Genomic DNA, 72,089 nt, shown 5'->3' on the forward strand with positions numbered 1-72,089 from the left:
AATGTTTCAAATTGTGCAGACACAGAGTTGTCTCCAGTAGTAATATTCCATCGTAATCTGGTCATGGTTTCATTCTTCAAATCAATGACACAACTTGATGAGTCTTCAGATTCTGTTTGGTCCTTTTTGGAGAGATCCTACTTCAAATCAGGTATCTCTTGAGTCTCTCTTCAACTGCCTGATTTGGACCTGGAGTCAAGATTTACCACCTCTATGACACATTATCAGATGTCTACTCCCGTGCAAGGAAAGCCCTCCTTCAGACCTTCTTGCTCAACTTGGCAAGGTGGGAGACTGAGGCAGTGGTACTGGTATGCTGAGGACCTTTGCAGGTATGGTCAGCATGTGTGGCTGTGTGCCTTTTGCATGGCTTTACTAAGCTGGGCTTAATGCCTGAACAGGGCTACAAGCTGCCTTACATGATGTCAGACCACAAGTCCAGTGGTCCTCAGGCCAGTGCTTTCTACTCTGACTGTGGCACCCAGGCCCTTGGGCAGTCATCTTTTCTGACTCTGCTCCTTGAGCTCATTCAGCAGGAGAGAATGGAATCTTCTGCAACCTTCTGTATCCAAATACGTGCTCTGTCATGGTGTTGTAACCCCATCCATGCATGTTGCACATCCCCCCTTTAATTCTTCTTTGGCAACTGGCTGTCAGATATGGGAATACTCTTGCTTTCTACTTCATAATGAACCTTCATAAGATCACCTTCACCCACCTCCCCACTTCCTGAAATAAGAAGAGGCTACTAGACATCTCATAGATAAGTTGGACGCCGATGTCAAAAGCTGTGAGGAGACTGTGTTGCTTGAGCACATGCACAGTTGCTGCTTCCCTAGAAAGTGACAGTGGTGTGGGAAAGCCATCCTGGATCCACAGGGCCATTAGTACTCCTTCCCCAGTGAAATCTCTCTGCAGGCACATTGAAAACTCATCCAGTGGGACTGTGGGCATTCTTACCTTAATTGACTCCTTTGGCTCAACTCCTAAGTCCTGCCTTAACTTGCTGTGCTGGAAAAGGATTTCTTTCATTGCATTATTTAATAACCAAGTGCCAGGCATTTGAGAGTTGAAATGCTCTGAAGTCTTCCAAGCTAGGTTATTTTATGCCTTGGATTTCTCTGCGGAGACAGCAGTTTCTATGACGTCCAGGCAACCAGAGAGCATGCAGCTATACTTGTTGTGTGCATAAAAAGGTACCAAGCTGACAACAGAAATCCTTGGCTTATGCTTAGGGTAGGCACAGCATATCTAATACTTAACTCTCCATGGGGAATTTCCTAACTCCTGTGTTTACTCACTGGAACAATGAAATTCAAATTTCACCAAACTTCTATGGGCCAAAAAAGAGAGTTTTCTCCCCCAACAATGTGTGCTCCCTGCATTGTAGTCATCCCAGAAAGAAAAAGAAATGAGAAGAAAGATTTTATTACAGCTTGAGCTGTCTGTGTGCATTCACACATTTGCACTGCAAAATCAAGTTTGTCTACTCTGAAGGTGGAACACTTCTATCTTTTAATAGGCTGCCTTGCTTACTACAGTCATGGAGGAACTAAAGGGTTGCAGCTATGCAGACAGAACTTGTCTTGTGGGAAATAGCTGCAGAGAAAAGATTCCCCACAAGATTTCAACCCTGTAATATGCACTAACAGTTGAGTAGCTGGGTGTCCTACATTACAGGGAATAGTCCTACTCAGGAGAATGGGTATTGGATCTCTAGTTGAAGGTGTCCTCTGTTTGGTAGGCTGTTGTTGAAGTCTGCTTTAAAGTCAAAGAACTGTAAGAAGGGAGAGTGACAGGGTCTTGACATTGACAATCAAGAATTGGCACAGAGCAGTAATAAATGGAAGAGCTATTATTTTTTATGTTATTTGTAACTGAAAGAAAAATGGAATCTTTGGCTATCATTAAAGCATAATGTATACAATGATTAGATTAGTATAATTGTTCACTGGGATAAGGAAAGCAGGAAGCAGGGGAGAAGGGGAAATGGATGGAGTGGAGGAGAAGAGAGGGAAAAAAGAAGGGGAAAGTATTTTTAAGTGTACTTGGGTTATGGTTATGATGTGGGATGAATTATAGCTTACTGATGTCTATGTTAAAGCATTTTTATGTGAAATTATTAGTTATTTGGCTACTTACTAATTTAACAAGCATTATTTATAATTATGCATTGTCATATAAAATTGAAGTTATAACTTTACATGATGTAATAATCATTGCTGATTCTTTGTGAAACTTCCCAGATCTAGTTTTATTACCAATTTTTGCACAAGGTCCCTTGGTAACATTTCCTTTTTCTCAGTCTATGTTTTTCCTTCTGTTTCTTTTTATTTATGAAAAAAAGAATAAAAAAGAATTGGCACTGGGCAGAAGATAGGCAAGCACAGGGACTTATTCAATATTTTCCGCTATTTAATTGTTACTATTTCCAAATTTTCACCTATATATATAAATTGGCCCATGCAAATATCACACAATTTGACATCCTCTTTTATGTTGATATACTTCAGCTTTTGGGGCTGTGCAAGCAGCCACCCTATTTGTATTTTACCCTAAGATCAAGCTACATGTGTTGTTCCCTTAAGTTGCTTCCATGATCAACTACAGAAACCAGGTAAGAAGTTTCTACGGTATGGATGGGTACTCCTAGAGAGGACTGTGCCAAGGGTGTGGTGAGTGTAGCGAAGGCTCCAGGCCTAGTGTTGAGTTTAAATGGAGCTGTGGAGCTAGTGCCATGGCGGAAGAAGAAGAAGAAGAAGATGGAGACGGAGGAAATGGAGACAAAGACGAAGATGAAGAAATGGATGGGTGGTGATCTGAGTAGGAGATGAGTGAGAGACTAAGGGGTGGGTGGAAGGAACGAGTGAATTAGAGCACAGACTTGGGGATGTGAGTGTAACCAGCAGACTTGGAGGCTTTTGTGTATTCAATGCAGAGCAGGAGTGTTAGAAACAGTCTTCGCCTCCTTGTTTCTTCCACTGTGCATTTTCTCTAGACAGCCATTTTGGTTCATCTGCCATGGCTGTTTTGAAGAAGAAAGGAAGGGGCTCCAGGATGCCTAATATCCTGGCTGTTCTAGTCTCTTTTCCTCCCCACCTCCTAAAATGCCCCTTTAAGCTTTTCCACAGTAACTTTCTGAGAGGGGTCAGAGAGAGAGAAAGAGAGAGATCTGATTTCTATCTGCCTCCAACCTCAGAGCTAGGAATACAAACTTTCCTATGGCTCCACATGCAATGTTTACAGTCTCTAGAATTATTATTTCCAGAGTTCTCCCTCTGAGCCAAGGAAATAGGAACATTGGCAAATAGTTTTTAAATAATTCTTAAAAAATGAAATGGCATCCAGTTATGCTGCATTTCTATTGTATTGCTTTCATTTTGTTGTTAGTTAGTTGCTTTGGTTCTTTGAAAACTGTGCTTTATACATTTTTCAAATAAGGCCAAAGTCAAACAAAATCTTTAATGAAATATGTTACATCTGTGTACAGCTATTCAAAACCCAGCCTTAAGTGATACATACTGAAACATGCAATGCAGCCCTCTTGGAATGGTACCACGCCAGAATGCAAGTGGGAAAAAAGCACATTTACCTGCTTCCCAAAGTAAAGAAAAGTTCTGCTTCTGGAAAACTCGCGTGTAAACAGGAAAGATTAGCAGGCTCGTTTTCCTGCTGATAGGCTGATTTTCTATGGGATTAGATTCAGACTGTATCAGTTGCATGTAGTATAAACGGGGGCTTAAGTGAAATCATGACTAACTTGTCTCATTGATTTCATTGGGGTTCCAAGCTCAACTAATTTAGTCTGGATCCAGCCCTACATGTGGTGAGTTTCACATGGGGGAGGATTAAAATGTGACAAGCACATCTGAATTCTGATGTAATAAAGTCTGAGGGGGAGAGTCCCATATTCTATCCTCAGTCATTTCAGGGCTATAGTAAAGTAACGTCCCTGGGCACTTGCATATTTAATTTATTTGTTGTCCTATAGCTGAAGCTCTCAGATATATCAATACAAAGTTATGCCATAAAGCCAAAATGCATTAAAGGGTTTTTATTAGTTTTAAAAGCTGCAACAATAATTTAAAATAATTTTGAGAGTAGAGATAAATTACTGGACAGCTAGAACATCAAAAAAAGATCTTTTTGAATGCAGCATTAAATGTATCATTAAAAATAAAATAAGTTGTCAAGATCTTACTTCTATTTTTGGCTTGGGGAAAACTGCAGGGGGGAGCTAATTTTTCTAAGTCCATCTAGTTTAGCAATGCTGGTATTTAATACCATCCTCATCTGTCTAATTATCTTGTATCCTGCTGCCCAACCTTCAGGGAAAGGGGAAAAAATGACTTTTTTGCTCTATGCCATGCAGGTTTAGTACAGCGGGTGGACAGCAGTCCCACCGAAATGTCGTATCAGTGGTCTCATCATAAAAGACACCAGTGGGCAGGCACTACAATGAAACAGGAAGTGAATGTATTCTGACAAGCTCTTGTTAACGCTGAAGACTTGTGTTTGAATATGTTAACGGGAATCAATACCTGGCAATGGATAGACTTGAAAGACAAAAGGATAAAATCAATTAAAGATGTCGTCTCTTTGTAAATTAGAAACATCAGCCAAATCCAGAGGCTTAAAAATGGAAGGCAACAAGAATATTAACAAGCAGAAAAAGCTTGACATGACTTCATCCTTTTCCCCCCTTTTTTTAGGTATAATTTTGTGTGGAGGAAGAATGAAGGGCAAGCTGAATGAGCAGCAGTCAATGTAGGAATCAGGTAATATCTCATCTCTATTCTCTGCTCTGTCCCAAGGATCAGGGACGACCTTCTCATTTCATTGATCCAGTTTCCCAAATCCTGATCTCCTTAAGACAAAGGCTTCTAGTTTGGCAAATGGCAAAAGAAAATACGTCTTCACATCTTGTTGCAGAGCTCACTGCTAGAAGGAGCAGGGACGGCTACCAGCTGCAGTGGGCTGGATCTGCATTCTGCCTCCCTTGGACAGAAGGGCTCAGACTGGCCACAGGAGGTTTCTAATCTGGAGGAGGAATTTTGCTGGTGGAAAAGCAAGTGAGAAAGGTGATTGTTGTTGATTCCTCTTTCCTTCAGCCCCTGATGCTCCTACTCTCAGGGGATGGGAACAGTAGAAAAGCAAGAGTGGTTGCACCAGGGGAGAAAGGCTTGGTTCCCAATTAGGCCTTTCAGAGTTTCCCAGAAGTCCACACTCCTCTTCTCTTACCTTGGCCTTAGCCCCTCTTTGCCAGCCACCAATTGTTCGGTGGCTTCCTGGCTTTTGTGCGGTCTCTCTGCCACCTCCTAAAAGATTGGAATGAGTCTCCTAACGTTTAGTTCCCAGCAGGAGGTGCTTTAAGCTAAAATAAGTTGGTTGCTCTGCCTTTGCATTTTGTGCCTGCCCCTTTTGCATTGAGTCCTATCCAGCACTGGAACACAGTGGCCCGAATCTTCTCCAAAAGGGAATTTAGCCTTCATTGTAAAGAGGTTCAACACACCTGCAATGGAGGGTTCAGAGGGAAGGGGAAAATCAGTGAATATTCCCCTACTGCATTCAGCATGGAATTCTGCCCTGTCCAATGAGTTTAAACTCAGAAAGGGCACCATTCATAATGACTGTCTGCCAGCTCCAGGTTCACAGACTGTATGCCACTTAGAATCAGCACTAGGGAGAAAGAACAGAATGTTCTGCTTTGGGCTTCCCAGCTGAATCTGGTTAGGCCGTTGTGAGATGCAGGAAACTTTGGGCTGCTTCAGCAGGGCTCTTCTTGTGTTCTTACTTCACCCCTCGCTGTGGTGGCCAGGCCAGGGTTTCAAAAATTGCAGACTTAAGATTCCATGGCCTTTAGTGGAGCTGTAATCAGACATCCTAGGCATTCACTGCATTTCGTGGGCTTGCAATGTTCTTGAATAAAGATCATAACCTTGTAAAGAAAGGTGTTGGGGCAACTATTTGGGTAAACACTCATGCTCGACACCCACGATCCCCCTCAACTTGGTTCCCTGTGACATTGAAAAATATATGGACTATGGTTGCAGATGCTGGACAGGAACTAAACTTCATGCAAACCTGAGATCTACACATCTTCACCACTGGCTAGTCAGGGACTCTCAGACTGAGAGGAGGAGAACAATATGCAAGAAGCATGGGTTCTTTGCAAAAAGGAAAAAAAGAGAGTGAGATATCAATGTTATAATTATCTATTGTGTGTGCTTTACAGCATTTTCAGTGACTGAGCCATTCATACACAACATGATAAGGTGATTTCCATCACTCTACAGCTGTAGCCAATGTTGATGATTATGAGGATCACAGGAAAAGCCTTCCATCTCATATGGAATGCATAGCTTGGAGTTGAGGAGACTGGTGGGATCCCTTGCTTTTTCACAGAGTGGGCCACAGTGAGGAACTATGCTTGAAAACCCAGTAAAATGTGAACATGGCAGCAGCGTGCTATGGGCCTTTGGATTCTAGTAGTTTCCCAGCTCGAGCAACCAGTGGTGTTATTTGCTTTATGTGCATCTTCTTTAGTTTGTTGAGTACTGCTGAAAGTGGAACCATCGGATCAGATGGAGTCGTCAAATGCTTGGTCAAGTATTTTACTGAGCTATACCTTTTGTAAAAAAATATTGATTTGGATCATTCCTTCTTTCTTTCTGGAAAAACACAGTTTCCAAATTTGGATGGGTGAGCGGAAGAGATGCTTCTAATGATCTAATTCACTGACATTCTACATTTGTTGGATTCAAGAGCTGTGATAGCACCATCTGCTATTTACTTACTTACTTACTTACTTAATTTATTTATTTATTTGTTTATTTATTATGTTTATTTATTCATTTATATAGAGTTTCCAGGTTATTTTGCAAGAGCATTCTAAAATATAGTATATTTTAAAATAAAGGATAATACTTCCTCTACCTACCTACATTTATTAAATGCATTTTAAATTTAAAGTTTTATATTACATTATATTATAGATTTTCCTGGGGCCTAATGTGTAACAGTCTTGCAAGCAAGGTGGGCCACCCTGTGGAATGAAGTCCATAAATGTGGTGCCATTACTAAGCCCTCCCTTTGCCAGCTGTCCTAAGTTGGATGATGAGGATACCTGGAGAAAAGCATCTGTAGATAACACACAGGCTTGTAGCCAGCATTAGTGTAACGAATTGTTTTCATTTCAATGGCTCTTCCCTGAGTAAGAGAAATAAACAGGCTAGGTTGAAATCTCTCTATAGAGTCTATACATATATATTTGCTCTGTTAAATGGGGGCTAAGTTCCTACTGAAGAAATGTTTAAGGCCCTTGAAGGGCAACTCTGCCTAAAACTGGTCTGGTAAGTCCCTGAGTGTGGTGTCATGACTATGAAATGATTCATCTGTTGTGTTCCACCCAAAACAGACAAATCTGCCTTTTCAATGGCATTTCATCACAGTTGCTGTGCTCCTTTTCTAATGCATTCTTAGCTTGACAGCATGACATGCATAAACTAGCTGGATTCTGATTCATTTTGACACAATGGGGGATTTTGTCTAGAGAAGAAGAATTTTAAAAAAGCCTGGAAATATCTGAACTCAAGAGGCTGTTGGTGCTCCCAAAATTGATGTGTCCTTTTCTTAACAGTGATTCAAAAATGCTTTGCTTCTGAGATTTACATCTTTCCCATATATGTAAAATAAATTGTACAAGTATCTCTGGCATGTGCTTTCTGTCTTATGCGGAGTCAGCTACTGTCACACCCTGCAAAGGGGACATGTCTAGTCTCCCCTTTCTTTCTTACAGCAGCATGGTAAGGTTAGCTGATAATGGTATCCAAACAGCCTGAAGTTAATGCTTAGTTCTTCAGGATAGAATCACAGGTGGCTTCCAGGAGTTGCAACTATAGATGGACAAATCTGTCCATCAAGTTTGATCTCACTGTGGTTTTCCACCACTAAGATAATTCAGAACTGATTCTGTATAAGCTTTCCACCACTACTTCCATATAGAATTTTTCTTTTTGTGTACCTTTGTGTGCATTTTTTCAGTTTGGGGGCACATACACCCGTGGTTGTGTCCATTTTAGAAATGTCCATATTTTCGCATTTTCTAAATGTTTTTGTTTGTTTCGCAAAATGTGTTGCAGACTTTAAATTTTATGGATTTCTTACCTCAAATTGCGTTCCAGTCCAGGTTTGGTAAGAGCGACTTGGATAAATCCATAAAAGAAAAACTTTGATGGAGCTAATCTTCCCTGGTTATTACTTGGGGGAAGGACTGTAGCTCAGTGGTAGATAGGGATGCAGGAGGAGAATGCTCAGATGTTATCAGTAGTAATTATACCAACTCTGCATGACAGGTCATCATGCTGATATTAGCAGTGCAGGGAGATCTGAAGCTGGCTTACCTAGCTACCCAGTGAGGTCATAGAAGAGGTGGGCTGAGCTGTAGGGGGGAGCATTGTCTGTGCATTCCTATCAAGAGGATCATAATGCATCAAAAATGCAAGTGGGTGCATGAAATGGGAGAACCTCCCAAGAAGTCATAGGAGTGCCATGTAAGACTCAGGAAGAAATCTCCACCTGGCTTGGTCTTCTTAATTGCATTAGTCACGGTGCAAAATGAAATTCCACTAGGTAATAATAACTTTTGATTCTGGGAGACAGTAATCCTAAGCAAAATTTAACTCAAGCCCTGGCAAAACTAATATGGCTTGACACTAATAATAAATTGTGCAAATTCAGGCAAACTTCATCATTCTTATTTTGTATTAAATGTCATCTTATTAGATGATGCATGAATGAATGGAGCAATAGGATAGTGTGAATTATTGTCCACTAATAAATGGTGTTTCAGCATGTCTCCTGTCTTTCAGTTAGTCCTTGACAAATATGCACCAATTTATTTCTTACCTGCTCTATTAACAAAGGAGTAAGGAAATTCTTTATTCATAGTCCTCTAGGAGTCCTATTGGGCCTTTTCACTTAGACGGTACTGAGAAGTCCTAATTAGGAACTCTTCTAGCAGTAGAAGTTGAAGCTGTGGCAGTGCTTAGAGAAGGGATTGGCCAGTCCTTTGAACCTACAGGTTCTTAGGCAAGGACAGCTCCCCCAGTTAGTGCCTTGGTGGGGGCGTTTTATTGTGCAGGGGCTTTCCTAGCTGTGCCCTGAAGCTGGCTCCCCAGTTGAAGGACCAGTTGGTAAAGCTCCAGCAGTTGCTTCAGCAGGGAACTCCATGATGTCAAAGGAGGGTGTCCTGACCCCGATGCTTCCTAGTCTGCAGTGAGCTCAGTTAGAAGGCTCTGGTCCTCCACCCAGACAGCATCCCCACTGCCGGCTTAGAATATCTGGAAAAGTCTTCCCCAGCCTGGTGCCCTCCTGATAGGTGAGACTACAAGATCCATTATTCCTAGCTGACATGCTGGTGTACTAGGCTGAGGAAAGATCTAGGAGATTAAGGTTTCTGAGCAATGCTGAAACTCACTAATAGTCCATGGACCAAAGTTTTAGAAATTATTGCTGTGCTGCTTTATAAAATATAAAAATGGTGTGTTGTCAAATTGTCAGCAATCCAGCCTAACTTGTTTATGAATAAAGGGAATATTTCCCTATTATCTTCAGGATATATAGAATAATGACTGTAAAAAGCCCTGCAAGTGTTGGGCTTGTAGATACCATTGCTGTCAGTGGGGCTTACAGGATTATCAATGGTTTTGCAATTTTAGCCTACAAGGGCCTCATAAAAATGATATATGAGTGATGGTGGATGAAGCAGTGGGAAGTGTCCTTAGCTCATTGGTTTCCATTCATCCTCCAGTTCATGGATCACTCACCAGCCTGCATTTCCTGTTCCACAGCAAAGAATGCAGCACAACTTCAGAATATAATACAGGAGAAGTATAAGTTCTTCCCAACTTCCTGCACAAGTATGCACAGCTAAATTTGGAAGGGGGCTATGTCAAATGCTTAAAAACTCAGGATAAATGGCACCTGAACTTCACCCAGGCATGGCTACTTATTTTGCAGGACACATGCCAGCTCCATCTCACTGATATACAGATGGCAGGAGAGCAGTGCCTCAGATGACCAAAGGTGACTTGATGCCATCTGCCTCTAGTTTGGAGCCACAGCATGGTCCAGGACTCATGGGGTGGTTATGAAGCAATGCTAACGCTCTGCACTTCTTCACACACACATGCAAATAAAAATAAAGCGAAAGTGCGTAGAACTACCCTAAAGTCCAAAGATTCACAGAAGAATGCAGATCTTTTAAAAACACAGACAAAAAATAGCCATGACTGGAGCTTCGATGGGAGAAACTTAAGAATGATTTACCTAAAGTTTTGACGGCTTCTTTGAATTAGGCTTTAACTGGCCTTAGCTTAACACTCTATTGAGGCTTCTCCCTGCAAATTCTTGGTGGCATTAAGGTAATCATATTTATTCATTTTCCAGGGTTTTTATTTCTCTGCCTTTCTATATGTTCCCTGACACAACAACAAGGTGGTGCAGCAGAATCATAAACATGCATAACCATTTTGTTGCATTTTAGGGTGCTAACCCTTTAATAACTCATTTCCTCATTTTTAAGAAAGCCACAAAAGCATGGAAGAAGGCCTAGGGCTGATGCCATAAAACACCCACAAACTACGGCTGGCACAGAATCACAAGAGCACAGTAAATACTTCATATAGAGAAGCCCTAAATGTCCATCATCTTGGAAAATGATACAGCTACATCTTGCTTAAGATAAGTTTAGCCTTTACACTTCTGATCCACATATCCTTACTTTGCTCATATTAGGTGAAATGGATGCGCCCTCTCTCCTTTGCAAATGATGCTTTCCTATACTTTAAAAAGTGCTGGAGAAGCATGAATTCAGAGAAAATTCCCTCTCAATTTCTTGTACATCCTTCTCATGGTAATGCTCTCCACCTTCCACTCGCAGGTCCAACACCACATTGCAGGCTTCCCTGAAGGTCTGCTGCCAAAGGACACAGGTGTGTTGGGAAAAAGGTGGCAACCAGGTTCCATTCAGGATATTGCTCACCATAGTTTGAGAAGGATGTGGATCATCTCTCACCATCACTGAAGGGCCTGTAGTTCCCAAAGCATGGCTTTTCCATTGGTAACATAGATAATGGCTAGGTGATTGGATATGTAAGTTTGCAGGTGCTTCCTCTGGCTATGGGTTGCTTGAATTTTAGCTATGGTGAAAAATCTGAGGGTTTACAGACTTCACCTAAAGTAGGGATGGGAGACCTCTAGTTCACAGGCCTACTTTGGCCTGTGTAGGCTCACCATCTGGCCTGCCGAGGCTTGACTTCTAAAGTAGATGAGTAAGTTGCATGCACACCTCAAACCAGCCAAGTGCAGATTCAAGCTGAATTATATCCCATCCTATTCAGACGACGACGATGATGATTAAAATTTATATCCCACCTTTCCTTTGAGGAGCCCATGATGGCATGCATAACCATCCTTCTTTCCATTTCATGCACACAACAACCTGGTAAGTAGGTTTGGCTACAAGTCCATGGCCCAAAATTACCCAGTGAGCTTCATGGCTGAGTAGGGCCTAGTAATAAGTGAGCCCAGTAATAAGGGAACTTGCTCTTCCAAGCAGAGCAATATTCTAGCTCCAAAGGAAAAAAAAATTGTGAAATGTGCCCACATCTTAAATCCAAATATTTCAGTGTAGTAAATCGGTGCATCAGGCTATGTCTCTCAAACCATACATTGTAAAGCGATTCCATGCCAAACTTTAATTGCGTATCATAGAAAGGAGCAGTCAATCATATTTAAACCTGAGAAGCCCTCAGAGATGGATCTAAGTACAGAACTCATGTCAGTAATGCTACCTGATTGCTGGGATTAAAAAAAAAAATTACAGTGGGTAAATTTTGCAACATAAGAATCATTAACTTGGGGAGAAGAGCAGTGTAATATGACTGGCATTTTTTACTGTGCCTCATTGCTTTTCTTGATCTCTCTCTCTGTAGGGTCAGTCACACAAGCTACTTCTCTGGACATATTTGGGTTGGAGCAGAAAGATACTGCTGGGAGCACAACATGATGTGACTTAAGCTGTCCTTGGAGGCTGGGCCACGATGGTATGTTAACCTAGCTCTGCAGTAGTGATGTATGAGGATTTCATTGGTGCTTGCAAAACACATGAACACGCCCTGTTCAAAGGCCTGAATATAATTCTTAGCACTAGCAGTAATCACCAAAATGTTCACAAATTGCTGGGCACACATGCATTGATGATTTGTGCAACTTTCCCAATTCAAAGTTGTGCAAATTTCTTGACTTGTACAACCACCCCCTTATGTTACTCTATGGAGTAAAGTTGTGCACATTAAGAAATGTGCAAAATTCATATTCAGCTGCTGCTTAAATTGCACTATTTTCCCATTCCCATGGAGTAAGTAGCAATTAAAAAAATGAAGAAGAATCAGGTGCATGACAAGTTGTGTGGTCACACCTAAAGAATTTTAGCAATCTCAGATATTGCTTACATATCCACCCCTAGGAGACATGGAAAATAACTGTGAAGAATGAATTGGTGGGGGAAGGGTTGTGACACAAGGGCTCCGGCTTCCACTCCCTAAGTTTTGACACTGCAGGGTGCTTTTCCTGCTCCAATTCAAGCAAACATTTGCCGGATGTCCTACTTCCCAGAGGGCACTTCTCTATTGGATGGGCTCATTTAAAATCCAAGACCCATACAAAAGGGAGAGCTGGGCCTGAAGGTTGCCCATTCAGAATTGGCAGCAGACTAAGCCGATGCACAGGTCACCCAGTCATTCATCCCCAGAAGTAAGGTATCTATTTAAATAATCGTTGTTTTTTCTAAATCTGCATGCATACATATCATTTTGAGAATGCAGAAGTTATGCAAGTTGTTGTCCTCTGCTTTCGGTGAAGCATTTCATTCTTTTTTGGTGACATGAAAGTGGACACATTTACTGGGAAACATCTTCATTAGTTTGCACAGCGGCAGGAACAAAATCTGGGTTGGAGGCTTGACTATCCCCCCACCCAACCCCATCCTGGTCTTCAGCACAGATCAATAACCCCTCAAGTCTCCCTTCCAAGTTTACCATGTAATACGTGCCAGATGGTGACCTGATTCCTGCAGCCCTTTGAAGGAGTGTATTCTTGGTGAGCCTGAGCCATCTCCAGTTTTCATCAGAGACTAGCACAAAAAAGTCCTTCAGAAAACCTGCAGCTATTTTCTTTGAATTGCTTTGGAGTTTAGTACACAATAAACATTTTATTTTTAATAATATGTTAGCTCCCTCTGGAAAACTATTTTAGAACAGCAAACTTTAAAAATTCTATGGGATGTATTATGATATACCTCAGCGCCTAATGAAACAACCTGCTTATTCCAGAGTTGCACGATGTGCAATGTTGCATAATCACAGTGAACATTTGCCAGCTTCTTAGAATGGTCTTTCCAGTAAAAGAAAGGAAGAAGAAATGAAAGCTAGGCTGCAAGCCAGTGAAACCTATTACGCCGGGCTTGAGAGCCATCACAGACCTGAATGGCTGCTTTAATGTTAATTTATAACAAATAAAGTACCTCCTGACATTTTATAAAATTTAGGATTATTTAGCCTCTGAGAAGAGGTGACTCAGCTGGAGTGCTGCACATCTCGGAAAGCACTGTAAAATAAAAAATAAAAAAATCCAGACAGTCCTTGCATTTTACGTTCTTTCCATAATTAGAGAACAAGAGGTCACTCAAAGTTAATGCCAGGCAAATTTAAAACAAATGAAATGAAATACTTCTTCATTGAGCATTTATTCACACCACAGAGGAGGTCACAGTGTCAAATACCATACCTGCATTTTAAAGGTGCTGGGTAATTTTATGATAGCCCGTAACATTTATAACTTTAGCTGCTGAGGCTGAGTTACTTCATTTTCATGCCTCTGGGCATTAACTCATCACTGAAAAGGACAAGAGGATCTTTTAAAAAATCTGCTTCCAGATATTTAAAATTCTGGCATTCAGCTGGACAGATGCAGTCCTTGCTCTTTCCTGCTCAAGCAGTGTCGTTAGGGTGGTCACTTACGCATCGCCAGAAAGTAGGGAAAAAAGAACAAAAGCTGATATCCATTTATAAGGCATTCTTCATGTGCTACAAATTTCAAAGTAACTATTATAGTTTAAATGGATATTTAGGACATAGTGTAGAAGACAGTGACCCCTTCGCTTTGCTCAGCTCACTACTGAAGGGCTGATGGGTGGGCATCTTCAAGGCCCAGCTCTGACTTCTGGTGGTTCTTTGTCTTTAAACTGGGTGCTGACTGGACAATCCTTCAAATAGAGGATGCCTTCCAAATGGTGTCCAGGCTTTGACAGCCTTTCAAATAAAGAACATGGCCACCCATTCCTAGTAGTATGTGGGTGCTGCCACAAGCCCTTTTCTTTGTCCTTGCAGCAGACAGACATTCTGTTTGCTCACCAGCTGTATCTTACTGTTAACATCCTAGCTCTCAAGATCCTTGCTGCCATTCCTGTTTGAGATGTAACCCCAGTGCACCTTCGGGTACAATATTGCCTTTATGGAGTTAGAAATGAACAAACCATTTCTAGATAAGCACTCCTGAAGCAGTTCCAAAGAATGGAAGGGAGCAGAGGCATGATAGCAGGGCTGGCAACATTGCACATGGCATCCTTGGGCAGGTGTCAGGGTTACACTGCCCTGACAGGTCTCACCACAGATGCTGGCCCTGGACTGCAATATTGGAAGCTTAGCCACCCTATATGGGCCACCATGCAGTTTACTCCCTTCATTTTATTTTCTGACAGTGTCCTTGAGTAAGAGTATGACCCAGTATGCATGATCAAACAAGGCATGTTTTGTTAACCAGTGGTTGTCTGTGAAAGCTTCAGAGCAAGTGTTCAGTTTCCCACTCACGCACCCACTTATACTTTTAATTAATACCCAAGGAATACCCCATCCTTGGGTTGCTTTGTAATGTGTGAACTCAGGAACTCTAGGTTTGTTAAATAACCAAAAGTTGACCTATGTTTGTTGGTTTAACTCTGGATTGCTTAACACATAAATGGGGTATTCCTGGCTTAGTAATTGAAAAAGAGAGTGACAGGCATGTGAAAGACGGAATGCTTGGTTGCTCCTTTGTCCTCCACTAATTCTGGTTTAAATAACTCAGGAACTGGCTGTGATGAGAACTGGGCCTGTATGTCAGGAGCATTGTGGGTAATTACAATGGCAGGTAATTCACAGTTGCATGGTGCAAAATGCAATGGGCGATGTTAATGCAGGTGGGACCCACAAAAGATCATTTTGTAGGGCTGTGTTTATAGGCAGCATTGTCATATCAACAGAGCTCCTATATCATGTTAACCGTAAGGCACTTGTTTTTATGGCCAAACAGTCCTTCAGAAACAGCAAATAATTATGCTAATGACATTGCAAAAAGGAAAGGAAATGGAAAGGAAAGATAGACAAGAGAGAGATCTAGAAGAAGGGTCAGGCAGTCTATAATGAATGGTTTGGCCTCCTTTAAGTGTTTTTCTGAGTGCCTACCTAAGAAGGAATGGAATAGATTCTTTGTTATTATTATGCAAATAGTCCTTTGAACATCCACTGATGCTCAGAACATTTGCCTTTCTCATTGAAACAGAAAAATAAACAGAAAGAAAAGTGATAGTAACAATCTCTGCATAAAGTCTAATATTTTCCTTAATGGGCACATTTGTTTAGTTTTGCAGTAGCCTTGAGATTATTAGCCCACAAATTATTTTCTCTCTTCTGATGCTTCTTCCTTCACCCAAAATGAGCAAACACACACAAACAACAAATAAGAAATCAATGCAAGGAGCAGTTTTGATTTTGCCATGTTACTTATAAATGAAACTCACATACATTTCCTCATCTGACGGTGCCTTCTCACCTTTGAGGCTTTTCTTGGTCATCTCTCTTCTTTTAAAAAAAAAACAAAGCAGAAGTAAACAAAAGTATTGCATACAAATCCAGCCCAACAACTGCCCCTCCAGCAGTATTAACCTGTACAGGAATGTAACCCTGTTTGGGAAAACATGGGCTATACTGCATAATACATTATGTGGTTTGTATTAACACTACCTGCTGTAAAAACACAAATGTACTTCTCAAGGCGTATGCAAGGAAGGGTCATTTAAAATATTTCTGGCTCAAGACTGATATGAGAAATCTGCATGATGGGAGGTTGAGCAGACACGTTACCTTGCTGAAAACAAGGAATTACTGTGAAAAGGCATGTTATGAAAAGCACACTGCCATTTCGGAGATGTGGTATGACTGTTTCTTCTATACACAAAGGTGGTTTTCAAACTATGTATTGTAGCAAAAAAGCACTTGTACTACAAATCAGAAGTGACAGCATACACATTTTCTCCCTGCACTGAGGTTATCTCAGAGTAGAAAGACGTCACATATGAAAAAGAGAGATTTGGAATCTGATGAGTTCTGGACTTTAACTCCAGAGTCTAAAAGATGCTCCAACAAAGGGTGGAGAGCCACTTTTCCTGTCAAGGTCTGTAAAAACTGTCTTGCAACAGTCACAGTTCTTATTTCAGCAGTGGCTGGGGGTCTCAACAGGAAGAAAATATATTTGCATCCTGGAGTGCCTGCTCCATAATTTGTAGGCTGTTTCCTCCATCACCTTTGTAGCTGGGGGACAGAGCAAGATGGAATAACAATAGGAGTAACCTGGAGCTGGACAGCTGAGAGGTGTGGCCTTGGAAACAGGGTGCAGCTTGGGGGAAGTCTGAGCTCAGATCTTGGAGGCCTGCATTTGGCCTGTGTGTCTCAGATTTCCCAACTTGCTCTAACAGATATGCCCCGAATCTCTCTTTCTCATTCAGGTAGATGAAACCCTCTTCCCCTCTCTCAAGCAGCCCCAGTGTCAAACACAATTCATACAAACATGAAATATTCACTAGTCACTAAACTTGGATCAGCCTTTTACATATGAAAGGCAGAATGGGTGAAATTGCAGTTTGGTTCTCTTTAGAAAGTCATCAGGGGTTTGTGTAGGGCAAAAGGACAGGAAACAGTCCAAAGGCTTACTGAGGACAAGCTCATCATATCTTATATTTTATAAACAACCAGCCTGGGCTTTTGCTAGTATAACAGCTCTTGGAATCCATATTGAAACAGTTATTTTGCATGCAGAGCTTCTGTTATCCATAGGCTGCTCATTGATCCCCATAGATCCCCTGCTACCTCCCATTTGAGAGAACAGCAAGAAGAGGAAATCTGTGTCTAGGGAAACCTAAGGCAGGCAGTGTGGCAAGACCAGCAAACCTGCCACATATTTTTTTTCTTATCTCCACTCTCATGAGCTCCTGTCTGCATGACAAATGGTCAGGAATTCTGGGAGTTATATTACAAAATATGAAATAATTAATCGCATATATAACAGGACTCACTCTTTATTTACATCCTAGCCTTCTTCTGAGTCCTTCCCTGCCTCACCACAACAACATTGGGCTGAGAAATTGTAACTGGTCCAAGGTCACCCAATGATCTTCATAGCTGCATGGAGCTTGAACCCAGGTCTGCCCAGTCCTTGTCCCAGGGGTGATCAGAGCCCTGGCACTCCCAATGCCCTAGCTGCTTAACAGCAGTCAGAGAACAAAGGGTGTAAGTAGTTTTACTGGTCTTTTTTGATCTGGAGATGTTTCTTTTTCAAACCCCGCTTCCCTTAACACTTATGAGGGAAAATTAGCCATGTCAGCTCCAGAATGCCCTGGAAGGCCGTTAGCCTATATCCTTTGGGGGCAATGTAGGACAACAGCCCCCACCTGCCCTCCAGAATGCTTTGTTTGGGGGTCTACTACCAGTAAAAACACTGCCATCAGCAGGTCTACACCTTAACATGGGCATAGACAGGAAAGCTTTGAGGAAAGCCAGATGCCCATGAATTGATGCGTTTTTTTCTTCTCTGATAAAGCATTACCTCCACTGTGTATGAACCCTCTCCAATCAGCAGATCTGGGAGCTGGGATTTTGCTGAATATGACCAGTGAATTATGTAAGGTATTTAGTTAGGAATGCATAGCTAAAAAGAAAAAAACTGGGGCACAATAAATACCTGCAAATAAGAACTATCTTCTGAATACTGATTGTGCAAAGCTGTGGCTATTGGGTGCTAGAGAAATGTATTCAATAAATCAAGTCCCCATTGGAGTACCCCCATTCAGAAAAGCAGAGACCTGTACAACGCTTTTCATTATATCCCCCAATCCTCTTAATACACATCAAAATTTAAACATTTTCTAGCAGAGGTGTATCCAAATGGAGATCTCTGCAATTTGGTCACTTCATTTGTTTAACTGACACAATCAGTTTTTGCATGCAGCGCTCTGTATGCTTGCAAGAGAAGCTCATTTAATGTCTTGGCTGAACCTTCATTGCTTCTTTTAAAGGCTGAACTATAATCTCCTTTCCTCTCCTCCCCCCCACCCCATCCCCAAATCTGGCAATAAAGCTGATACACTCTTACAAGCCCTGCTGCCTGAAACAGAATAAGTCCTTGCATACTTTATGCAACAATTCATCTTGCATTCTGTATGTGGATAAAGCAAAGGCTCTCTTGCAGTGTCTGATTTGCATAATTATTTTTTAACTGGAGATGTCCACAAAGAAAAATCATCTATCTTCCTGATGACTTCTCCTTCTCCCTCTCTCTCTCTCTCTGCTTTGTGTGTTTTCTGAATTGGTTTACTTTTCTGTTCATCAAGTGGAATTGGTGCATACCATATGAGGACATTAGATCAAACTGTCAAAAGAAAATGCAAGAGGGGAATAGAGAGGCAGCCAAGCTGTAGCCCAGTTTATGGGCTGTATCCAATGCTAATCCTACCTAGAGTAGTCTCACTGAAGTGAATAGAACTTGTAGTAGACTAACATTGGCTACAGCCTCTGGTGCCCAGCTGTTCATGAGTAGACCTGCTTATTTTTAGTTAACTCCAAATGCCCAAGGAAAATTGATGAATTGGCTTCATTTGCGGTCTACCTTTTAACAGTCCAGTGTGGAAAGCCAGGTGCAAAATGAAAGGAAGAATTCCCAACTTTGAAATATTGGTTGTTATTGCATTGCTGCTGAAAAACCTGTGATGCTGTTTCACCTATACATCTTCTGTGTAAAGGGCAAAGAAGCGGAGATGACAGCCTCAATGTTCTCTGATGAGAAGTGTTTCATCGACAGGAAGTGTTAGGGCTCCATAACACTTTGGGGTGGGGATGGGAAAAGAACCACGTGACCTTACCTAAAGTCAAAGTGCACTGTTTCTTCTGAGAAAGTGGTTCTGAGAAGACAGAGGAATCCTTTTGGAGGTAACCTTTTCTGCAACAAATATGTTTGCTTCCCTGTCATTAAAATTCACCTTCTCTGTTTGTGATCCTGACAGCTTGTAAGATTACATTTTCCATATATTGATTGGAATGTGCTACCTCTGTCAGGTTTTGATCACTAGAAACACAATTTTCCTTGTGTTGAGATAACGCACAGTGTATGTAGAAGCAAAGTCAAGTGATGTATTTTTCAGAGAATCCTTCCGTTTGATTGACAAGTGGATAATTCCCTACCCCAAATGAATTGTAATGCAGAATTTACTTCTCAAGAGATTCTAAGATATTCCACATTTGGATTCCCCTCCCCTGAATAAAAAAAGTTAGGGTGGTCAAATGCAAGAGGTATCGGCTTCTGTACTTTTAGGGCAGGATCCACTGAGGGTACTGAATTCCTGCTACTTGCATTGTGCCAGTGGGTCAGAGAACTCTTGCAACCAGGAGTTAGTGCTTCTAAAGGTAATCCCAGAAACAAGCAGTAAATCCTGGCAAGCAGAGCCTGCTACGGAAGGGTAAATAAAGATGAACCTGCTGAATTTCTCTTTTCTAATTTAAGGATGCTTGAAGAAGCTGGTCTTTGTGAATTCTGATGTGAATTGATTTGACCCCATGCAGTGATCTAATATGGGTGTCGGAACAGAATTATTTTCCTGTGGATTTCTCTAGATTTTGGAATGTATTCCTTGGCTTAAAAGAATAACTATCCAAGTGTTTTTTAATGTATTGTAATATGAAACGCATTTTGAAATGTGTACATTCTAAGCAAAGGCTCAGGAATGCATATTTTGTAGGTCTTTAAAAACACTCTTTAAAAGGATCAATGTACATGAATATATGAAGTATGTATATATTTTAATTTGAATTAATATAGAGTTGGAACAGAATGGATGTATGAATAAACACACGAGAAAGTGACATACAGCCAAGATAGACTAATGTCTCCATCTCCATTCCTACTCCATGTTACTATTGCATTTAAAAGGAGCTGAATCCTCCTTTGTATCTGTGGGTGGGTTGGGAGCTAGGGGCAGAATGAAAGCAACTGGAGAGGGGAGAATTTTAGCGAATTTTCTTGATGGGAAGAAGGGCAGGGGCTTCATTCACCTTTTAAATTGAGGAGGTACTGATAGATGTCTTTTCTTCTGGCTTTCTTTTGTTAAAAGGGCCCTATGTGCTACAGCAGTACATGACTTTGCAACTGAACAACAAAAACTACTGTGGCAGTTCCACAGTGCTTCTAGCAGGAGTCTTAGCCAATAATGTTCCTGGGAATGGCCAGGGGGTGCCCAGAAGACCATGTGCATGACAGTATCCTGTGCATTCAAGACCTAAGCAACCCCCCCCCCCCCACTCATGCTGCCATAGGCAAGGACAAGGTTTTTCGAGCTTTAGGGTACAATTCTGGCTGGGGTATGCTGGGAATTTTAGGCATTTTTCCCTGCCTGCACCTGCATAGCATTCCCCCTTGAGAGTCTTAGCTGGGAGTAGCTCCTGGGTGCTCAGGAGGCTGTGCAACATTATACTTCCCAGCTAGAGGCTGCATGGATCAAAGGAACATGGACACTCTCTAGCCCTTCCCAATGAGAAATGTCATAGAATATTTTCCATTGTTTGTGAAAGAAGCAGGAAAAATGTTTATCTTGCAGAGAGGGGACGGACATGCTGAAAAGGAGTACATCCCAATGGCCATGAAATGGCCATAGGAAAGCATTGGAAGATGTTCGAGATCATCTTCAAACCAAAATACCAACAAAGAATGAACATTTACCAAAACTAGGTGGCAAGGTATGGGGCAACACTAGTAGTTAATGACCTTGTTTTTTCAATAGATCCTACTTTCTTGAATAGCTTAGAAAATCCCACAGTCCTGTTTTCTATATTGTGACCTCCTCGCACTCAGAGACCACTTCCCCACCCCTGCCATGCTTTTGCACAGCATTTCCTAGTGCAGGCGAGGCCATGCAAATTGTTAGTTCATTAATGTGAGGCACGCAGTGCTCTGCATTAACGTAAGAGGAACCCTGGAAACAGGCTTGTTCGATGCAGCATTTGATTCCCAGAGTGGCCAGCCACATGCCCCTGGGCAGCCCGGGGGCAATGAACCCCCCCACTGCTTGTGCCGCCCCCCACCTACTGATATTGAGAGAGGCACACTGTGTCTGAGACTGCAACTAATATGTGGCCATCGCATAAGCAGTAGCCACTGATTGGCAAGGAGCTGGTGAAGAGGAGGAGGAAAAAGCACTTCTTACACATTTGTTTGCCATGGACATTTTTACTGCAGGAGCTCTTGAGCAGCTGTGAAGATGTAGTTAAACAAAGCTCTTTTAACACTAAAGTGTAAACACAGCCCAGTGATGCTAATGTCTCCCTTGTGTATATTTCAGACAAGGAGCCTAGAAGCAGAAAATAAGCATTAGCACATTCTTACTCATTATGATTCACAATTAGAGTGAAGTGCATAGCAGGTTTTGCCACAAAGGATTTCACATAGCTACTGAATGTGCCTAGAAATACTTGTGACTGAGTATGTTTAAGGATACAAAAGTAAGCAAAGATCTATAGTGTGTGTGTGAGAGGGAGAGGGAGAGGGAGAGGGGGAGGGAGAGGGAGAAAGGGAGCTTTTCTTTGATCATAGCCACTTCACATCACACATTTGCCCATGCATATTATTTACAAGGAATACATACAAATTCATATTTCCTTATTCATACTTGTTCATTTACTATACCATTCCTATACATAAAATAAATGGCTTTGCACCTGTTACATAAGGGCAGCTACAGGGGTTTATGTGCACACTCTTGCACCTTATAAAACTTAGTTCACTCCTGTGCAGGTAAGAAATCTGGAGAAATCCTTGTGCCCATACCCTCCAGTCCTGAATGAATATCACAGATTATATTCCCCATGCCATCCTATTTATTGCTATAATTCTTTCTTTCTTTTAATTTTAATTTTTAAATTTTAATTTATCGCCCCATTTCAGTAGGCTCTGGGTGGTTTACATGAAATTAAAACCAGCAATGATTAAAATTAGACTAAAAACAACATATTAAATAAAACTGATCTGAAAACTAATTTGGGAAGGTCTCTCAGAAGAGCTATGCCTTGAACTCTTTCTTGAGGGCCGCAATCTGGAATATCAAATGCAATTCTCCCAAAGGACCATTACATAGTTTAGGTAATCCATTGAAAAAGCCCTCTAGGTGGCTGACATTAATGTTACAGAAGCAAACTATCCCCAGAGGTCCTTAGCTGGCAAGCCTAAATGTACGGGCAAATATACTTTTGAAGATATTACCAACACCATGAACCATGTCCAAAAATGTATTGGCAGCCAGTGGAAAAACTTTAAAATAGGTGACAGGTGGTCTCCCCATGGTGTTCCAGAGACCAGTCTGGCTGCCATGTTTTGTACTAGTTGCAGTTTTCTGGAATAGGCGCAAGAGTAGCTCTGTGCAGAGTACATTGCAGAAATGGAGCCTAGAAGTTAGTAATGTGTGTACTACTGTTTTTAGATCCCTCTCTTCAGATCCGGGAAGGACACAATTGGTAAATTAAATGAAGCTGATAGCAGGCACTCTTGACCACAGCTTCTATCTGAGCTGCTGTCTGAAGGGTTGGGTCAGGCAGTACCCCCAAACTATGAACACAGACTTGCAGGAGGAGTGTGACCCTTCCAGAACCAGCTGACACACCTCCAATCCTGGATTCGTACCTGCATTTTGTCTGGATTCAACTTCAATTTGTTGTTCCCCATCCAGCCCATTACCAGCTTCAGGCAGGCATTCAGAGAGGAGATGCTGCATCCAGAAGCAGCAGCAGATGATGGTAAGGAGAAGTTAATCTGTGTGTCATCAGCATGCTGAGAGCATCCAGCACCACTCCTCTGGATGATCACTCACAGGGGCTTCATGTAGATGTGAAACAGCACTGGAGACAGAATGGAGCTAGGTAGACTCCATGCGTCAGTTCATTCTTGGAGGGGCAACAGTTTCCAAGCATCACCATCTGGAACCAAGAGATGGGAGCAGAAGCAGTGCCTCCAATTCCCAGCTCCCTTAGACAAGCCAGAGAGATACTATGCTTGTAGTGTCCAAGACACATTGCCTTGTCAATTCTGAGTTGTAGATCATCCACCAAAGCAGTCTCCACTCCATGTCCTGCTCTGAAGCTAGTTTGAAGTGGGTCCAGAAAATCAGTATCACTCAGGATTTCTTGGAGGTAGAGGGACAACTGCCTTCTCTATCCCCTTACAAAGAAATGGTATATTTGAGATGGGTCTAAAATTGTTAAGATCCAGGGGGTTCCTATTAGGTTTCTTAAGGAGGATATACAGAATAGCCTCCTATAGGCAGGCATGTACATGTTAGAACATGAATGATGAAATTTCTTTCATGAAATTTGCATGGCCATTATTGTACTGCATGCCAAGGACAGAAATTCTCTCCATATTCAAATTATGAGGGAAGAGGGGACCCATAATGAAACCTACTCTCCAGTTTTAGCCAAATCATTCTCTTCTCACAGACTGACAGTAGCAGTTGCTAAAAGGCAGTCACAAAATGCCAAGGGACTGCCCACCACCTCCGCTTGTATTTCAAGCAGCAGGACACCGGAGCTGCCATACACAGGTCCAAGGGCTTGTCCATCTGTTCAAACTTACCCACTTATCTACAGGTCAGATTTTAGTTATTTAGGCTTTAGATGTAAACTTGGCACAGGGTATATCAGTTAAAACTTTTCTCCACCTGGCACTTTCCAGATGTGTTAGATAACTACTCCTATCAGCTTCAGGACAGCAGGGCCAGGCTGGCAGGGGAGGATGGTAATGGGAGTCTCAAACATCTGGAAGCTGGGGAAAGCGAATCTACAGTGAGGGAAGTGTGAGCATGTGTATGTGAGTCGCTTCATGTCTGCTTCTGAAACAACAGTAGGCAGGATGATCCACTTTTTTGCTGTTTGAACCACAGTTGTCAGGCTTCAAGATGCGGGTGGTTCAAAGGTAGCAGCCAAGCTATTAGCAGGTGCTTAGAGCAGCTGGAGTAGTACAGCCACCTGACACAGCATGAGCTGGTAATTAACTCGCATATCGTTCATTGCCTTACACGGTGTCCCAGATCCACTCATGGGGAATAGCTGCTGACATCTGACAGTGCTCCCCATCTGGGAACCTGCAAAGTGGGAAACACTCGCAGAGATACCTCCTGCTACGTTCACACCACACAGAACTCAGCTTACAGCAAAGTTAGCAGAAGTGTTATTGTGTGTTATTGCCATTACTGCATGGACGACAACGGGCGCATAGCAGCAGGGGTCCTTTCACCTAGTTCGTGCTGAAACACACAAAGTGCAGTCCCGTGCACATCCACTGGGAATCTGCATGGAGTAATTTGCTGTGAGCATCCACATGAAGCTCAGAGGGACTTGTCCCTGCATACATGTGCATAAAACTGTGGTATCCACAGAACAGGAATGTTAATGCCACAGGCAATTAATTTAGCAGCTTAAAAACATTTCCAAAGAACCCACAGTCTGAACACCTCCAGGGCACCATGGGTGGCATCTAATTGGACATCAGCACTGACATAAATCATGTCGTGCTAGCATTGCACCCGCTAACACTGTTGCTGTTGCAGTCGAGGTCACTTGTGGTGGCACAGCAGTGTTTATGTTGGTGCTCGGGACCAGTTGGATCTTGCTTCATGCAACCCTGTGGAAAATAAAATAAGTAAGATGGTGGAACAGTGTGGTGATTTTAGCTGGAGACAGACAGGCAATCATTTTATTATTGCATTACATTTCTATACCATCCATAACTAAAGCTCTCTGGGTAGTTCACAAGATTTAAATCACCCATCCAGATTTCAGCCATGCCTGACTCTGCTTAGCTTCCAAGATTGGGCAGGATCAGGCACTTCAGTCTCTATGGAAGCTGCACAGTGACTTGCAATATATTTTTCTTTCTATAACATGCATTCACATTTGTTTATTTCTGGACATAGGTAAAAGTGGGACACAGGTACAGACCCTGAATTGTGGTCATGCTTTCGGATTCTTTAGCTTCCTCAGAACAAAGTTCATTGGATGGTTTCCATTTCATCTTTGCAGTTTTCCCTATATTGGATAAAACTTTCAAGTCTTGGATCAACAGGCCATCAAGTAAAACTGTCACTGATCCTTCCTAGCTATTCAGGATGCAAAGAAATGTGTGCCTAGGAAGTTGCCTATGGAGTTGGTTCATCTAAACCAGTGTTGTATCCTTTCACTGGCAGCAGCTCCCTGGGGAAGTCTTTCTGTATGTGATGCTCTCCAAATGTTTTGCAGTATAACTCCAATCACCCTTGCCTATGGGCCCCACTGCCTGGGGATGATGGGAGTTGTAGTGTAAAGCATTGGGTAAGGCTGCCATAGGATCTCAGGAAAAGGTCTTTCTGCTGCTGGTCTTTTCTCTCTTTTAAAAGTGAAGATACCTGGAACTGAACCCAGGATCTTCTGCACATAAAGCTTGCACTCCACCGTAAAGCTATGGCCCCAATCCACCTGGAGTTCACATTTTCTGATTGCATTGGTGTTTCCTTATCGCTTTGTTTCAAATCTGTTATTAAAAAGAGTGACTTTTTGTGAATATCAGTTTCCAGCAATATCATCATATTAAGTAAATGGAAGTAAAGACTTCCATTTCTTGTCTGTTTAGTCAAAAGAAACAGGATAAATTTCCCGCTCGGTCTGAGTTTGATTATTATTAATTGTCATTCTCCTCCTCTTCCTTCTTCTTTTGATATCATCCAACAGTTGAAGCTCTGTCATTGAAGGTGAATCCTATTGTTAACATTCCAAACTTTATTTTGTATCTTGCATTAGGGCAGAGAATTCTAATCTGAAGTAAAACTCTCTTGAGAGGAAAGTCTGGTCTTGTTTCTGATTAGTGTAAGCCAAAGCTTTCCCTAAAAGCAAAAATGACAAAGCTGAGGCTGTCATACTTTGGGCATTTCATGAGAAGGCAAGGCTCCCTGGAGAAGACAATCATGGTCGTGAAAGTCAAAGGCAGAAGAAGAAAAGGAAGACCAAATAAGAGATGGATTGACTCCATAAAGGAAGCCACAGCCTGGAATTTACAAGAGCTGGGCAAGGCTGTCATGGAGAGCACATGTTGAAGGGCTTTCATTGACAGGGTCACCATAACTCAGAGATGACTTGAAGGCACTTAACAACAATGATGCATTTTTTAATCAACACCATCATAGGTTAGGAAAAATTCTGCACATGGATATCTTGCTACTTACTCATGCGCACAATGCAAATGGATCTGCTTCTCCCACCCTGCAGTAGTGTGTGTGGGGCAGGGCAGATGCTGGATGGTGGTGAGACGTGCTTCCTAATCAGAGGCTACCATCAGAAAGAAGCCCCGGGGCTTGGAAAACTGATTTTCAGCCATGCTCTTGCTGACACCTTGTGACATAGCAAGGTGTGGTGGTTGCCGTTCTGGTCACCAGATGAGGCTTCTATTGTATGATCGCGCTGCCTCACTCACGGAGTTTTATGAGAAGTCCAGATAATGTCATCTGGCAATTGCCTTCTGACATAGACTTTGGCTATGGGGCATCATACAAATGTGATAAACAAGCAAACATAAAATTGTCATGCTTCCCTCCTTTTCCCACTCCTGCTTTGGAAAGTTTTCTTCCTAGCGAAAAGTTCAAAAAGCCACGCCATGTCTTTTGACTGGTTGAGCAGCCTATGGGGGCCACTCAGTGTCAAATCCCACTCGGGAGTGGAGCTCATCAGGGGATAATGGTTCAGTCGTTGCCCCTCACTCTAAGTTGCTTCACATCACAGGGCAGGGACTTGTGGACTGAGCAATTTGGAGGAACGCTGATGTGTGAGCACGCATGCGTGGGCACACCTGCACCCTAACCAAGAGCACTTGTGAGAATAAATTAGAAAGCAGAGTCATATACACTGTGTTGGATTCCTTGGCGGAAAGGCATGATAACAATGCAACACACACACAGACACACACAGAGTTTATTATTTATTTGATTTATACCCTGCCTTTTTATGCCTCCCCTCCAAAAGTGGCATTCAAGACAGTTGGTGTGAGAATGAAACTAGTTCTTTACTTTGTGCTTGCCACATTATTTTTCCACAGAGTCCCCTGTGTTGTTATTAGTTGTGTGACAAGCACACATTCAACTGCTGCACTTTCTCCTATCATGAATCACCGGATAGAAAAGCTTGGCCTGCAGAATTTCTGTTTTTCATGCAGCTGTTGAAAGCTTAGAGGAGGAAAGCAGACAATGCTAAGAACAAAGCAGCCTTGGAAATAAAGAAATGGGTGAGGCCAAACATAGGTACATGTGTGTGCACACACACAAATAGAACTGAAAACTAGATACATAATCATCAAACTATGCTAGAACAGAAGTTTCTGCATCTGATTCTATCTACTTATTGATCGAAGTGGAGCACTGCTTTAAAAGTATTTCCTCACTATTGTTTTCTTCTATATACTGTATACCCTAATTCTAACCCTGGAAATTATATTGGAGGAGAAAAGCTCACAGGAATGATTACTAAGATTCATTAATTTTAAAACTTTACAAAATGGTAAAAGCCACCATGGTGTTATAGGTTAGAAAAGCCTCCTCCAACCTGGTGCTCTCTGGATGTGTCCAACTCCCTGTGTGAGCAGGGACTTGTAGTCTAACACATCTGGGGGACAGTAGCCTGGGGAAGCCCAAACCGGTGCCAGAGCAGGCCTGGGCTCACCGAGCCACAGAACTCGGTAGACGTTCTTTGACTGATCAGTTCCTGATTGTATTATGTATTGGCACCTAATGACAAGCCATGGCAGAAATGGCTTGTTGTTACATGTGAGTACTGCAAACATGGTGAAGCATGGCACATTAGTGTGAATCACCATGGGAAGCCAGCAGTTCTAAGGTTTTCATATTTCAGCATTGCTTCTTGCTATGTGAGAAGCTGATTACAGTGTTTGGCAGTAAGAGTAGCTGCAGAAGCTATGGGTACTCCAGATACCATTTTCCTCTGGCAACAGCTGAGTTGTTGGAGGACTGGGTGCTGATTGGCTGCCCCTGCACTCTTCCCTCCTGGTGTGTGCTTCCGGCTGCTCGGCTGCTGCACCGTCCCATCTGCCACCTGGCCAGTCTCCCATCTTGCATGTTACCTGGCTGATCACCCACCCACCAACCTCCTGGCTGTGTCACCAGCTTCATGAGCCGTCTGGCAGACCACTGAGAAGTAGGAGCATGGGGAGAGTAGAGGAGCTGTGCACAAGGGGTAGGTTCTTAGAAGGTGGCAGTGTGTTGCTCGTGCTCAGGGAAGTGACTAGGAGGTGAGTGTATGTGTCTACCCAGCCTTTGAGATCTACGCAGGGGGCCCTCCTGTGTGAGCCATCCCTCAAGAAGGTGAGAGGGATGGCTGGTAGGAGGAGGGCCTTTTCTGCAGCTGCTCCCCATATCTGGAATGCTCTCCCCAAGGAGATTCACCTGGCACCTTCCCTCCTTTCTTTTTAGCACCAGGCTACAATATTTTTAATAACCAATGCCACAGACCTTTGTTTTGTATTTTGTTTCTGCTTGTATGTTATTGTTATTTTAATGTGTTCTGTTTTTTATTGTGTTTTTACTGTATTTTATGGTTGTGAGCTGCCCAGAGGTGCTGTGGCACAATTGGACGGCATATAAATGTTCTGAAGGAATGAATGAATGAATGGGCCAAGCAGTGGACATGGTGGTGGTGGGCAAGTGCTGGGGAGAGCCTACAGTCCCAGGGACCACGAAGGCAGCTATGCAGGTCCCCCTGCCTGGTCACTGCTCCACACTGGTGCACTTTTGAAACCACAGGACTACCGTGCTGAGCAGACAGGGGCTCTGCAGAGTCGCAGAATATAAGAAGCAGTAGCCAACTGAGTACATGCCCAAGCAAGCATGTGGGCCAATGGGGGAGAGGCAGGCAGCACAGGCAGGAGCAGTGCATACTGGGATTGGTTCCCTGCATGTGGGATGATGGGATGCATGTTGCCATTTGGAGGGAAGTTGACTGCTCATCATTAGTTCACAAGTTTCTTACACAAGGTAAGAAAGAAACTTTGTGGTATTCCTTAGCATCATGTGTGAACATAGCCCAGAATTTCCTGTCTGTCCAGACTGTCTCCCAGACTGACCAACTTCTCATCATTGTTGTTAGGACATGATGCCTTGTCCATGAAAGAGACAAGAGGAGAGAGAGGGAGACAGTGCCTTGAACTCCAGGAAAGGTGGGATTTAAACACAGTCAATTGATAAATACTTCAAACCAATATTTATTCAAAGTGCGGAAAAGAGAAGGGGAGTTTCAGTTTAAAGAACACTATGGAAAGTGATTGCATGCTACTTAATTCTGTTCAGAGCTTTTCCTGAAGTGCTTTTCTTTCACCCTTTTATCTTTAAAACAGACACATTCACCTACTTTATACATGACTGGGGTAGAATCAAATCTAAACAGGTGATTCTGTTGTCTGTTGTATATAGTTTAATCCTGAATACCTAGAATGATACAGTGAACCCTTAATTTACCCGATGACAGACAGACACAGACAGACAGACAGACAGACAGACAGACAGAATAGGAATAGGAATAGTTTCCAGGTTTGCCAATTTTCTGTCTGAGCCCTGCAGCTATCCCTTATTGTGGCCATGCCTTTTATAACAACCGGATTAGCAGTACATTTTCACTGTTACAGGGTCTTTGGTCCCCATGGAGCTACTCTTAAAGGCAAAACTTCAGAGGTTCAAAGAAAATTTGGCAACTCCAATTGTTTGTCTCTTTGATGACGCAAATTGTGTTGAGAGGAATCTGTGAGTTGCATTCCCCTAAGGAACTTGAAGGAGTCCAGGTCTCGGCTGCTCAAGAAGACAATATTAGATCCAATGGGTAGAAAGTACAACCAAGCAGAGTTTATTTAATCATCAAGAGCAACTTATGGCCATTTGACAATTGTAAGACAATCACATCAAAAAGCCTTATTATATAAGACTGACATTCCAAGTCACACAAACAAACTGAAGTGAGCTTGTGCACATTTTTAAAATGTGTGCATTACATTTTGTTCTGTGTTTCATCTGCAATGAAAGCATTACCGAGTGGTCAGGTTCATAACAATACTCTAGAATATGGGCTGAGAGTGGGTTATTCTTGACTCATTGTCTGTTGTTGAATTCTAGGTTATAAAGATATGCAAACCTTGCATTATGGTTTACCTATGGGTTAAACAAAGCCATGGACCAGGGGTTCTTTTCCTGGGTTGTTTCTAGTTAACACCCTTTAGTTAAACCATAGTGCTGGGTTTGCATGTAATGGCAACCCTTGATTCAGAAATGAACCAACAGAATCCCATATTAAACCTGTACTGTGGGTTATCATTATGCGCTGCACAGATCTTTTTCGGTGAGGGAGAAAGTGCTGAGATGGAACAAAACTGATTAATAACTTGACAAAAATAGAGATTTGGGGTCCTGTTTCACTTAGCACTTCAAAGAGAATTTTAAAAGAGAATATTTGGAAACATCAGTAATTGCTTCACAGATTACTGTGGGGCACTGAACTGTAGCCATCTGTGTGCTAGGAATTTGGGGATTTGAGAGGTGATTAATGTGCACTGGGCATGTGGACTGGCAACTACTTAAAAACCTGTTTAGATTTATAATTTGGAGATGGTTGATGATGACCATCCCTCAAAAAGCCATGAGGGATTAGGATTATAGATAAAGTCCTCATTAGTTGCTGTGATGCCAGAAGCTGATGGATGACTCTGAGCCATCACAAATGACCAGAGATTAAAAGTGTAGTCAGTGGCAGGTCTAGTCAGAGCAAGACTGATAGAGAAGAGGAGGCTTCAGGACTTTGGATCATTCACAGTGACAAATCTTAACTGTTCTGGTGGCTTCCTGTGTGGTTATGCTTTCTTCTACCAGGCTTTACGGAATGTCCAGTGCTCTCCATAAACATACTCTTACATTGTTGACACTCTGTTAGCTTAAAGACAATAAAGCATTGTGATTACTAGATACAGTGCACCATAAATCCCAAACATCAGTAAGTTAAAGTTAATATTGTACTGATGAATAATTCAAATACCATTTTTTTGTTATTTGATTCGTTAAGGTAAACTCCTACAACTCCCTGATGTATTTCTATCTAAATATGCAAATAACTGCACCCCAACTTTAGGAATATCAAACAACCAGATCATCATATGTGAGAAATATTGATATAAAATGAATATGCTCAGCAAGCATTTGGAAAGAATTTTAGAGAATTTGTGGGCTAATGATGTACAGAAAATAAAGAAAAACCTTCTCTCCCATTGCTAAAATCACAAATTAATGCACAAGCAAGAAAATCACAACATGTTTTGCATGGATTCGGATGCATTAATACACAGAACACGCTAACACCAAACTGCATGATATGTGGAGTTCCTCATAACTTTCTCTACCATTTTAATTGTATGGAAATCTGCCACTGGAGGTTGCAACCAGAAGCAGAGGAAGTACATATGGAAAGGAATACACAATCTTTTTGCTGTCTGGCTAATTTTCCCTCAAAATTGCACCCTCAGGCTCCTTTTCCTTCTACAAGGGGGAAAAATGTGGGTGTTATCTATTTGAATGTTTCTAATTGGACTGGGGGATAGGTGGGAAGCTAGCTATGCTGCATTATCTTCTATTTAAAATGTATACACACTCTGTGTGTGTGGGTGTGTGGGTGTGTTTGTAGTGGGTTGGAGCCAAATGCTTTTTCTGGAGTAAGGGAAGAAGAAATAGTCACCAAATTTCTTTCTTCTGCAGCCTTCCTGAAAGAGTTAGAGATGTTTAAAAATGAGTTTCGGTTTGTTTTTGAGAAGACCAAATTTGAGAATACTCAATTTTCACCTCCTGGAATTGAACTTGGACCCAATACAATCAGTGGCATAAGCATATACATTTAGTAGCATTTTATTGGTTTTATTCAGTTATTATTAATATAAATATTAAATAGAATTTAAAAGATTGTAAGAATGTTACGCAGTTCTAATTGTTTTGTAAGTAACTCAGCGAGCCCAAGTGTGGGCTAATCTAGCAGCATATAAATCAAAATGATAGATAGATGATAGACAGACAGATAGATAGATAGATAGATAGATAGCTTACTGCAATTTGCATCAAAAATGCATCTGAGAAACATGAACATTTGAAAAATGCAGCTGCAAGATCACACATTTTAAAATGCTCCCAAGCACATTCCAATGTATTTGTGTGACTTTGGATGTCAAAGTTATAAAATAAGTCTTTTCATGTGACTGTCTTACGATTGTTTGAGTCCAACAAATACTTTATAACGAGAACCTGTCTATTTCCTCTTGAGGGATGTGGAGGAGAGCTCTTTAGCAGTGATTTTGAGAAGGAAGTAAGAAAGCTTGCTGTTTCTTATATTTGCAAGTGCAGGTGCTCATTTTCTCTTTAAGGTGCTTGCCCCTACCCATGACACACAACGAAGATTCAGTTCTACAGAAAAGCTTCCAGTTTACATTTCCGTGTCAGAAATAGCTGTTTTGATGGTTAGAACTACTTACTGTGATGCATGTGTTCAAGGTTTTCCCTTCCCTCAGTTCAATTTGATGGATTGTTTCTCTTGATTGCTGCTGCATGTGTGCCATTTTTCCCTGGGTACTACTTCTGCCTCCTTCTTCCATTCTCTGTTCATATGGATGACCCATGTCAATCAATGATCAATAGGGAACATGATGTTAGCACTATGTTCTACTGGAAATTTTCTCTATCTGATGGCACAAGTGAAATCAATTGAGAACTGGAAAAAAAAGATGGGCTGTGCAAAAAGAATAGTCAAATTCCCAAACAGTATTGGAAAAGGGGAAAGCTTTTTAATCCACCCAAAAATGCCTGTGAAAAACTGAATAGTTTCTTATCAGCCCTCATCCAAACTTGCTCCCTGTTTTCTGCAGTGATTCAGCCTCTTTTCTGATGGTTTTGTATGGATCAGAAAAGTGCTACTGAACAAATGGTGCTCAGACCAAACTCGCTTGTGATATATTTGCAAGCAAAATGTTTTTCAAGCCACTCAGCAGTCTTTGTAGCAGTCACAATTCACTGGCTTTACTTATTACAGACTCAGCACTCTTAATCTTCTTTCCAGTCAACAAATTAACAGAAGCTTTATGCATTAGCTTGAGGTAGCAGAGGCAGCTGAAGCTTGAAGCATGTAGATCGTGTCTTGTCTTTCACAGGATGCTTGTCTATTATGTTTTTAGTAGCTAGCCTTTGTAATTTCACTTTATTGTCATGGAGGAATAAACTGAGTAAATATATTGACTGTAAGAGTTTTGGAATAAGGGTCAGGTAGACAATATAAGTTATATCAATGCCATTATTATTATTATTATTATTATTATTATTATTCTACCACCTCCAAATTTCTTACTATTTTAAAACCCCCCCACAATGAAGGTTTTTCAAATCTAAGCTGAACTTGGTTTGGAAAGTTTTAATTTTGTTCTTAAAACTTAACACTGGCACGTAACAGGGTTTTAGTATGGCACTCATTTTTACTTCGGTTTCTCAGGCCTCTAATCTTTCTCCTTAGAAGTCTAGTGGCTGAAGGATATGATTCATCTGCTAGCTCACCAAAGACTGACATTTCCTTCATTCTCCTGCTTTCACATCCTCAGAGTTCTAAGATTCATAGAGACTTCAGTGCAAATTCCCTCCAAAGCTATCATGTTGTAAGGATTTGTGATAAATACCAGGCTCATGAACAGGATCTCAGGAACAGGAGAGGGCAAGCTACTGGATTCCACATACAGGAGACATCATCAAGTTATTCTACAACCCTGGTTTCTTATAGTCTTTCTTATTTGAGGGTTTGTGTATTCTCTCAGGTCACTAGAGGGTTCTCAGCCAAATGTTCATACATGTAAAGCAAATTGAACAACTTGTAGTATTGGGCTGTCTTATAGTAATGTTGATATTTAGTTATATTTGCACAGGCCAATACTGTACATGCCAGAGGGCTAATTCAGCAGCTCTGGTACAGAAAACATACACATGCATGCACACGAGGGCACACACATGTCCACCATCTTGAGATGTCTTAATTATGTTTTGGTTTATTGAGACAACAGATTTTATGCACAAGAACCTACAAAAGTTTTTGCCACAAGTAGTAATGTACAAACCATAATTTGGATATTAAATGTATATTAAATCTCTGTCACTTTCATACACATTCAATCATAGGTCCATCCTATCTGATTTTTGCTTCATTCAGCTTTTTATCTTAAAGAATACATGCATTTTTTTCCCATAGGCAACTTTTGTTACAGGTATATTTTGCACACATTGCCTCTGACGTATGCATGTTTGTAGCTATTTTCCCCTAATATAAATATTGACTTACCCTATTTTTGAGCTGAGAACAACACCACAAAATTCAGAAGAATTTTGAATCTTCCAGTGCAATTCAGAAGAAAGATCCCCGTGTTCCGATCCACACATTATTCTAGAGGTGTGGATTAGGTCATTTTCTGAATGCAGGCCAAACAAAATTCTCCAGAGAGCAGGCCTATGCATGTTAGATGGAAAGAAGTTCAACAACTCTCAGCTTGCAGAGGAAACCTGGGAATTATAGAATATTTTTCTGTTAAATATGCATAGGATTGCACCTTTAGCCACAATAAATCTGTTAATTTGTAAGGTACCATAAAACTCTTTTTGTGTGAGTATGCTCGCAGCAAAAATTGGATTGTTGAAATGCTGGACTAGAAGTACATGGGAGCTTGAGACAAAACATAACCACACTTGCAAAATATATTGAACATAATTACTAGTGACCACAAGGTCTTAGGTTAGTCTTATTATGAGAACTGGGAGCATATGAGAGTTGTTAAATTTTATTTCTGTTCATGTTTCACAGAATACTGTGCATCTTTCATTCTTCATCATTCATTGGCTGACTCAGATTTTTAAAGGCCTATATAAGAATTTGAAAGCCCACTGAAAAGAAAGGTTTGCATGGCTCTGCTTATATATGCCCAGTCACCAACTGGGTTCTTCTCGAAGCCACTCAATAACTTTTAGGATAGTCTTTATGCCATCTGATCTTGCATTAGGAACTGTACACCAACCTGGCTAACTAACTGGGCTTGTAAGGTGAGGAATTTCACATCACAATAATGCAGAAATGGGCAGCTCATGGCCCACAGCCGCTCCTCATATGTCTTTCTTCTTCCATACGGGGTCTTTCACTGTCAGAATAAGTGGTAGAAAACCCAGCTCTCACAGATCGCAGTAAAATATGTCTGGAACTAACCCATTAGGTACTAAATTTGGAATTCAGTCCCTTAAAATACCAGTGCAGAAAATAATAGGATCAGGACCTAGAATCTTCTTGCTATGGAAGACAGTTGAGCCTGGCATCCAATCATTTTGTCCTACCCATGTTATTGATGTTTAATCTTGGGGACACTTAAAAAAAGAAAGATATAACTTGGAGTGATTTCATTCCAGTCATTTTAAACTCCCAATATTCTCGAAATACCAAGTAATTTAATTTGGATGCACGTTCACAGAAGCAATTCTGAGCCTTCATTATTATGCATCCATCTAGGATATTTTGCACATCCTTCAGTTGGTGCTCAGTACTCACATTTTAGTTTGTAGCTTCTTCAAAAACAAACAAACAAAGAATAACAACAGCAAACCACGACAGCCCTGTACAATAATAAGTCTGCTCTGCAATAGAAATAAATAGCACGTGATTATCAACAGTTGTAAGAAAAACTACAGAATCTCTGAATTAATGCTTTGCATCATCTAAGCTTACTCACTGTATAAGCCATCACAAACTCCTTGGAGGAAGGGCAGTTGTAAAAGTCAACAAAAAATACTCTAATTCCACATTAAAGTTGGTGGAAGTTGTGGGTGATTTACACAATAATCCAATGCACATCTACTTGGAAGTCAGTCTCACCATATCTATGGGACTTACTCCCTAGTAAGCAACTTTGGAAAATCATCTTCCAGTGCAATTCTGTACTTGTCTACTTATAAGTAAAAGCTTTTGAACCCAATGGGACTTAAAGCCACACATCTTATCATTTCTATCTCTCCCCCTCCCTACACACACATTTCAGAATGTGTGTCCCCTTTGGATGGTTTCTTCTTTTATTAACTGAGAGAGGGATCTGCCTGGATGCGACAGTCACAGCTTTCAGTCAAAATAGGAAGCGATGTGAGCCCCCATAATTAAGGGGAATGCCCCCAAGATGGAAGTAGCATTCACCAAGATACTCTACTCCTCTTCCTATGTGTTTAAACTAGCATGTTTTCATACTGCAGCTTGGATCATTAGGAAGCAGGTTTCCATTCAGGATGAAAGTTGCAGGTCCATTAGCATGTTGGGAACAGACTCCGTCTTTGCTTTCTACTCCATCTGGTAAGTTATTTGACTTTGCCATGTTTCTCATGGCGGCCATTTTGTGGTGGTGCTCAGGACAGTTTCTCAAACTAACAAATGTTCCCAACACCCAAAAAGTTGCTTGCCCTCCCCTAAGTAAGCAAAATATATGGTAATGCACAGGTAATTGAATAGTGCATTCCCATATGTATCTACTAAGAGATAAGTCCCACAAGTTTAGTAGAGATTACATCCAACTAACTGAGCACTGCAGCTACAAACAATTGCTTACCCAGCTGCTAACCTAACATACTCTCATTTGCTGGGTTCACATGTCACGACAAGCAACCTTGCCTGGCTTACACTCATCACAGCTTTTGCATGGATGTGCCTAACAGACAATAAAATGGTTCCCATGCCAGTGTGGTTTCCATTCTCCTTACTCAGTACCCCATCATCTCCATTCCTAAAATTCCATTCTGTTCTGCATCAGTCTCACCTACATCACCTGCCCCTCCCTTACTGGTCACTTGGTTCCCTCAGTATGTTGCCCCTCACCCTCTTCCTTTCTTTTTCCACCATGTTCCTCAACTGACGTGACTGGAGTTGCGCATGCCCCTTTCCCACTGTGAGTCTTCTCCAGGCTGAAGCATCTTTACCCACGTACCTTCCTCCCACAAATCCTTGCTGAAGCTCTGAGGCTTTATTTTGTGCAGGAACTGCAGATGAATTGATGAGCTGTGCCCCCCCCCCCCGGTGGTCATTCACCCAGAGAACATCTGCGTGGGCCGGCTGTGCCCTCCCCCTCCCCCAGCATGTCTGCAGCCAGTGTCATTCTCTTCCGCACACTGCCACCCCAAGTGCCCATCTCTGCCCATCTCTGCCTACACCCTCACATGCGGGGACTTGCTTGCCTGCCTGCCTGCCTGGCACCCCCTGCTGCATGCCGGGCCCTGCCTTGAAAGCTCTCCGGCCATTGCGGCTCCCCCTCTCTCCACAAGCCACCATCACACACTCTGCTTCTGTACATGCCTCCTCCCATCCCTCTTGGGCAGCCTCAAGGACACTCCTCCATCCCCAGCCTGGCCGCAGCATCCTTCTCTGCACTTTGACTGTTGTTTATTTATTTAAAACTTTTGTATGCTGCCCAGTTGTGCCACAGCACAATTCTCAGCTGCACACTTCCTCCCATCCCCACACCAAGCCCTCCTCATGAGAAGCGTGCAGCTATTAAAAAAATGTCTATTTCTGCAGCATCTCTGGGACTTGGATTGTGGAAAAGAATGACTCAGGAAGAAACTGCATTTTGTATCATGTCACAAAATGCCTGGGGTACTCTTCTGCTGGTAGGGAAGTTCTGCTGCTTGAAAGCGGTGCCCACTCACTATCCCCAGTTGCCACCCCCGTCAGAGATTTCCTCCCCATGCATCCAAGCACCAGACGCTGGCCTGCTGCTTCCACTATTCACTACACCTGACATCCCTAGCATTGTATCCCTTGCATCAGAGAGATCTACCTGCACATCGACGTGTCAGGGCTTGTGTGAGGCCGCATGCTGGGGCACGGAGCGCTACCGGAAAGGCTGCTTTCCAAAAAGAACAGCATATGCCCCACGGCTGCGTGACTGCACCAATCACACATCTCCATGTGGGGCAAACCGGAAGCCCTGACAGGCTGCACCGCCATGACCACTACCACTCTGCTGTGGCCACAGTCTGGTATCCATGCTGCTGGAGAAGATCAGAATAACAGGGGCACCTGTTGAGGGAAGCAGAGAACCCAGAGGGGAGAAGGCTTGGAAGTGGTTAACGCTTCTCTGAGGGAGGGTCAAGTGCCTGCCCCTTTAAAGGAGACGGTAATACGACCGGTCCTGAAGAAAGCGTCACTGGATCCAGAGATGGCCACTAACTATAGACCTGTGGCCAACATCCCGTTTCTGGGCAAGGTGTTGGAGCGAGTGGTGGCGGGACAACTCCAGGCACTCTTGGATGAAACTGATTATCTGGATCCTTTTCAGTCCGGATTCAGACCCGGGTACAGTACTGAATCTGCCTTGGGCGCCCTGTATGATGACCTGTGCAGGGAGAAGGACAGGGGGAGTACATCCCTGTTGGTTCTTCTGGACCTCTCGGCGGCTTTCGATGCCATCGACCATGGTATCCTTCTGGATAGGCTAGCGGGATTGGGGGTTGGAGGCACTGCTTTGCAGTGGTTCCGCTCCTATCTCAACGGTCGATTCCAGAAGGTAGTGCTGGGGGACCATGTCTCTACGTCATGGCAGTTATGCCATGGAGTACCACAGGGCTCCATTCTATCCCCTCTGCTATTTAACATCTATATGAAACCGCTGGGAGAGGTCATCAGGAGGTGTGGGCTGCGGAATCATCAATACGCTGATGATACCCAGCTCTACCTCTCGTTTTCCACTAATCCAGGTGAGGCAGTGGCTGTGCTGAACCGGTGCTTGGCCGAGGTAATGGAATGGATGAGGGCCAATAAACTGAAACTCAACCCAGACAAGATGGAGGTCCTGTTGGTTGGCGGATCGGGTTTCGGAGAGGGTGGATTTGACCTGGTCCTGAATGGTGCAACACTCCCCCTTAGGGATAAGGTCCGCAGCTTAGGAGTACTCCTCGACCCGGAGCTTTCTTTGGAAGCTCAGGTGACAGCGGTGGCGAGGAACGCCTTCCTTCAGCTTCGGCTGATTAATCAGCTGCGCCCCTACCTGGAGTACGACTGCCTGGCGACGGTGACACACGCGCTGGTGACTTCCCGCCTAGACTTCTGTAACGCGCTTTACGTGGGGCTTCCCCTGAAGACAGTCCGAACACTTCAATTGGTGCAAAATAGAGCTGCCAGGTTGCTGACGGGGACGGGGCGTTATGCTCACATGACTCCAGTCCTCCGTCAGCTTCACTGGCTTCCCATTGAAGCCCGGGCCCAATTTAAGGTGTTGATTATGACCTATAAAGCCCTAAACGGCTTGGGTCCTGGCTACCTGAACGAGCGCTTACATCCGTATATGCCCGACCGCCCTTTGAGATCTGTGGGAGAGTCCCTTCTCCGGGAACCCTCCATGAAAGAAATTAGGAGAGTAAGTACTCGGAGGAGGGCTTTCTCTGTGGTGGCACCTAACCTATGGAATTCACTCCCCAAAGAGGTCCGCCTGGCACCGTCGTTACTGGTTTTTCGGCGCCAGGTAAAGACCTTTTTATTTAAACATCATTTTAATTGTTAAAACATATGATCTGGCCAGGGCGACTTCTTCTTCCTTCTCTTTCTCCTCCTATATTTTCATTTACTTATTTTATACTGATAATTTTATATTTGTAACTCAGTGTATTTTTTGTATTTTTGTATTTAATGGTAATTTATTATGTGCTATTGTATTTCAGTGTATTTTATCGTGTTGTAAGCCGCCCCGAGGTTTCGGCAAGGGGCGGCATAGAAATGTTATAATAATAATAATAAAAAGGCAGGATGGAGCAGAATGGGGCAGGTGTTGAGGCACCTGTTGGCAGGCAGCGGCTGGAGGGCTCAACAAGCAGCATTCCTCTACCAGGTCATGTGTAACAGAGCAGTCTTGTTCATGCTGCTGCATGTGCCATGGAAGAGGGTTGCTGGTTGTGCAGCCTTCCTTCCACAAGCACCTGAGGATGTCCCCTCAGTTCCACTCATTTGCCAAGATGGAACAGAGAATGGGAAGGAGTCTGAAAATGCTAGAAAGATGGATTTTGTAGTGCTTTGATGCCTCTGCAACTCTTTAGCGAGACTGTAGAAACCATGATGCTGGGCTGGCTGACTGGGAAAGCTGCAGTGAAGCATGGAAACCACAGACCAGACAGTTGTCTCTCTCTCTGATTTCAAGAAACCAAAAGCATGCAGAAATACCATGAGAGGGTTCAGATGACACAACAGACCAACTTGTGCAAAAGTTATCTGCTGTAACTTGTCATATTGTGTGAACCTGCCCATTTTGTTCTCGGAAGGTTTAGATTAGCACAGTTCTCTCTCCCTTAAAGAGCTTGAACATTAAGTTTTGGATGCTCCTTTAAAGTCTAATTTCTTGGCCTCAGTGGACTGACTTTGTCTTGGAGAGCATCTGACATGTCCATAAAGATTGAAAATGCTTGCAAAGTTTACCTATCACTAGGACGAATTCTTAGTTGGAGGGCATGGCCATTTGGCAGCTTGCTGAAGAGTTATTTCAACAAAGGCATTTTGAACGAAGCCATCACCATCTGTTCTTCCTTCTAATTACAAATGGAGGGAAAAGAGGGGAAGCAGACCATAATTCAGCACTGTAACATAAAGGAAAGGCAGCAAGGAGTGAGAAGTGATCACAAGTGTGTGGCTGTCTTAAGGCAGTCTGTCTCAGTTATGCTACATTCATGTTTCCTATACAAATCAGAGATGAAACTGCTTCCTGAGAGGAAGCCAATTCCCTTTGATAGTGATTTGTTACAAGGTGATCCGAAATTGAATACAAATAGATTTCACAGTCAGCATGTGGGTGACACTTCTCTCTGGTGTCTGTCAGCTTAGTTTCAGGAGCCTTGCCATAAGGTGAGCTCTTTCAACAGAAAGTAGTGGGACGCACTGCCTCAGTCCCAGGTCTGTGGTCTGAATGTACATAATGCAGAGGCCTGACTCAAGCACAGCAAGTTTGAGCTAGGGATGCAGGGAAAGGTCCTCAGTTTATACTTCAGAGTGAACTTTCTCCAAATTATGCTTTCGAAGCAGTATAGGAACCACAACTCAGTTTCCCTTCAAAATTTGCACATCTTCAAATTTTGAAATGCAGTCTCCAATCCAAAAAACTTATCTAAAATGTGTGTAGTGGATCAAACAACATGGAAACACATTATATTAGGAAAATCGCTTGCAAATGTTTTGTTATGCAAAATAAATATTAAGCCCCCTAGGAAGGCCTTAAGCCGCCTAGGAAGGCCTCAGAAATTATAGACGGCCTATAAATATATGTAAATAAATAAATAATACATAAATATACATTCTTATGCAAGGAAGAACATGCAGAAAAATACTCATGAGTTTTAATGCAAACTTTTAAGTACATTTCTCAACATTTGGGATAAGCTGAAGATAAAATGGGAGAAATTTTCAGAGTTTGAGATTTGTTCATTTGTTTGTTTTAGAATTTATACACTGTGCCAATAGTCCTAAACAGGACACTCTGGGCAGCAAACAATTAAAAGCAGTACAACCAATAGAATACAAAAATACAAGTGTGGAAAACTACTTAGATCTGTTAATATCTAACAGATATTAAGGTATAGTAAACTAAAACCATCATACAACTCATATAAAATTTAAAAGCAGACTATTCAGGCACTAGAATGCCTGGGGAATAATAGTGTCTTGGCTGGGTGCTGGAATGATTGCCATGAGGTGCCAGTCATACTACTCTGGGGAGCCTACTCCAGAGGTGGAGAGATTAGTATTATTATATTCAAAGAAAAATGAGACACCAAAACTGACAGATTCATGTATTCATAGTCTGGAAATGGAGGCTAGACCAGAAGGAAACACCACGCGGAGGATGCAAAACCAGCACCGAGAACTACTTTAATAAATAAAATTTCCCATGAACAAGCTATACAGCATATTGCTTCAGGAAAGCCTAAAGTGGAAAACTGAAAGCACAAGGCAATTTGCGGTATGGAAAGCTGGGCGGGCCAATATACAACAACTGAACAACCCTACCTCAACTACCCAGAATTCTGTGGTACAGAATGTGGTAGCTAGAAACTAGGAAACTAGGCATTAGAATTAACTCATTTCTATTTGAATTGATTGGATTGGCTGTCTATTAATAGATAGACCAATTTAAGTTGTTGGCCTTTAAAGCCCTACTTGAGTTGAGGCCGTGTTATCTGTAACTACCTGTGTGTGTGCATTGTGTGTGTGTGCATGGGCTTAAGCATTAAGATGAACCTTAGGTCCCTACCTCCTGGCCCAGCATCAAGAGCCATTATGCTAGTAGACATCAGAGACAGGACTTCTCCAATGGTGGTCCTTGGAGCTTCTTTTCTAGGGGGTTATGCTTCATCATTACTGGTCTGAAACAACAACCTTCTGAAGACACATTTATTCCAGCCTGTACCCAGTGCTTAAAAATCATTACCTGTTGCTATTTATTTATTTATTAAAACATTTTTATGCCGCCCCATTCGCCGAAGCCTCGGGCGGCTATGGTGTATGTGTGTGTTACTTGCAATTTGCATGTTCATGTTTCTGTGCTACCTTGTGAAGACAGAGTAGCCATAATTAAAAAACACTACGTCAATCAATAAATCAATAAAAAATGTATATTTAAGAGAGTAAAAGGTTAGAGGAAGATGCTGCTGTATAGATTTTGCAATTCTGTTTCTCCGAAACGGTTTTGGAAATTTTCTTTCTCAAAACATTATGAATGGCAGTGGACCATACTAACCAGTCACTTTCCCCAAGAGATATGTTGGTGCCAAAATGAGCCACGCAGTCTGCGCAGTGGTCCATCCCCATCAGCTGTGTGGACAAGAAAAGAGCCAACTCTTGCCAAAGCACCATCTGCCTATGAGCAATCATATCTGATTACTAAAACAAGCTTTCAACAGAAAGTTGTCTCAATTTACTATATCCGAGATACACTGTCAAACTTACTTATACTTTTCATTTACTTAAATATTTATAAATAAGTAAATTAGTCCAATAACTATTGGGCTAAGTCCAATATTTTTAAGAAAGGGAAATATTGACACGTATAAAATCGGAATATATTTAATTTCCTGATTGCACAGTAACATTTGTAGAAAGTCTGCATTCAAAAAGATCGCCTGTAAGATTGGGATAAGCCCCAGTGGAGTCCATCCCTCTACTATTTGCAGATTTTATCTTGTGCTTGGCCCAGTCTTACAAAGAGAGTCAAGCTGAAAGGAAATCCATGAATGCACACGGAAGGAAGGTCGTACAACTGGCACACTTCCTGCACATCAGGTGCAGCAGCACAAAGCCTGCTGCAGCTGGCGCAGAATTATAAGAGTACTCTGTCGCATACTGTGTGGGGCTTGATCCCAAGTTGGGCATGCTCTCCAGGAACTTGGACTCAGAGCTGTTGCAAAGTGGACCAGAGTCTGAGGAGCCAGTCCCAGGAAATCGGATGGATTCCCATCCTCAAATGGATCCATCATTGAACCCTAATCAAGTTACATTCATTAGGACTGCATGTTGGAATATTGGAATAGTGCGTTGCATTCTGTTTGGAAACTGAATTTAGGAAAACATTTCTGGAGCTTTGGGATAGTGGCTAATCTGGGTATAGGATTATTTGGAGCCCCAGCTCTGAGTACCTTTGGCCTTGAAGCTGGGACTCTGAAGACTGAGATCCCTCCCAGGTGGCACAGAAGAACTTCTCCAACTTCTTCTCTGAGGTTGCAGCTAGGCCTCAGAAAAGCAGAAAAGGGGCTTGCCAAGGGGGTGGGTAGGAGAGGAAGCTGATTCTTATTGGTACCCCAGCCTTCTTTCCTCGCCTTCCTTGGCACTTAATCTAGATAGTCAAAAAATGAGTTTGGAGGCTTATAAGCATTAAGGTCAGGAATCACTGGATTGCGTCCTTAACAATCCTGTACTGTTGAATTTCAAGGCTTACTTCTGAGTAAATATATACAAGATTGCATGGATAAGCTATATTCCATACCTAAATGTAAATAGTCCTTTTTTGGTAAAAGGTCATACATTTATCCACATAAAAGGAATAATATGAATCTTTCATGTATGCATTTTGTGAGATTGTAAAAGGATGTCTTAGATCAGTGGCAGACAATCCCAATTCATTAACTTCCAAAAAGCTATCTTGAACAGTGGTAAAAAGGTCAAAACGGTATCCAGGCTTTTCTCTTCATTTATTTATTGTGCATGCATGCATTTTAAATTTAACCCAGAATAGCCCACTAGGGGCTCCCAGAATGCATTATAAAATCTTTATTTATATATCTGTATCTATTTAAACATCAACATCAAATGTAAAATGATTCTATGGACCAGACAGAAACCAAATTGGGTTGGGGATCACGTGCTTTCTAAGCCCTCTGCAGGCCGAATTATGTGACGGGGCATGTCCCTTAACATCACAGAGAGTGACTAGAACCCTGCAGAAGCACTTGGTGACAGGGCTGCTTTGCCCATGTTGCACCCCATCTCATGGGGTGATGAGGGTCAGGCAGCTTCTGCTCTGCCTTTGCATCACCTACAGGAGAAGATGCAGCAAAAGCTGTGGCTGGAGTGCTTTAGCAATGTCCTAGGCTGAGGCAGCTTTGCTCCATCACCACCACCCCATCACCTCTCAGTGAAGGGTTTGCGGTACCTCAATCCCTTTTCTCCCCTGCCTTTTTCTGACAGCTCTTGCTGCCCGCTCACTCCTCTTCCTTGCCTAGCCAGCTGGAAAGGACAGACCACTCTTGTCAGCGGTCTGAACTGACTTGCTTGCAGAAAGCTTCTGAAATTAGGCCGAGGGCTTGGGCTACTGAATGCTTTCCTTTAAAAACTCAAATATCATTCTCTAACTGGTAGACTCTGATGCTACAGAGAATCACTTAACAGATGATACATTACCTTAGGGCAAAAGGAGCGTGCAACTCCTGTAATGTTAACTTTATCACTTGTTTAGTCGCAGCAGCCACAGACTTCACAAATTTTATGACAGCATCTGAGTGCTGTGCAAATAGATTCCTATGAGAGGAAAATACATGAAATAATGTGCAAATGCTCAATATTTATTTATAATAGAAAACATTCATATGTAGACTGTGCCATGCACTGAGCAGGAAGTATGCTTCTTTCACCCTAAAGTTGGGATATATATATTTTTTGTCCTATAATTGAAGAATTATAGGTTCCTTTGCTTAGGAATGTACTAGCCAGTTTCTTAAAACAAGAGCTAATTTCATTATAGCTCTGATTAATCAGATTGAGGCATTTATCTATACCAGACTAATTTTGTTTGCTAACATACACTCAAGAGAACACAAAGGTGTCATCGTGAATTGATGAAACCAGATAAATGGCCACATCTTTAGGATTTATGGATTTATATTTTGCCATTCACAAATGACTACACAAAAGGGGCTATTTTCCTGTTTTGACTACTAGTCTTGTTTCTTGCTTGCCTTCTGTACATCCTTTTTTGTTCAGTGACAGGGTTCATATAGTTCACATAAATAATACAGATTACTGGAGAAACTACTGTGTTTCCCTGAAAATAAGACCTATCCCAAAAATAAGACCTAGTACTATTTTTGGTTCTTGCTAAAATATAAGACTTACCCTGAAAATAAGACCTAGCTGTGTTTATTCCCAGGGCCAGTGGGAAACATAAAGAGCCTTTTTAAACTTTATTTTTTAACTTAACTTTAACTTAATGCACTGTGTGGAGGAAACATGCTTGTGCAGCTCTGCTCCCTCAGCTCCCTGCCCTCCGCACAGAGCCGCATAAGCCGATGCTTCCTCTATAGCGCCGGCTCCTGTCACAGGCGGAGTGATACCAAATGTATCAAATATACATGTATTCATTCTGTTGTACATGAATAAGTGTGGATTGTTGTACACATTAAAAAAAAAGAACTACCCCGAAAATAAGACCTAGTGTGTTTTTGTGAACCAAAAAAAATATAAGACAGTGTCTTATTTTTGGGGAAACACAGTATATTTTTCATTTCATCATGTGAAGCCCAAAAGTAGCAAATGTTCAAGCTTGCTAATTCAGGCAGTGCTCCACAATATCCATTTAAGTAAGTTTATTGCAAACTTATTTGTTTCTAATTTATATGGTCTAGCTTACACACAAACACACACACACACACACTTCTGCAATATTTACATTGAGTCCTTGGGCTTCACAGATACTGCGGGTTCTGTGTGACAAATATAGTGTGTGTGTGTGTGTGTGTGTGTGTGAGAGAGAGAGAGAGAGAGCGAGCTTTTATGTTTGAGAAATACTAGTATTTTCCTGTCAAGGACTTACTTATGCTAAGTCAGATTCTTCCCACTAAGTAATTGAGTGAAGAAATCCATGGCCACATTTTCAAAGACTGTAGTTTTATTCCTACTATTCTTTTTCTAGGAGATAAAGAACATAACTTCCTCAGAAAGTGTGTCATGATTTAGGTGGGGGATGCCCCAGTATATGAGGAACAATATGAGAGACACCTTCACAGAAATAACAAGCAAACTAGCACAGGGAAAGTGGAAAAGCTGAAAGAAAGGGAAGTGGAAAATATGGTGTGTTGTGGAAAACACGGCAGACTTCTTTTGATCCTTCAGGCTTAAGAGCTTTTCAGCACAAGGCTGTTAATGTGATGTATCTACTTTTCACTCCATCACAGAATTCAGGTTCAAACACATTATGAAGAGCATTTCCTTCCTTGCTTTTCCATGATAGAAACTCCAGTATTTGAGAAAGTGTGAATATTATTGTATTGCTGTACAATACATGCCTAAGTTGGGAAGCGGTGAATTTCCAAAACCAGTAAGTTACTTCTCCAGAAGTAGGTGTTTCTTATTTAAGTGTACAGTTTGGACATTCAAAGTTAGCTTGCTCTGCTGTCTCCAACAGACCTGTTGTTCTATCATACAAATGTCATACTGTAGATGCAGAAGAAGCCACCTCATAGCAAGTCAGCTCACCGGTCCATGAAACTCAGAATATGGGATGCATAACAAATTCATTTTGTTTGGGTATGATCAAGATTTACCTAGCTTGTACCTTCTGGGATACATTAAAAAGTGACCTGAGCACATATTTTCCTGTTCTGAATAGTTGGTATGCCTTGAGTTCACTATTTGAGCTGTTCCCTTTTTGTAGATTTACTTTACCTTAATTCTCACTGTATTTCATCATTATTTATTTATTTATACATGTATTTATAGGCCTCCTGTAATTGCCGAGGCCTTCCTAGGTGGCTTACAATACATAAAACACATTAACAGAGTAAAACACATTAAAACCAATTAAAGCATAACGAATTAAAACATCTATAAAAGCAATATAAAAAGGGCCACAGCAGGCAGGCTAAATGTTAAAAAAATTCCAAAAAGGTTCTTGCTTCTAACCTAGGGGAAAATGGTTTCCTTTGCTTAAAAATAGGCCTGCTTGTTATCCACTAGTCCAAAACAAAGCCTGGCATTTACCTATGATGCACTAAATGCTCACTTATTGTCCAATAAGCAAAAACAAAAACAGCAGTTTGCAGATGCCACACTATGCTGTTCCCTCCCAACCATTTTGACTTGATCCTTTTGGAAATATTATAGTCTCTAATTATTCAGTCTGTTCCCAAATGCGTTAAAAGCTGTTCGTTCTGTAACATTCAGCTTCTGGAAAGAAGCCAAACACCAGCTTACGTGCAATTCCCGTGGGTAAGACACACGTTGTCTCCATTTCCTGAGGGTAAGGTCAGAAAAACTTACATTGGCTTGCTTACTTCTGCAGAGGATTTTCTGCCTGTGTTGTGACCAAAAGACCTGTTTGTGTGAACAAAGCCACACAAGTGACAAGCAACTGGGGGAGGAGGCCTGGAAATTTCAGAGATCAGCTTTTTCCATGTCCATGTCAGTCTGGTAGTACTGGTTGGTGACTCTCAAAGGCTGAAGTGAAAGAAATCGATTCACCCTTCTGTTGCTTATTATTTTTACATCAGTATGTGGAGAGGTTGGAGGGTGGATTGTGACATTGAACAGGCTGATTAAACCGCTTGGGTTTTACCCATAATGATTTTTTAATGCAAGTTCTTCTGTTTATATGTTGCACACACAAAAGAGTCTCTCTGAAATCACAAACAGCCTCTTAGCAAAAGGCCATTGACTCAAGTTGAAGAGCCTAGTCAGTGAAGATCATTAAAGAGGCTGCCAGCTATCAAATGCCTTACCTGACCCTTAATTATTTTTGTTTTCAGTCCAGTGTTTATTTAATAAGTCAGATAATTTGAGCTAGAATACAGATTGTTGTTTCCTGTTGACCCAGTAATAAGGTCTGCTAGGCTCTGCCTGAGACTGCCGTCAAATCATGCCAGAAATGTGAATTATGACTTCATTATTTTATATATTACATTTCTATAGGGCCCAATAGCCAAAGCTCTCTGATCAAGTATGGTTCCTTCACCAATCAAAAAGCTTTCCATGTTGCTTCAACTTAGCTCATCCAGTGGCCATTTCCACTGGGTGGACCTTATTCCCTGATGAGAAGAATTCTGTTGAAATTAAGACTCAAGCTCCATGGTGTCTTGGTTCAAATTATGGCTTCATGCATCACCATGTCTGAAGTTAAGATAAGCAACAAGACATCAGTACTGAATCTAACTTTGATCAGCTAAAATCAGAGATGTTTAAATATACCCGCAGGGTTTTCCATTAGCAGGCCTGTGCAATCTGTAGCCCACCTGAACTGGGATCAATGAACAATATATGATGAACCATCATTGCTTGAAAGATCACTTACTTTTACAGATTGCTTGAAACTACAAGAACAAGAGGGTTTCATTAACTTGGTGAACCATAATAGAAGACTGAAGCATATTGTTTCCTGTTACCTACAGCAGATGATGGTAGCCCAAATGGAGCTGGATATGGACCTGTTCAACATGGTGTGATAGGGTATACCATGAGACTGCTGGTTGAATTACATCTGTAGTGTAATCTCAGAACCGCAGATAACAGCTCTAGACAACTATTGTATGGAAAACTACTCCAGTGCTGGCTAGGAGCTGCTGGCAGGGTTTTATTGTTAGGCTGATATAGTTTTTTAGGAAACTTCTCTGCTTCCCATCTAAACATTAAAAGTCCAGCAGTGCTTTCCTGCAGGAAATGGCTTCTCCATCAGGAGAGGATGTTAGAGAAACTAGCTGGGAACTGCTATTCAGAGTCTGAGTCCAGTCCTTGGAGGCAGGGAGCATGATACCTCCTCTGGTACATACAGATAGTCTGAGGCAGACAGTGGGCCCTAGTCTAAAGGGATTAAGGAATGGTTCTTGTGCCTCCTCAGACCTTCTGTTCCTGAAAGTTTCCATGAAAATGCATAGCAGATTTTCAGCTGCTTTGGGAAGGATGTTAGAAGATGCTGAATAAAGCAGACTGGATCTAGAAAGTGAAAGGCTTAGCAAATTGTACAACATCATAACTTAGTTCCCTAGCTAAAAAGAAAGGAGTACTAAAGAAATAGCAAACCAAGACAGGCTCCTAGAAGAATGAAACCATTACTTCTATAAAGCTTAGTAAATATGGCACTATGGGCTTAATAAATTGTACACTCCTTAAGCTTATTGTGCCTACTAACTGCTTTAAACTATGCTCAGATTAAACCCATAGCTTGCACTTTTTGTGTATGTGATCCCCTGCCATAAGTATTCCAAGTAGTTGCTCCAGGTTTTGACAACTAGGCTACTTTAGTTACTTGAGAGGTAACTGGACAACCATCTGATTGGGAAGGTGTAATTTGGTGTCCCGCAACAGCAGGAGGTTGGACCCGATGGCCTTCATGGCCCCTTCCAACTCTGCTGTTCTATGATTCTATGATATTCACCAAAATATGGAATTTTAGAGGTTTAGACAAAATATTAAGATTTGTACTAAGGAGGAAGTATACTAATAGTGCATATACTCTGGGTTCTTCCATTCTCCCCAGCTTAGCATGTTTTCATATTAAATACATAAATTAATTAAAACATTTTGAGCTTCTCTTGAATTATGCATGTGGACATCTAAGAATAGAAGAACATGAGATGAGCAATGCTAGATCAATCCCAGGGTCCATCTAGGCCAGCAATCTACTCACACAGTGGCCAAGCAGCTGCCTCCATGGAACCCACAAGCTGGACACAAGGTTAACAGTACTCATCCTTGCAGGATTTCCAGCAACCTGTGTATACAGGCATACCAAGGATTTATATAGTAATCTTGATTTGTAGACACTGATAGCCTCCTTCTCCATAAATTAGTCCAATCACCTTTCAAAGCCATCCTGATGGATAGCCATCACTGCAGCCTACAGAAGTGAATTCCATTGTTTAATTATGCACCGAGTGAAGTAGCGTTTCCTTTATCTGTTCTGAATCTCCCATCAATCAGCTTCCCAGGATGAGCCTGGGTTTTAGTTTCACAAGGGCAGGATTAAAATGTCTCCCAACGTTCTCCACACGAAATGTAATTTAAACACCTCTGTCATGTCTCCCCTTACTTGCATTTTTCAACTGTGGTACACATGCGAGTTTCTGTTCGCGTTGTTTTAAGTAACCTCCAAACATTTTGAAGGGATTTAACCTCTTGACTCCCCTTTTCATTTTTCCTTTTACCAAGAGTCTCATTTAAGAGACATTTCCCCTTTTGAAGTCAAATGTGACTGCGTTTCACTTCCTTGGCAATTTTCCACTTACAAATATATTAAATCTGATAGCACTGTGGCCACTGTTCCCAACTGATTCAATAACATTTACATCTTGTACTAGGACCTGAGTGACACCATTTAGGATTAAATCCAGCATGACCTCCCCTCTGGTTAATGCCACGAGCAACTTTTCTAGGTGCAGTCATTTAGGCCATCAAGAAATGCAACCTCTTCGTAGTAACTGGAACATATATTTATCCAGTCAATGTGGATGTAATTGAAGCCACCAATTATTGTAACACTCGCCTGTTTAGAGGCTTCTCTGGTTTCATTTCCCACCTCAAGATCACCTTGAGCATTCTGTTCTGGGGAACAAAAGCACGCAATATTGGTTTAGCTATTGTCAACCTGCTTTAGGTTTTCTAGTCTGCACAACAGGATCCCTTTTTGCTATACAGAACAACGCCTTCTCCAGGATGGCCTTTCACTGTCCTTCCTATACAGTTTGTATTCAGAGGTATGCATTCAGAGGTTTGTATTCACATCCCACTGGTTCTCTCTGTTTCATCAGGGATTCATATTTAGATCCTCCTTTAAAACCAGATTCTGTAGCTCCCCCATTTTGGCTTGGAGACATCTAGCATTTGTACAGAATGACCTGTAATTGTGTTACCTCCAAGATGCCTCTGGCACATGTATCTTCTGCTATGGCACTTCGGCCTCTGATTGGCTACCATATTTCCTCATGTAATTACAGCCGATTTTCTTCCCTGCAGTATTTCAGTAACTGGAAACATTTTTATGCTCATCCTCTATGGATGATTCAGCCCAAACATGATGATTTCAATGTTCCAACAGCCTTCTCCCAGATTCAGTTTAAAAGGTTCTCTGCCTTGTGTGTTTATATTTGGTTCTAGCAGTCCAGATTCAGTCTAGTTCAAGTGGAGCCCTCCACTTGGTACAGCACTGGATTGTGCCAAAATCTTCCCCAGCACTGAAGAAATCTGAACCTTTGCTCTATGCACCACCATTATATCCATGCCTTGAGTTTCCTCAGCTTTGTCTGACCTTGCACATCAAACAGGTAGCATTTCAGGAAAAAAAGCCACCTTGGTTCTCCTCTCTTTCAACTTGGTAAACTAAATTTGCCTTCTAAGATCTCATGTCTGCAGTTTCCCATATCACTGGTCACAATACAGATTGCAACCTCTAAGTCCACCTTAGCACTTTCTACAAAGCCATCCAGATGACCTCAGCCTTCATTCTAGGCAGGCAACTTTCCATGTGCTCTATAAGCCCATCCCAGGCCCTGCTATCGATGTGTCTAATGACTGAATCTCCCACTGCCAGTAGTCGGTCCCCACCCCAGAGGCAGATCCTCAGTGTAAAGGGATATTTACTTCTCTTTCAAGGAACATCTCCCTCCTAAGGAATGGTTTTCTGGTTCCTCAGAATGACACTCTTCCTCAATGAGACCAATATTCTTTGTGAAAGCATCGGAGCTGCCAGTTAGTGATTGGGACATTGCTATTAGGTCCCCAAAAGTCTCAACCCCCAAGCCCTTTCTCTGCTATCTTCTCCAGATCTACATCCTTAGATTTATTGGATTTAACTTGTTTCCTGAGAACCAAGAGCTTATTATACTGAGCTCATGATATCTGCTCAGCTGGCAGATAATCATACATGTAGCACTCAGGGAAATACACTGGATAGCTCCTGTCCTCCGGCTGTCTACATACAGAACTTTGATATTGCTATTATTGTGTTCATTTATTGGTAAGCCAAGCTGTTGGCTAGGAGAAAGTGGCAGAATTTAAATATAATTATGCATATCAGTTATTTACTATGGGAAGGGATGAAAGAGTCAACTATCATGGTTCCTTCACCACTAATTTACTTGTAGCTGACACTTTGTCACTGGGCTGAGATGGTTCTTCAGGAACAGGCCCCTTTGCTACCCTGCCCTCTAAGGTAAGCTAGCTTGGCCCACTGCTGTTGTGGCAAGTCTAATTAGAGGGGCTTCCTTGGTCAAGAAAGGGGGCTTAGGCTGCACTAGCTTCCAGCAAGTGAAAACAGAGGTCAGTTGAGTCATATGGAAGTGCAGATTTTCTGTTTAGGGGTCAATAGACTATTTGAGAGGACAACAAGCAAAGGAAAGGTGATTTGGGAAGTGAAGTGATTCAGGTGTCCCTGGAGATGCTCAAAAGCAAACATTGTGTATCTGATTTAGAAAGGGATATAGTTTACAAAGGCTGAGTTCCCTTTTGTGTGTGATTTCTTAACAGCTAAATGATAAACTGGACTCTCAATTTTTGGAAGTCTATTTCTGCTTATGGTTTGTGGTGCAAGACCTAAAAACCTGATCCTACACTGCACCCAGTTTGAAGCTAGCATGCTCATTTTTCTTAATAAAGAAACCTTTTCACTAGCCAGGACTTCACAGTGACTCTATATGATCAAATATAGAGAAAGGTATCTCTTCTATTGCTCCTTTCTAGGCTTGAGTTTAATTTTAGTATATGATTAAAATTTTCTTTTACCACTGAGGAAGCTCTGATAGAGCAAGATTGCAAGAACTATAAGTTCCTGCTAGATTTTGCCTCTGGGATTTAGCTCTCAACTGTAAGTTTGTAAAGAGTTATCCTTCTGGGATTTAGTGTCCTTTGTTGTGCCCTTGTTTTAGCTTCAGATGATTATTTATCAGCTTAATTGATTTCCTGAGACAATTTGATAGATAAAGAAGTAGCTAGCACTTATATTTTCCTTGTGCAGGCACTGAAGTTGCTTGCGTGCTGACACTCTGAGTGAATTCACATAGCACGACAAGCCATGGAGTCATGCAGGATGGTCTGTCATGTCATCCAAATTCTGCCATGGTATCTCAGTATGGTTAATTTGGCTTTTGGAAACCAAGATAAGAAGCAATCATCTATTTTATGGTTTCCACTCTTCACCATGGTTTCTCTGATCATCCATAATCAACACTGTGGTTTCCATAGGTTTGGTATGCAGCTAACACAGAATCCCCTGAAAAGAGCAGAAGTTGCTGCAGGACCTACTCTAGTCATCCAGTGTTGAATTTTAGCATGATAGCTGATGGGATATGTGCCCATAGAAGGACTGAGTGAGCAGGATATAACCATGGTAGTGTAGAAACCACTCAATTGTCTGTCAAGCACATCCAGACAAAAAAATCCCACACCATGGAAACCACACTGGGTTACTTGTCATGGCATGTGAACCCAGGCATCATCTGATCACTTCTAATACAGAAAAGATAGGAGATTAAAAAGCATCATAATGCAAATAAGCATTCCTTTAAGGAATACAGAGATTTTGTGAAACCCTTTCCATCTGGAGTTTCTTTTGTGTATGTGGATTGTCAAACAGTTAACCATCTTTCGACTGATCCACTGCATAATCTACATTTCAGATTCCTAGAAATACAAACTCTTTTGAAACCATTGTAGAATCCCCTGATATTTCTAATTCTGGCCAACACCATTGTTATATTCACATTAAAATGGAATTGAAGCAAAGTACATGTTAGACTTCATGAGTGAAAACATCCTTAGGAGTTGAAAGATGTAATGTTAAGAAATCCTACAAGAATGTACCATATTGAGTTAATGGGATGATACTATGAGTGATGGCATCTAATTAAGATGCTAATTAAATCTTGTCATATTTTCTCATTGAGAAAACCGTAGCTGAGTCAGATTGGAATTTTTTCTTCTAAATTAGCCCATGGTTGATTAACACGTACTCTCCATATGCAATTACTGTGAAATGGAACCCAGCATGGCTTCAGCAGGAAACCGGCAGAATCCTATCATATGGCCATTTATTAGCATCCCTTTTGGGCAAACATACAAAGTGGTGTATTCACCTCTCAGAGTTGCCTACAAACTCCAAGGAACACCACTGGGAGACAAACAGCCCACCAACATATGTATTGGAAGCTGGAAACAAGCAAACAAGCAAACTGATATATAAAAATGTTTTTGCTTATATTTACAGCATTTTAAGAACAGGTAATTTTCAGACTGAAAGAAGAGAGTAACTGTGTTCAGACAACAAGAAAACCCAGACTCAAAGATAAAGTCTGCATGGTTGTTGAAGTGTAGCTTTTTGTTGAAATGTAGGTTCTTGTGCTGCCTGAAACCATCCATATTAATAAGCTATGGTTCACTAACTACAAACCACCTGCTGTTCACAATTCAACAAGAAATCATGGGTTCTCTTCCTTGGTTGTTTGTGGTTAACAAATTAGTTCAACTGGATTCAGACAACACCCACAATTCAATAAGAACAGTCAATTTGTAATCAACCCTTGAGTGTGTGTAATCGTGGTGCAGAATGCAACTGCCTAGATATTGGCAGGGGCTGAATAATCTGCTCATATGAGAACCAATATTGTACCAGCTGCATTAGCTGCTGGGTCTAATTCAAAGTGTTAAGCTCTAATGCCTTAACTAGTTTTGAAGGACCACCTTTTTCCATGCTAGTCTTCCTGCTCTGTAAGGTCATTAACAGAGTCCCTTCTCACTTTCCTGCCCCCAAGCATGTTTAGCTTTGAGCACAAGGAAATGGGCCTTTTCATTGTTAGCCCCACACCACTAGTCAGCTTCCATCAGGGTTTCATCAAGACCCTTCTTTGCAGGTTTTCAGGAAGGCTCTGAATACGTGGCTGGCTTTCCCATTATCTGTGTGAAGCCATTTTTATTGGTGTACTTTGCTTTCATATGATTGAATATTGTATTTTATTTGCATATTTATTTTCTTCTTGAATATTTTTGTGTACTTTTTCTCACATGCTGGTTTTACCCTTAAAGGTAGGCTAAAAATAATTTTAAATAAGTAGACTCAAAAGCACATGTTTTTGTTAGTTGGAATTATTAAGTGAAAAAGAACAAAGGATGCAATAAATATTGGAAGCATTCCACATACTCTCCAATTTTTCTTTTCTTGAGTAGACACAAGGTGTCTCTCTACCTGGGCTTTGAAGATGTGCTGCCACTGCCTCTCCTAAATGCCTTGTACTGAAGCGTCCTTCTAAAGGTTGAGGCATCAGGCTCAACGTGACCTTGCAGGAAATGGCTAGACTGGAACCGAGTCCCTGGTCTAGGAAGCAGCAGCCACTGCTCTCCTGCTGCAGCATTGACCTCAAGGGAGAGCAGGCTGGATGGCTCTCCAAAGTGCCGTCTTGGATTCTTTTGTGGTGTGGCAACCGATCTCTACCAAGTGTTTCTGTGTGTGTCTCTCTGATCCACCAAACTGTCAATTCAGAAGCACTTCAAATAGGCTTAATAGTCACCTTTTTGGTGCTCATATGATAAGATACAGAGGACACAGGAAACAGCCTTAGTCCACACCACGGTGTCCATATAGCTCCACGGTGCCTACACTTACTGACACTGACTGTCTAGGGTTTCATCCAGGGCTCTCTTCCAGCTCTATCTGGGGATGCCAGAGATGAACAACATAATATCTGCCACTGAGCTGTGGGCAGATGGGGTGGGATGTAGCTTGGCAGAGTACCATTGGGTGAAACAGTAGTTCTTTGCTTGCCCTTCTTCAATTCATATGTGTTTGCCTTGGGCTGCTTCCATTTAACAACAACAACAAAACCAAGCTGCAGAAGATGGAGTTCTGAGTCCAAGATATCCCTTGGGACATTGTCTGATTCACTACAATTGCATTCACGTGTATTTGCCCTCTCACACATGAAAGCAAACAACAGAAAATCAGGAGACTTTTGCAGGCATCTCCTTGTGTTTTGCAATTGCAGGCTTCAAACAGGGACTGAACATCACCTAAATGACATCTCATGCCTGCTTCAGAAACCCTGAATAACTTGATTTTGCTTATTTAAACATACATTTCCTTCCTGCCTCTGCTGAAACTCAACAGCGAGACGTGGATACCTCTGGCCACACACAGAACTTCCTCAAGCGGCAGTGAGATCCCCGTCTTGACAGAACATTAATTATCACAGCTGGAGACAGGGATGCTGTGGCCGTCATTTGCTGCTGCTGTCAGGGAAAACATTTTGTATGCAGCATGCATGGGCTGAGCAGCTGCTGAGCAGCTTGAGAGGCGATGCCTTTGCCTCCTTGACCTCCTTTGGTGACCCACCAATCTGTTGTTTTATAATCTTGAGGCAGCATAGCCATCTCTCAGCACATTTTAGTTGGAGATTTCCACCGGGGACAACTTTTGAGACCACATTACATTTGGAGTTGTGCTGGGACGATGATGAATAATGATTATGAAGGGGCTCATACTACAACATTTATTAAAAATGTACACTTGATCCTAATAATCTTGAGCTTAAAATCTGTGTTAGGCCTTGCTCAGTAATTTTTTATTTTTAATTTTTGATGCTCAGAGGAGCAATTCTATTTTCCCTGGTATGGCAGTTGAAAGGTTGTTGGATGTAAATATAACTTATGCTTAGAGGGCAGATGTTTAAATCATATTATTATGAAGGAAGAATAGACTTCCTTCACTTTACTAATCACTCTTGAAGGGCAATCATTTCCAGAGAACCTTTCAGTGCTATCTTTCACCTTGCATGTTATGATTTATCCTGTAATGTTGTTTGGGGTACTTGATGGTTAGCATCATTGTCCCAGTCCTTGTACTTTGATATCTCTTTTAATCAGACCAATTTGATAAATGCCAAAGGCAGAGCCTTTTCAGAAGTGACACCTCTAGGCTGAAACCTTCTCTTGATAAAAATCTGAGCCTCCCTTTCCTTCTTTTCCTTAAAATACATCCTAAAAATGTTCTTAAAGAAGAAGGCCTTTCTATAATCTTTAAAATTCATATATGCTGGGACATCATTACCAACTTTTAGCTGTGCTACTTTAACATTTGTGTTTTAATGCGTTTTTACACTTTTTTAAAGTTGCTAGAAGATGGGAGATATATCTATAAAATAAATCAATGCCTGTTCTTCCAATGCTAACTATCCCATTTTGAAGCTGAGATATGTGTGTGTTGATGTTATTTTTAATTCCTTTCTGCAAGAGATTTGGTTTTTGATACTTTCTAGAGTGGCGGCAGTGTTAAACTGTTTTGTTTCCTAAAGAGTAATATATTTAGTATGGCATAAATTTAAAAACATAAGAGCAGCCACGCTGGATCAGACTCAGGTTCCATCTAGTCCAGCATGCCATCTACATGACGGCAAGCCAGCTGCCCCAGGATCCCCAGGCAGGATGCGTGCAAGACCTCCTCCGGCCCAAGCTCCTCAGCCACTGGTATATGCAGGCAGGCTGCCTCTGGTAAAGGAGATAGCACATAGCCAGCGAGCGGGTAGCATCACACTGCTGTGCTATTAATCTTCAGAAAAATACAAAAATACTTGGGAGACTCCTTAAGAAGGTCCTTCTAATGGCTTTCCAATTTATGCTGACTCAGAGGGCCTTGATTGGAGTGGTGAGTGCCCCCTTTTACTGTGAGATCCAGCCATGGTGATTAGCCTTTCCTATCCTGATGACCTTCATATATTTTGAGCTTTAACTATCGGCATCCCCTGTCAGTATGCCCAATAGTCAGGAAAGCTAGGAGTTGTAACTTCAAAAGCCTGAAGGACGCCAGGGCAGGGAAGTGTAGCATGAAGGAATTTTCTCTGCATTCATCTGCGTTTTCATTGGGTGGGAGCGCTTGATTGATGGTTAGGTGGCTGGTTCACCTCCTGTTCCTTTAATGGACAGGAGAGGCCCTGAGGAAGAGTGAGTGTATTTGATGAGTATATATTTATGAGGATGTGTGATGAAGATATCATTTTCAACCACATAACCCGTAACTTTATAGATTGGAAAATCATTTTAAAATGCATTTCCTGAATCATGAGAATTACTTGTTTACAGCAAGTCCATCAGGATGGAATACCTCTTTGCAGCCAACTATGCCAATAAAAATCCATACAGTAATCTGCAGATGATTAATCCATCATATTTTGATAAAGGGAAGAGAGGAACTTCTGTCCTACCCTGCTAATTAGTATGCTGTCTGGAAAACCACAAGGAGAGATCTCAGAGGTAAACTAAAGTAAACTTGCTGAGCAATGTCTTTAAGTGACTGTGATGTCTGAGGAACTGCAACATGCTGCAGTAAATAAAGGCACTCAGTTAACACAATTAACTATAAAAGCCCAGCATACTGCTCTGCTAGCAGATAACTTATTCCTTCACTTTTAATTGGCATTTGGATCAGGCGGTTGCTGTAGAATGTGTTAGGGCAGGGAAAATGGGAACAGAAGTAGGACTTCAGTGGAGCCGGTATTCACTCCTAGGTCCTTCCTCTTCCTTCCATCTATAAGGTTCAGTCCTGGATTAGCTGAAATGATCATGAAAAGGACACACTGCAGACCTTGTACTGGGTGTCCCGCACTCCTCCATAAGTAGAGTAGAGTGGGGAAGAGTGGGGTAGAGTGGGGAAACGGCCTTCCAAGTCAGAAGCTGAGGCTGCCTGGGAGGCTTGACACTCAGCACCAGTCTTGGTGGAACTGAACCATTAAGTGGTGGAGCAGCTTGGGGAGGAATCCTTCAGATTGGTGGCTACTTAGTAAGGAGTTAGGAGAATAAGAATTTTATTTCATGAATAATATCTAATTTGGTGCATTATCTTCTAGGAAAGGTGATGTTCATTTATTTATTTGTTCGTTTAACTCCATTTCTATGTTGCCCCATAACCCAAAATTTCTCTGGGTAGTGTACAGTTGGTGGTGTACAGGTAACCCAAAATTTCTCTGGGTGGTGTTAAATTGGTATGCCAATTTAATTTTGAGTCCAAAAGTGTAAGTTGGGATGCAAAGGTCATATTGAAATCCAGCTCTCTTGTGCTTGCCAGTCTTCTTTCCCACACTTGGTCTTGGCCAGGAAGCAAACTGACCTGAGATCTACTCTGTGAATGCTAGAGAATTCTTTGTGCAGAGCATGCAAATATATAATTCTTTGTGCAAAATGTGGAATGTGCATAAATTTTTGCTGAAAATATACAACATGGAACTTTTTGAGCAATATACACCCTGTATGCATTTTTTTTCACAAAGTACAGAAAGCCGGCAGGTCATGTGTAAGGAAGCAGAACTCTTCTTGAACCCGCTTCCTCCCAGACATCCACATAAACATTCAGTGCAAGGTGGACTTGGAGCAGAGAGAAAGTGGACTGAAGTCCAGGGACTTGTCAGAAATCTAACACATTCCCATTGCACACTGTATTCCTTGCACATCCCTACATATAAGCATGACCTGTCCAAATTCCTGCAAGTGATTGTGAATGTATGTGTCCACCAAAAAAAAATAAAAAATAAAAAATCATAAACTGTTGAACACGAGTTCATGTCCAATTGGTGTAGCTTCAGTTGGATCCCCAATTGGATTTGTACAATTTTCCTAATTTCTTCTATTAACTAAACAAACCACACATTAGTCTATGGAGGAAAGTTGTACCAATTAGGAAATCTACAGTTCAATTTGTGAAATTTTCTCATTCATGCAGAGTGAAACTTAAATGCCAGTAGATATCAAGGATGGGACTAGCTGTGAGATGATGTACAGAGAATCCTAGTGAATGTGAATGTGAACTTCACTCATTCACCCATCCCAGCTTCTAGGAATGAGCAGAATTCTGCAGTTACATTCGAAAAAGATTTGGCAGAGCACAAAGGTGATTTATTGGGCTGTCCCTGAACTCTGCTATGGGTCTGGAATTAGAGAAGCCTGGTCAGACTGGTATACCATGGCCAGTCCATTTCATGCTTTATGCCCAAGACTATGAATTCAGCAAGCAGATGGTGATGGCACCACCTCCTTGGAACAAGTAAGGGAGGCTTAGTGCAGTCGTTGGAGGTCTAGGCTCAGGATGGAAGAATTAGTGAAGATTTTGCTCGTCAAGGTTTTCCAGGTTCCACCTTGAAGTTCAGTCCTCCCCATTTCCATTTTCAGTTTGGTATTTTCTTTTCTTGTCATTCAGAGAGAAAACATTGCATTTCAGAACACTTTTTGAAAGTGCACCCAGATCAACAGGTTCCCCCATAGACAAAGACAGGAAAATATGTTTCTGTGTGTTTTACTGGAAGGGGTAATGTACATTTTCTAAAAGAGCCACCTGTTTTGTTTGTTTATTTATTTTTATTTAAAAAAATTGTAGGCTGTTCAATACTGTCATCTCTGGACAGCTTATAACATTATTTCAGACTTCAATAAAATAAGATGAATCAACTATTCCACACTGAGCATCATTTAAAATAAATTAAATCAGTCATTTCACAATTAAAATTACTGTGTGTTAAAATATTGGACAAATGAAAAGGTCTTGACCTGGCACCGAAAAACATATAATGATGGCGCCATGTGGACCTCTCTAGGGAGTGCATTCTATAGTCGGGGCGCCACTGCAGAGAAGGCCCTCCTCCAAGTGCACATGTTTTGACTGTAAATACAAGACTAGAAATATGTAAGCATTTCCTGAAAAAAAGGGCTTGCATTTAGGTTGGTGTTCGGAGGCATAAGCAGGGCACATTTGAGTAAAACTGAAGGAAAACAAAGCATTTCTATTCTGCTAGTCTAGGATAATCCTATCCACTATTTTAGTAACAGCCAAGGAACTCACAAGTATTATTTTAATTTCCAATGAATTTCTCAATTTTGGAAATACCTCTAGCCCAATCACTTTCTGGGGTTCCAGTCATAATTGCCACCACTGCCCTACCATTTTTATTGGACAAACCATTGGATGTGCAGCCCTTCAGTCACAGCATGAAGGAAAACAGTGTTGCCAAACTGCAGTTTATAGACCTCAAACATCTCATGAGGAAAATTTAATCAGTAGTGCAATATGCTTGAAAATATTATGGCATCATGTTTGAAGTGTGAACCCAAATTAAGAGAAGCAAATACTTGAACATTTCCAAGATAACACAGCTACTCTTCTTGCTTCCTGAAGAGTCATCTGGAAGGAATCTCAGTTGTCTGCATTCATCATTTGGCTTAGCAACAACAAGGATGGATTGGATTTTTGAAAGTTAAATGTGGATGGTTGTGATCTGTTCATCAAACAGCTAAGCAAATGGTACAGAAAACTGGAAAGGTTTCCCTGCTTTTGTTTTGGCCCAAGAGCTAAAGACTAATCACAGCTCAGTCAAAGCTTGCACAATTCCCTAAATGTTAGCTTTTAGGACTCCATGGGACTATGCATTCCAGTGGGTGCAGCAGAAAGAAGAGGTTGAGCCCTGGGAGCAGGGAAGCTCTGCAATCTCTAAACTTGCTTGACCAAGTTGAGGGAAGCCTCATTGCCTAAAACTTGGGCCTCCTTTGTAACTCTTTGGTATCTTTTCCCCCTTGCCCTTGTGACTGAAGACTTCCTCTACAGTAGGTCTATTACCAATCTCATGTTACAATATAGAGGGATTCTTCCCTAGTAAAAGATTATTTTTTTCATACAATAAGTAATCAATCGAAAACATTATCATGGAGTATACTTTGATGGTCACTAGCCCAGAGGACATTGTTATTAAAAAATGTAAAAAACTTTTTGTAGTGATTCTTAGAAATTCTCTTGGAGATAATCCTGCCATTAGAGTTCTAACTAAGAAACAACAAAAAGTTCTCTGCACATTCAAATAAATGAATTTTCTCCTTGTATTTTCTATATAGCAATGTTGAAATGTCAGAGTATCTGAGTAATACCAGTCAAGCATGGAAGAGAAAATTCAGGTTTTGGAATCTGAATAGAAACTGATGTCTCTGGTGAGCCTGTGATTCTGATGGTTTGGCCTGTTATCCTGAAAATTTAAACATTTTCTCTTACATGAAAGATCAAAGACAGCAAAATTCCTTTAAAGCTTTTAGCAGTTTAGGGCAACAGACCAGGTTCGCCTGGGATGTGTGTTTCTATTCAGGTCCCAGGACTAGAGTTGCAGGGAATAATCTGGCATCCAGCTGCCTTCTGGTTGTTGGACTTCCTTTCCTGTTTGGCTTAGGAAGTGAATCAGGCTGAAAGGAAGTCCATGGACTCTTGTGGAGCTCCTGTGCAATGGAAATGAAAATCAAAAGTCTTGAGCACAGAAGAGGTTTGCTGATCATGCAGCTTTCTCATGGGGCTTGTTTCCTGGTGATTTTTTCCCAGGAGGTCAGACTCACAGTGGCAAGAAAGTGGGCCAGAGTCCAGGAATCTGAGTCCAGGGAATCCAACAGATTCCCAACCCCAAAGTGGATTCTTCATTCATTCCTACTCAAGACCTGACTTTTGTCTTTCACTCTTAGCTGGCATCAGTCGGATACTCTGATCCTTTTCTGATAAGTAAATTTAATCCCCAAGTCTAATAGAAACATCTAAACAGAGCAAGTCAGAAATGCCCCCCACCCCCCGGGCCCTCCAGTCTGACACCCAGCCCCAGCCAGCTCTACTCATGACATGCCTACCATGTGCAGGTCCAGCCTATCCTTAAACATGCTCACCGACGGGGCTTCAACCCCCTCTTGTAGAAGCCCATTCTGTACCCTAGGGGACCTAACCATCAGGAAGTACTTCCTGGCATCCACCTTGAATCTTGGTTCCCTGAGCTTTGCTCCACTGGAACACGTCCTGCACTCATCCACAGGGTAAAACAGGTCTCTACCCACCTCTGTGTGGCATCCTCTCACATACCTATCTGTCACTAACAGGTCCCCTCTCAGTCTCCTCTTCTCAAGGCTGAATAGACCCAGTTCTCTCAGTCTTTCCTCATATGGCTTATCCTGCAAATCAGCCACCATCCTTCTAGCCCTTCACTGTACCGAGTCCTCTTCTAATGAGGGGCCCAGAATTGAACACAATACTCCAGTTTTGGGTGCCCCAGAGTCGCATAGAGTGGCAGTAATACTTCTATTGATCTAGAAGCCACGCTTCTGGCTATGCAACCAAGGGTGGTGGTCACCCTCTTGACTGCTGCATCACGCTGCTGACTCATGTTTGGCCTGCAATTGATGAGTACCCTGAGATCCTTTTCACAAGTGCTGCTTTCTAGCTACTTGTCCCCTAACCTGTACTTATGACACCCATTCCTATGCCCCAAGAGCAAGACCTTGCACTTACCTGCATTGAACACCCTCCTGTTGTCCCCAGCCCACTTCCATAGTCTGTCCAGATCCTTTTGGATCTGGAGTATCTGCTCCTCAGTTGTGGCCACCACCCTGGTTTTAGTATCATCTGCGAATTTGATCAGCAGGCTGGTCACCTTCTCTTCCAGGTCATTGATGAAAAGATTGAACAGGATCAGTTGCAGGACAGAGCCCTGGGGGACCCTGCTCATCACTGACCACCATCCCAATGATTCCCCACCAATACTTACCCTCTGCTTTTGGTAACTGGTAATGTATTGCTACTCTCATGCAATATGGTAAATAGGATGGGTGGATGGATGTGGAGTGATGAATGCATCAAATCCCAAACAAATATGGCCTTACTGCCCTGGGTAGAACTTTCTCAACCCAAGTTGAGTTTTACAGCTAATGAAAAAGGTATTGTAGAAGATGTTGTATCTCTTTAGTAGAACTTTCTAGACACACACATTTCAACAAAGGCATAGCAAATAACCAAATATGCATCCATTCATAAGTGTTAACTAAATGCCGTCCATTCAAATATTAAAAGAGATGTTAGGTGTTTGATACACTGCATTTCAGGAGGTTTTATCCTTACCATGTTGTGATATCCATCTTTTAGCAAACTAAAGAGAACAGAAAATCCATTTATGTTGGCCACAAATTAACTTCCAGCAAGCTGGATCAGTAAATATTAAGCAGTGTTTAAAAACAAATTTTATTCATATTATAACCTCCTGTTCGAAAGAAGCAGCTTGTCAAAACATTTGATTAAAAGACACATTAGCAGTATTACTTCTGTATCTAATTACCACAGCGTTGGTCAATGTGCAACTTAGCCAGCCTTCCCCACCCTGACTTGCACCAGGTGTGTTAAACATCATCTTACATCATTCCCAGACAACTGGGCAATGGCCATGCTCCCAGCTGGGAATTATGGGAGTTGTAGCCCAATATATCTGGAGGGCATCAGTTTGAGGAAGGCTGATATAAGGGGTTCTTTCCTTCAGAAAGCAGGTGGAGATTCACAAATGTTCCTGACATAAAGCAAAAGTGGTAGTGAGAGGACCACCTGCATTAAATCAAAATATCCAATCCATGCAGAATTGCACCAAAATAAGCAGGCATAGATCCCCTTCCTTCAAATCACACATTAATCATGTGCTTTTCTTTGCAATCACACTGCATCCCTCCAAACATTCAGTTCTTCTTTAGACTATTCTACACAGTCCTTGTGCTTTGCATAGTTCTAGCCAAGATCTGTGTTAACACAGTATTACATTTACAGGCATGGGATGGGGGGGAGGCATTTTGCACGGTGGTCATACAGTCCAGGTATCAGGAGTTTCAGAAACAAGCAGTCCAGTGGTGTGTGCAGGTAGAATTTTCGAAGCAATAGAAGCCAGGACACAGCACAGATAAATCTGTTCCATAAAAGCAATATTGCACATAGAAAATTAAACTAATAAACAAGAGAAGGCTAGAGATTACAATGTCAATAAATGGAATAGGAGGGAGAAAATAAACACCTCTGTCTTTATTGTTATTCTCCCAGGGTCTGATGTGTTAAACTTCACTGATATATACAGCTGGGGTGCTCATAGTGAAGCAGAGTTTCCTTAGTCCAGCAGGACCCACTACCAGTGTTGGCTCTCAGCCTGCAAGTTGGGATCTGTACCCACAATTTCTATTGTCCACAATATCCTGGACATAGCCCCACATTAAGCTTTTTCAAGAAGTGAAAATGGAGGGTGGCTTGTAGCCTCCACAACAGATTACTGCTGCTGCCTCACGGGGAACTCTCCTGGGGCATGACGTCCAGCCCCATCCTTATAACAGAATTGAGAACTTTCTGATGTTTGTTTTTGAGCTGCATTAAAAAAAATCAGTAACCCTTTTTTTCAAACACATCCACAAACACACACCACAATGTTTTTTTTAAGGCACAAAGCAGAGCAACTAGTGACAAAGTCCTTACCTTTGGGAGGAATATTGATAAAAAATTATGCTCATGCCTGTACCTCGCAGATCAGCCTGAAGAGGGGGGAGATGCTGCTGATGAGGGTACCCATGCTAATAAGAGCAATATACACAGATAGCTTTGCTATTGACAGATAGAAACAATTTTATACCTAATGGAATTTAAGTAATAAAGGCTGAAGGGGGGCATCAACTGCAACGAGATTAGATATGTTATGCTTTCCTTGGTGTAATAAAACTTGTCAAATAAAGCTGAATAAAATCTCCTTATCTGTGTCTGTGGCTTATTTCTTCCCCAGTCTCTTCTCCCTGCACAGATCACAGAAATCACAATTTCTCCGGAACAGTTACACACATGACAATTCAATTAGTGTCAAGTTAGTGAAAGTTACTGCAGGAGAGCTCCACCTTCACCCCGCTCCCTGCTACCATCAGAGGAGCCTAGGGCAGCTGTGGCACTGAGCAGCGATGAGGCGGATAGGAAAGGCCCACCTAGCCAGGCTGTGACCCTCCTCTGGTTGCTTCTAAACAAGGGATCCTCCCCTCAGAGGCTGTGAATTTGCACTGAATCGATGCAAGTCTGGCTCCCTGCACCAAGTGGAGATGCTTACCTGATAGTGCTAGCAGTTGCTAGAAGGGCATTTTTTCCCTCTCAAAAAGCATAGGATTGTGCCCTGAAGCAACAAGGTACGTTAAGATTATTGTTGAGACTCTCATGCTGGTTTGTGTTGGAATGCACTGAGAGTAGGGGATATTCAACCAACTTGGATGGCTGCAGAACCCTGAATAAGTTCGAGCAGCTTAGATCTAGTTTTGTTGATCTAGTTTTTGATTGGAGCAATGTTTCAGCCTATACCACACAGAGATACTATCTTCCAGAAGATATTATCTTCCTTTCTTCAAGTAAAGCTCCTACTCCAGCCTTCCCAAAACTGTTGCCCTCCAAATGAACTTGACTGGGAATTCTACACATCTGGAATCCTCCAGTTAGGAAAGGTTGCCTTACTCCACAAGATACTTTCTTAGGAGTTGGGGTGAGAGTGTGTATTTTGCTGACATAATTTACTCATTCATTTCAGATGCAAAAGCTGTGGCTGGGTTCAGACATGACAAGCCATGGTGGTTTCTTATTATTGTTGATCTGTTGTGTGGTCTGAACCCAGTCAAGGTGTGTGAGGTCTTTCGTAACTACAGTAAGAAGCAACAGTTTTTTGTATGGTTTCTTGGTAGCACCATGGCTTGCTGTGTTGTCTGAAAACCAGGATCTTGGTTTCCACAGTCCAGATATGCAAGTACCACAGAGTCCTCTGGAAAGATGAGCAACTGCAGGGGCTGCTCCAGCCATCCAGCCTCTATCTGTGAGCAGGTGACATAGACAGGGAACAAAGTGCCCTGTGATTGAAGTTCACACATGGCCAGTTGGTGTTTGTGCCAGCAATGAGAGGATTGAGCAGGAGGGAAGGAAACCATCTGTCAGCTAGATGATGGTAAAAAAATCCTGCATCATGGTAACCATGCAACGTTGCTTGTTGTGTTGTGTGAATGCACCCTGTGTTAAATATTGAGTAAGAAAGCAGCTAATGCTATATGTTTCTATCAGCATTTTTGTTGCCTTGAGCACATACATAAAAGGAGGCTATTTTTTTCCCAGAGCAAGATGACTAAATTTAAGCATTAAAACTGAAAGACTGCTCTAAGGCAATGTGCTATCTAAAGACAAAAACATCAGTCATAAATCAATGCTTATCGATTGAAGTAAATGAGAGCATTACCTGTAGGTAAAAGAGGTTTGCATATTTATTACTTCTGTGCCTGCTCATGATGTTCCTATTTGAAAGTTCTCAGAGAAATGTATATGGTATTAATAACACTGAGACACAGTAGATCAATGTTTTCAAATCTTTGAAATAAAAGGAATCTCAAACTACCAAACTCCAGTTTATTGTGATGGGGATCTGGGAGTACTGATGGAGAGGGACACTATATTCTGTGCTTACTTTTGAGGTTGTTTCAGAGGCTCCCTGTTTAAAATTAGCTCTGTAAGCAACCAGTTTGGGGCCAAGATATCTGAAAGACTGCCTCCTACCATATGTACCTCCCCATAATTTAAGATTCTCTTTGGATGACCTTCTGGAAGTTACATCACCAAGAAGGGGAAGGTAGGTGGGAAAACAGCACAGGGCCTTCCCTTTAGAAAACTTTCACTGTGGAACTCTCTCTTGAATTAACTTAGGCTGGCTGCATCTTTACTCAGTTTTAGGTGGGCTGTTAAACCATTGTTTGTACAATATAAGTCTTTAGACTTTTAAGGCTGCAATGCTATACACACTTACTTGGGACTCACTCACATTAAACTCAATGGGGCTTACACCTGACAATACATCTATAGGGTTGCACTGTTTTAAGAATCTCTCCTGCTTGTGATTTCTGCTGTCTGTGTCAGGGATGGTCATGATTTCCATTCCTGTTTGGAAAGCATACAAACATGCTTCATTCACAACTGCATTTCTATACTGCTCAATAGTTGAAGCTCTCTGGGTGGTTAGCAATAAATCATACAAAACAATAAAATACAGCACAAAGTGCATATACAAAAAAGAATAATTATTCCTTACCAAAATTAAAACAACAACTAAAATCTTTTGAACACTGAAAATACACTGAATAATGTAGAGCAGATAGAGGAAAAAATGCTCTTGTAAGCCATGCCATTAAAAACTGCTTCGTCCTTCAGTAGGAAGGACAGTTTCAGCCTGACACTGAAGAGATAACAGAGTTGGTGCCAGGGCAACTTCAGTAGGAGATCATTCCATAACTGAGAGTCTACCAGTTAAGGCTTCCAAGCCAGTCTACCTGCTGTAACTGTCGGAGGCACTCTGCCTGTTTGGGCATTGGGAAAACTCAATGCAATCCATTTGGGGAGGAGAGCCAAACATGAAGAATTCAGAACTGACCAGGGAGAAAAATCTAATCTAAGTGGAAATGACCAGAATCCACAAATCAACAGATAAGCCCAAAGATATAAGGCAAAATTAGGGGAGCCAAATTCACCCTCTTTAATCAAAACTCACATCCTTTTCAAGGCTATCCAAGACAAAATGGAATCCCATAAAATGTTGTAAAACAACTTGTTTATTTTCTGAAAATTTGTTAAATATAAAGAAGGAATACCATGTAAAACATAAAGAATATGAGGTACATTCATTTTAAGTGTGTTTACCCTTCATCATAGACTTAGCTTTAAGGATGCCGATCCATCAATATCCCATGAGATCTCATTAATCAACTTATTCAAATTGAACTTAAACATTTGCAGTACACCTCTAGGGACAGGTATTCCCAGGTATGTAATAAGCTCAGCATAAATTTAAATTCCCAGTGGGATATATCATCTTCCAACAACATCAGTTTAGACTTTGACCAGTTAATAGAATAGCCAGAGAAGCATGCAAGAATATTAATCAACTGAAGCAATGCTGGAACCTGTAATTGGTGAGTAAAACAATAGAAGACCATCAGCCTAAAGAATGAGGTTATATTCTAAATTCTATATTCTAAACTTACAGATCCATGAATATAATGGTTTTGTCAGAGGGCACATATTGGGAGTTTCAAACAAAGGCTGAATTCAAAGGAGGGTCAAGACAACATTGTGTATTAGCTCTCCCAAGTGAGGAAAAAAATCAGGCAAAAAGTGTTGGTTCTAACTCTAGGGGATTTTCTATTTTAGGTGTTTGATTTGCAGCTGTATGGAGGCTTCTACTCTCTTTGCTGTGGAGGAAAAATGCATTCTTTGCATGGGGTCTTTTCTAGGGTTTGTATTTCTCTGCCTCTCTGTATGCACTATTAATCAACCAAAGGTGGCACTGTGGTATAATTGAAATATAGTGGATTTTCATCATTTCAGGAGGCTTTTGTTCAAGTTTGTAATGATTTAAAATTTAATACCTGATCTTCCCAGCTCAAGAAAGCTCAAAAGAGAAAAGTGGGGAAAAGAGGTTAAAAGGGAGTGAAAGAAACAAAATGAAAAGCCTGGAAAACTCAGGTGGGGCCCTGGAGGATAATGAGATCTTGAAACTTCCCTGCAAATTTCTGTGAGTGAGGGATCACAAGCACACAATAAATATCTTAAGTAAAGAAGACCTATCTTTTGTTTCATATAAACTTGCAATTCATTTCTGGAATTCTGGAGGAAAACTACCATTTCTCAATGTGGTAGAAATACATTTCCAGTACATTTTAATAAAGGTCTTCTCCACATGCAGAGAAATAATAGAAGTTGCATCTGTTATGTCCTTATTTATGCAATTAGATCTACAACCAGGGGAAGCAGTGGTGCAACAGCTTAATGACATTGGAATTGTTGGTCAGGAAGGGCTGGCACTCCAGCGGTTCTAGCCCAGCCCCATGAGACAAAATAATCATCTTCATTTGTCCCTGTCTCCTGCCCACCTAGAAGTTTGAAATCATTCCATCTGCAAGTAGATAAAAAGAGACCACCATTCTCCAGTGGGAAAAGCTGGCTATGTTCACATGGAAGCAAGAACTAGTGCTGGATCTTCCTGGGTGCATTCAGTGAAGGATCGGTAGAGGAAAGCCCCAGATGTGCTGACTTTCTTAAGAGCATTGCTGGCCAGCCGGTGTTGGCTGGACATGCACGTGATAGGCATGTCATGAGTGGAGCCAGGGGTCAGACTAGATGGCCTGGGACACTTCTTCAGAGTTGCTCTATTTCTATGTTTCGAAGATAGTTTGCTCCCAGAGGTGCACTGGTGCAAGAAAAGACTACCGTCAGCCACCAAAACATACACCATCTGTAAAAACATGACTGGCCATGTATACCATATGCTAAATAAAGAAATAAATCTGCAACCAATCTGAACAGACCCCATGCCTGTTTTTAATAAATCCCAGCTGATCCAGTTGGCCTAATATTGTAATGACTGGTTGTAGTCCATTAGCCAAGATTGCAGTGGATATTTGAATATCAAAAATAATCAATGAAATAGATTGATAATTAGCACTTCAGGCATGAGCCCTATCAGGTTTAGGAATTGTAGAAACAGAAGTATCATTAAGTGCTGATAAAAGAGGGCCCAGTTCAAAACGTTATTGTTTATATTGTTTTATAATCAATAAAGCTTTGGACCTAAAAAGGTAGAAAATCTTTTATATTGCTCTACTGAAAACCCATTTGAGCCTGTTTTCATGCTGGTCATTCCTTCCATAATTCCCTCAAAACACAGAGGCACCATTAAAAGCTGCCTGTGTAGAATATTCAGACAGGGAAAATTAACATGAGAAAAGGAACTCTCCATGCCCTGCTCTGATATTTCACAAACTCTGGTATACAATTCTGAATAAAATATTAAACATTAAACATTTGTATCTTTGGGGTGAGTGGTGAATATAGATCTCCTGCCACTACCATCTTTCATCACTGAAACAGTATTTTGATGTTTTTATTGTTTAAGCTGATGAAATAAGCTGGTATTCAGATGGTCACCATTCTCTTGATATGTCTGCCTTAAAGAAGTCAATGCTGCAATAGAATATTTAGTATTTTCTCATTGTATTTTCTGACCACAATAAAAAAATTGACCATCAGAGCTGATAATGGTGTTTTAAAAATATCAGAGACTTTACGTAACTCCAATGGCCAGGTGCATTTGTCTAACCACAAAAGACCGAAACAAAAACAAAAAACCCACTAACAAGGTCCAACAGAAAAGATCTTTATTGAAGACCTTTACTGAAGTGTGTATGCCTACTCATCCTGAGAGACCAGCCCCAGCAACCATCAATCCA

This window comes from Varanus komodoensis, unplaced genomic scaffold (genome assembly GCF_004798865.1).
Source record: "Varanus komodoensis strain SLA01 unplaced genomic scaffold, ASM479886v1 scaffold32, whole genome shotgun sequence".
Classification (NCBI taxonomy): domain Eukaryota; kingdom Metazoa; phylum Chordata; class Lepidosauria; order Squamata; family Varanidae; genus Varanus; species Varanus komodoensis.